This window comes from Pangasianodon hypophthalmus, chromosome 8 (genome assembly GCF_027358585.1).
Source record: "Pangasianodon hypophthalmus isolate fPanHyp1 chromosome 8, fPanHyp1.pri, whole genome shotgun sequence".
Taxonomy (NCBI): domain Eukaryota; kingdom Metazoa; phylum Chordata; class Actinopteri; order Siluriformes; family Pangasiidae; genus Pangasianodon; species Pangasianodon hypophthalmus.
Window position 1 is genome coordinate 28,808,610 of NC_069717.1, and position 72,089 is coordinate 28,880,698.

General features: G+C 37.7%; 3 protein-coding genes and 1 long non-coding RNA gene across 6 annotated transcripts in view; all 4 read right to left on the bottom strand.

Moving 5' to 3' along the window:
• Window positions 1-19,241: 19,241 nt before the first annotated feature.
• Window positions 19,242-47,866, bottom strand: LOC113546013 (alpha-2-macroglobulin-like protein 1). The gene is made up of 35 exons (XM_034306299.2): window positions 47,733-47,866; window positions 46,543-46,723; window positions 44,036-44,192; window positions 43,340-43,392; window positions 42,719-42,739; window positions 42,327-42,495; window positions 40,412-40,496; window positions 39,357-39,483; window positions 39,011-39,125; window positions 38,236-38,345; window positions 37,661-37,831; window positions 37,061-37,300; window positions 36,567-36,630; window positions 36,247-36,392; window positions 34,938-35,087; window positions 34,062-34,232; window positions 33,427-33,505; window positions 33,192-33,324; window positions 32,890-33,115; window positions 32,029-32,155; window positions 31,422-31,543; window positions 30,517-30,568; window positions 28,590-28,673; window positions 27,916-28,092; window positions 27,411-27,492; window positions 26,114-26,270; window positions 25,898-25,972; window positions 24,880-25,042; window positions 23,148-23,341; window positions 22,359-22,574; window positions 22,135-22,253; window positions 21,119-21,227; window positions 20,817-20,882; window positions 20,550-20,655; window positions 19,242-20,392 (listed from the first exon to the last, which is right to left on the bottom strand). The coding sequence occupies exons 1-35, from the start codon at window positions 47,807-47,809 to the stop codon at window positions 20,346-20,348; spliced, it is 4,371 nt and encodes a 1,456-aa protein (XP_034162190.2). The 5' UTR covers window positions 47,810-47,866; the 3' UTR covers window positions 19,242-20,345.
• A 3,610-nt stretch (window positions 47,867-51,476) lies between these two features.
• On the bottom strand, window positions 51,477-61,556 carry LOC113546123 (uncharacterized). 3 transcript variants are annotated; one of them, XM_034306807.2, is made up of 7 exons: window positions 61,263-61,549; window positions 59,943-60,059; window positions 58,318-58,392; window positions 54,840-54,974; window positions 54,570-54,610; window positions 54,432-54,466; window positions 51,477-53,908 (listed from the first exon to the last, which is right to left on the bottom strand). In XM_034306807.2, exons 2-7 carry the CDS (start codon window positions 60,007-60,009, stop codon window positions 53,407-53,409), a joined length of 855 nt encoding a protein of 284 aa, XP_034162698.2. In that variant the 5' UTR covers window positions 60,010-60,059; window positions 61,263-61,549; the 3' UTR covers window positions 51,477-53,406. The 3 variants fall into 3 exon arrangements, with proteins under 3 accessions (XP_034162698.2, XP_026801664.2, XP_026801665.2); XM_026945863.3 differs by having other exon boundaries at window positions 59,943-60,056; window positions 61,263-61,548; XM_026945864.3 differs by lacking the exon at window positions 54,840-54,974 and having other exon boundaries at window positions 59,943-60,056; window positions 61,263-61,556.
• A 6,876-nt stretch (window positions 61,557-68,432) lies between these two features.
• Window positions 68,433-69,948, bottom strand: LOC117597778 (uncharacterized). Its single transcript, XR_004578527.2, has 3 exons — window positions 69,841-69,948; window positions 69,675-69,712; window positions 68,433-69,302 (listed from the first exon to the last, which is right to left on the bottom strand). It is a non-coding gene; the product is annotated as an uncharacterized LOC117597778 (long non-coding RNA).
• Window positions 69,949-70,089: 141 nt separating this feature from the next.
• LOC113546057 (uncharacterized) overlaps window positions 70,090-72,089 on the bottom strand; it is an 8,136-nt gene continuing 6,136 nt past the window's right edge. Inside the window, exons 7-8 of the mRNA XM_034306879.2 lie at window positions 70,764-70,809; window positions 70,090-70,683 (exon numbers count right to left, since the gene is read on the bottom strand). Of these exons, the coding sequence (XP_034162770.2) occupies window positions 70,791-70,809 (19 nt within the window). The 3' untranslated portion in view covers window positions 70,090-70,683; window positions 70,764-70,790. The remainder of the gene's footprint in view (window positions 70,684-70,763; window positions 70,810-72,089) is intronic.

A 72,089-nucleotide genomic window follows, 5' to 3' on the forward strand; every position in this document is an offset into this window, starting at 1 on the left:
TATCAAATATTTATTACTTTTTAGTAAATCACAATTTTGTAAATGCAATAATTATGAATTTCTAACAAGTTAAAATTTTTTAACCAGTGCAAAAGTTACTCTAGACGGCCCCATCCTGGATCAGAATCGAGTACAATCATGCCAACTAAGATGATCTTAGAGCACTGTTGGTATTTATTAACCCTAACCCCAACCAAATAGGTTTCGAGTTTTCTTTGTGGTGCAAAATGTGTTTTTCACACATCCCCACTAATATCACTTCTTCCGAAGTTGGTCATAGCAGGTAAGATGATCTTAGAGCGCAAGCTACCAGGCTAACTAGCGCTTCTGCCTAGTTAACGTGACATCTGATTTCTGTCTTGGCTTGCAGTCTATTTTTCAATAGATTCAATGATGAAGTCTCAGAAAAACACTGACCTTTCTGCCTCTTTATCAGATTTAGATGGACTCCTGTAAAGAAGTATGAGCAGACATTACAGCACAGTTCAACAGTTAATCAGTCTCAGGGTAAAGCTGCGTAATAGTAAGTATTGGATTTTTTTTCCAAATGTGTGGTTTAAACACACTTACAAATGTAGTCAACTGGTGAATATTTAGGGGACCAAGCATTATACAGGACAAGATACTGAGGTCAAAGTTTGGGGCATGCTGATTCATAGGGGGCAGGACTACGCGGACACAACTGTTTTTCAGGAACCATAAGTAACATTGAGACAAAATTTGGTATTAATTATTATAATTACCAATTAACAATATCATAGCAACCATCAGCCATTCAGATATAAGCAGGCATTTGACAGGGTTAGCATTGATCAATCATCTCGGATCTTGAATGATAGATTCAGGTAGTGAACCACTACTATATGATACAATCTCACTCAGATTGGCCACTGGTGGCACTATTCATGTTTGTGCACACAAAAACAAGCATATCTCCTGGGAATATAAAGTGTGCAGTGAATAGATTCAGTGAAGGAATCTCAGAAATACACTAACCTTTCTGCCTCTTTATCAGATTTAGATGGACTCCTGTAAAGAAATATGAGTAGACATTACAGCACAGTTCAACACATATTCAGTCTCAGGGCAAAAGCTACATAATAGTAAGTATTGAAATGTAGTTTACAAGTGTAGTCAGTTGTTGAATGTTACTTATATTTTATGTTCATTTATCAAATATTTATTACTTTTTAGTAAATCACAATTTTGTAAATGCAATAATTATGAAATTCTAACAAGTTAAATTTTTTTAACCAGTGCAAAAGTTACTCTAGACGGGCCCATCCTGGATCAGAATCGAGCACGATCATCCCAACTAAGATGATCTTAGAGCACTGTTGGTATTTATTAACCCTACGAATATATCTTCTTACGAAGTTGATCATAGCAGGTAAGCTGATCTTAGAGCACAAGCTACCAGGATAACTAGCGCTTCTGCCTAGTTAACGTGACATCCGATTTCTGTCTTGGCTTGCAGTCTATTTTTCAATAGATTCAGTGATGAAGTCTCGGAAAAACACTGACCTTTCTGCCTCTTTATCAGATTTAGATGGACTCCTGTAAAGAAGTATGAGCAGACATTATAGCACAGTTCAACAGATATTCAGTCTCAGGGCAAACAAAACAGTAAATTTTGGAATATTGTTATGAAATTTGTGATTTAACACACAAGTATATTCAATTGCTGAATGTTTAGGGGTCCAAACCTTATACAGGACAAGATTCTGACGTCAATTTTGGGGCATGGTGATTCATAGGGGGCAGAATTACGGGGACATCACTGTTTTTACGGAACCATGTGTCACATTGAGACAAAATTTGGTCTTAATTAATTTTTTAAAAAATAATAGGCATTTCACAGGATTAGCACTGATCAATCATTTCGAATCTTGAATGGTAGATTCGGGTAGTGACCCACTACTATCTGATGCAATCTCACTCAGATTGGACACTGGGCGTGCTATTCATGTTTGTACACACCAAACCAAGCATATCTCTTAGGGGCGGTGCTGGCCTGAGTTAAAATAACTATTTCTCAGGAAGCATAAGTCCTATTGAGCTGAAATTTGGTACGGTGCATATCTGGGCTAATCTGTAAGTGCATCTTTTATGATCACCTGGTTATTTAAATAATATGGCCACCATCAGCCAATCAGTTTTCAGCAGGAATTTAACAGAGTTAACACTGACCTATGGTCATGAAATTTGAATAATTGGTTGAAGTAGAGAAACACTACTATCTGAAGCTATGTGCACACAAAAACAAGCATATCTCCTGGGAATATAAGGTGTGCAGTGAATAGCTTCAATGATGAAGTCTCAGAAAAACACTGACCTTTCTGCCTCTTTATCAGATTTAGATGGACTCCTGTAAAGAAGTATGAGCAGACATTACAGCACAGTTCAACAGTTAATCAGTCTCAGGGTAAAGCTGCATGATAATAAGTATTGGATTTTTTTTTCCAAATGTGTGGTCTAACACACTTACAAATGTAGTCAACTGGTGAATATTTAGGGGACCAAGCATTATACAGGACAAGATACTGAGGTCAAAGTTTGGGGCATGCTGATTCATAGGGGGCAGGACTACGCTGACACAACTGTTTTTCAGGAACCATAAGTAACATTTAGACAAAATTTGGTATTAATTATTATAATTACCAATTAACAATATCATTGCTACCATCAGCCAATCAGATTTAAGCAGCCATTTGACAGGGTTAGCATTGATCAATCATCTCAGATCTTGAATGATAGATTCAGGTAGGGAACCACTACTATCTGATACAATCTCACTCAGATTGGCCACTGGAGGCGCTATTCATGTTTGTGCACACAAAAACAAGCATATCTCCTGGGAATATAAGGTGTGCAGTGAATAGATTCAGTGAAGGAATCTCAGAAAAACACTGACCTTTCTGACGTATGGTTGTCCCACTTACAAGTCTAGTCAGTTGTTTACTATTATTTATATTTTCTGTTCAATCAATTCTGAGGAGGTGGAGACTAATTTGCACCTACAGCTGGAACTCAGCTTGCATGCTTTCACACAAACCTTCAAAGAACTAGTAAGCAATGCAAACTCACTTAAATTATCCACTTGGGGGTACTGATCAGGATTTTTCACACAAACCCACTATGCAGCTGGACAAATATGTTTACTAGTGAAATTTCTTGATTGGTTGAATTCCTGCTGTGTTGTGTCAGTCCTCAAGAAAAAAACACTGACCTTTCTGCCTCTTTATCAGATTTAGATGGACTCCTGTAAAGAAGTATGAGCAGACATTACAGCACAGTTCAACAGTTAATCAGTCTCAGGGCAAACGCCACATAATAGTACATTTTGGAATATTGTTTTTTCTTTTTGTCAAATTTGTGATTTATCACACAAGTGTAGTCAATTGCTGAATCTTTAGGAGTCCAAGCCTTATACAGGATAAGATTCTGAGGTCAATTTTGGGGCATGGTGATTCATAGGGGGCAGAATTACTGGGACATGACTGTTTTTATGGAACCATGTGTCACACTGAGACGAAATTTGATTTTTAAAAAATAATAGGCATTTGACAGGGTTAGCACTGATCAATCATCTCGAATCTTGAATGGCAGATTCGGGTAGGGACCCACTACTATCTGATGCAATCTGATTCAGAATGGCCACTGGGGGCGCTATTCATGTTTGTGTACACCAAACCAAGCATGTCTCTTGGAATATAAGGTATTTATTTAAATTTCGATTTTCCATGCAAAAGTATTTTTTAACATTTAGCTCCACCCACTCAAATTTGTGACAGTTTCCATAATATGTGAAACCTGCTTTGGCCTACCTTGAAAAAATTGCTGTCACACTAGTCAGAAGAATGTGAGATTCAATAATTATCAAAAACCATGCTGACATTCATAAACAATATGGCAGTCACATGCCAGTCAGTTCTTATGAGGTGAAGCCTGATCATATTGAGGTTATACACAAAGTGTAGGGTGTGATCATACATAGGGAGCAGTGCTGGGCTGTTTCTCAGGAAGCATAAGTCCTATTGAGCTGAGATTTGGTACAGTGCATATCTGGGCTAATCTGTAAGTAGATATTTGATGATAACTTGATACCTTAAAAAAGCCCAGCCACCATCAGCCAATCAATTTTCAGCAGGAAATTAACAGAGTTAACAAAGATCTATGGTCATGAAATTTGAATAATAGGTTAAAGTAGAGAAAGACTACTATCTGAAGCTATGTTCACACATAACGTCTCCAGGTTACGTATGTAACCATGGTTCCCCGAGGGAACGAGACGCTGCGTCGAAACGCTATGGGAACGCCCTCAGCGTGACCATGCTCTGAATCACATGTGTAATCAGTCCAATGGATGGGCAAGATGTCACGGGCGGGGTGAGGTAGGAACCAGGAAGCTTAAAAGCACGCGCGGTGGATACAGCGGCAGCTTCGAGAATTAAGCAGGCGCTCGCAGGGATGGCATCCACGACCCACCAGGCAGCTCTGAGGACGTATGCGTCCAGTGCTGACACTGGACACATACAGTTAAGCCTCTGCTGGTCGGGCTCCCAAAAGGGAGGAGGACAGAAGGTCTGGAGTACGACAGGCCGTGGTGTAGAGGAGGGAACTTTTGGGAATATACCCTGCTCGAGGGTAGAGAAATGCTTTGGCCAGACCGGGCACAAAGCATAAAAAGAGAGGGCCACTGAGAGGGTCTGTAGATCCCCAACTCTCTGAAGAGAAGGAGGTTTACAGAAAGCCTCAGCACGACAACCAGATCCCACGGAGGGACATGAGATCGTACCGGATGCCTCAGCCTCAGCGCACCGCGGAGGAAACATGTAACTAGGGGGTGTCTGCCCATAAACTGACCACCGTGAGGGGCGTGATAGGCCACAAAGGCTGCCACGTAGACCTTCAAGGTGGAGAGGGTCAACCCTCCAGAGAATCGGACCTGCAGGAACTCCAGCACTGTACCAACTGGGCAGTTAACTGGGTCGAGCTGGCAGTCTCCGCACCAAGAAGTGAAAAATTTCCACTCAGGGCGTACATGTTTCCTCGTTGATGGAGCTCTGGATTGGAGAATGGTCTCAACAACCTCGGTTGAGAGACTGGAAACTACGAATTGTGCCCCCCCAGAGGTCACAACCACAGCGAGAGGAGGTCCCTCCAGATGGGAATCTCCCATGGAGGGCCATCGAGGAGGGAAATCGGGTCCGAGAACCATACTTGGCCCCGCCAGAACGGGGCGACTAACAACACTCTCTAGCACACTCTCTCCAGAGCTCCTCGGAGCAGCGCAATTCAGGGGAAAAGCGTACAGACGAAGCCTCTGCCAGGTCTGTACATGGTATCCAGTCCAAGAGGAGCTGGATGAGTCAGAGTGAACCAGAGGGGACAGTGCGATATCTCCTGAGTCGCAAACAGATCCACCTAAGCCCGGCCGAAACACTCTCCTTATATGCTTCACCATCTCAGGGTGAAGTCTCTGTTCCCCGGGCCTCGGCCCCTGCCTCGACAGGATGTCTGCTCCCATATTGAGATTCCCAGGGATGTAAACTGCTCCAAACAGGAGTTGTTTCCCCTGGGACCACACAAGGATCTGGTGCGCCAGCCTGTAAAGAGGGGCGCTAACGCAGACCTTCCCGGTGGTTGACGTAAGAGACCTCTGTGTTGTCGGTGCGCACCAACACATGGCGAATTCTTAGGTCTGGGAGAAAGTGTTTCAAAGTTAGAAACACAGCCATCATCCCCAGGCAGTTAATGTGCCACGTGAGATGGTGGCCGCTCTACGGACCACTCATGACCGCTCCCCAAACGGTGAGAGATGCATCCATCGCTAGCATTACACAGCGACAAGGAGCTCCAGCACCGGGCCCTGAGACAAGAACTAAGGTATCCCCCACATGTATAAGGCACGTAGGCATCGCCACGTGACCTTGATCATGCGAAGCGGGTTTCCCCCTTGGGGAGAACCCTTTGGTCTTCAGCCACCACTGTAGGGGTTTCATGTACAGCAGGCCAAAAAGGTATCACGTTGGACACAGCTGCCATCAAACCCAGCAGTTTCTGGAACTGCTTTACAGTGAGTGACCAGCCTTCTCTCACTCTCGTGACTGCTGTGAGGATCGACCAGTCCGAGCAGGAGACAGACATGCCTGTATCGTGGTCGAATCCCACACCATGCCCAGATAAGTGGTTCCCTATACTGGAGAAAGCACACTTTTCTTGGCGTTCAGTCGTAACCCCAGCTCTTCATGTGGGCGAGAATGACATCTCGATGCCGAACCGTCTCCGCCTGCTCGAATTGAGCTAATATCAACCAATCGTCAATATAATTCAGTATGCGGACGCCCTGAAGTCGCAGAGGAGCCAGGGCAGCATCCACACACTTCGTGAAAGTGCGGGGTGAGAGTGCCAGGCTGAACGGAAGAACCCGATATTGGTAAGCTTCGCCCTCGAAAGCAAACCTCAGGAACTTCCCGTTTTGGGGAAGGATGGGAGTATGCGTCTTTTAGATCAATCGTGACAAACCAGTCCTCGGAGCTGATCTGAGACACGACCTGTTTGATCATGAGCATCTTGAACTTCAGTCGCATGACTGAGCTGTTCAAATGATGCAGATCCAAAATGAGACGCAGCCCTCCCCCCTTCTTCGGAACGAAGAAGTACCGGCTGTAGAACCCGGACTCTCTTTCATGAGGAGGGACCACCTCAATGGCCTCCTTCCTCAGGAGAGTCCACTTCCTGTTCCATTACCAGAGCCTGCTTGGGGCCCACCAGAGTGCGAAGAACCCGAGAAAAACGAGGCACTGGAGAACCAAATTGGATTCAGTAGCCTCTTTCTACAGTATGCAGGACCCTCTGAGACACATTCGGCAGAAGTTCCACGCTGCCAAATAGTCTACTAAGGGAATCAGTCTCTCAATACTGACCTCTGGTGTAAGACCTCCGAAGAGATAGCGAGCCTCTAAGTACCACTACATTCCCAAGCAGAAACTGAGAGAAGCGCTCGCCGGAGATCGCTGCGCCCTGATACAGCATAGGTGGTAGGGTTGGCAGATCGATCTCCTGAGGGCACTGAGGAGAGACGGGCACCGCATGATGAGGTGTACACCGCTCTTCCCCGGGCGGGCCTGCCCTCAGACGTCCTGGGCCACCAGCGTCAGGACTTCTTGGCCAAGATCTTCTATGACAGAAGACCGGTCCGCAGATCCAGCTTCGCCCTAGAAGAACCCGGCTTAGAGTGTTTTTTGTGCCTCCCAGTATGAGGTACTAGTACGCGGAGGGGGCTGCTCCCGCCCAGCAGCCCCAGAGCTAGAGAGCGGCAGGGGAGGAACCGCCGGCTCGTCTGAGCTCGGAACGATGAAGTACCGGCTGTAGAACCCGGACTCTCTATGGTGAAGAGGGACCACCTCAATGGCCTCCTTCCTCAGGAGAGCGTTAACTTCTTGTTCCATTACCAGAGCCTGCTAAGGCCCACCAAAGTAGGAAGAACCCCACAAAAATGAGGCACTAGAGAACCGAATGAGGCGCTAGAGAACCGAATGGATTCAGTAGCCTCTCGAGAGAGAGCGGCTAGCTCGGTGCCCTGAAGTGGCGGACCGGCAAGGGACGGCCGTACTATCTGCTCTGGAAACCTCCGAAGAGGTAGCGAGCCTCCCAGTACCGCTACGTTCCCGGGTGGAAACTGAGAGAAGCGCTCGCCGGAGACCACTGCGCCCTGAAGCACCATGGGTGGCAGGGTTGGCAGAACCAACTCCTGAGTCTGGAAAGGCCTCCCCAACACCTCCTCCTCGACACCTCGGTGTGGAGGTTGTGGAAAAAAAAAAAAGGTAGACTCTGGCGTGGAGGTGGCGGCTCTTCAAAGAGAGCCTTCCGGGAGCGAAGCACACGCAGCGGCAAACGCACACAATGCAGGCTCCGCTCCTAAACAGACAACGCTCAGACCGTGTGTATCCCCACCCATAATATAGTGCGTGCGGGGAGAAACACACACCGCCTAAAATGCTACATGTTTGGCCTCATGTTTCGTCTTTTCGCGAGCTTTAGGAATGCCGCGGCGAAAGCGAAACCACATAAAAGGACCAGTGGATCTGGCAGATGAGGAAGAAGAAAGGGACTCGCCCGTCTCCATTCCCTCCACCAAATCCATATGAGGGGGCGAATTATCATCTGCGCTCTCCACGTCAACCTCCTCGGAAGAAGACAGGTGGAGCGCCGAGCCCTCTCCCCAGGGGAAAGAAACTGCAAAGCGGGCTTCTGATCCCAGAGAGCGGACAGTGGACCTGGTGGATGAGCAAGGAGAAAGGGACTCGCCCGTCTCCATTCCCTCCACCAAATCCATTTGCGAACTCCACGAGTGTAACCGCCACTCTGCCTCGGCAGAAGCGGGGCCAGCACCGCGAGGAACACGGGTGAAGGCTCCCTCCTCAAAGAGAGCCCTCCAGGAGCGAAGCGCACGTAGTAGCAAACGCTCACAATGCGAGCAGCCGGCTCCCTCGAGAGCCGACTTTGCGTGCTCCGCTCACAAGCAGACAACACACAGGCTGTGTGTATATCCACCCGTAGTATAGCGCGGGCAGGGAGGAACACACAGACTAAAACGCTGCCCGCTCTCGCCCTTATGTTTTGTCTTTGCTTTCGCTTTTGACATAATGCTTAGACAGACAATACAAAATGAGACTGACACACACAGAGCGCTTGTTGAATGACAGAAAGCTGCCACTGTATCCACCGCGCGTGCCTTTAAGCTTCCTGGTCACTACGTCACCCCGCCCGTGACGTCTCGCCCATCCATTGGACTGATTACACATGTGATTCAGAGCGTGGTCACGCTGAAGGCGCTCCCAAAGCGTTTTGACGCAGCTTGAGTTCCTGAAGGGGAAACAAGCATATCTCCTGGGAATATAAGGTGTGCAGTGAATAGATTCAGTGAAGGAATCTGAGAAAAACACTGACCTTTCTGCCTCTTTATCAGATTTAGATGGACTCCTGTAAAGAAATATGAGCAGACATTACAGCACAGTTCAACACATATTCAGTCTCAGGGCAAAAGCTACATAATAGTAAGTATTGAAATGTAGTTGTAGACGTATGGTTGTCCCACTTAGTCAGTTGTTTAATATTACTTATATTTTAATAATATTAATATTTAATATTACTTATATTTTCTATTCAATCAATTCTGAGGAGGTGGAGACTAATTGGCACCTACAGCTCTAACTCATGACAGCTTGCATGCTTTCACACAAACCTTGAAAGAACTAGTAAGCAATGCAAACTCACTTAAATTGTCCAATGGGGGGCATTGATCAGGATTTTTCACACAAACCCACTGTGCATCTGGACAAATATGTTTACTAGTGAAATTTCTTGATTGGTTGAATTCCTGCTGTGTTGTGTCAGTTCTCGAGAAAAAAACACTGACCTTTCTGCCTCTTTATCAGATTTAGATGGACTCCTGTAAAGAAGTATAAGCAGACATTACAGTACAGTTCAACACATATTCAGTCTCAGGGCAAACAAAACAGTAAATTTTGGAATATTGTTTTTTCTTTTTATCAAATGTGTGATTTAACACACAAGTGTAGTCAATTGCTGAATGTTTAGGAGTCCAAGCCTTATACAGGACAAGATTTTGACGTCAATTTTGGGGCATGGTGATTCATAGGGAGCAGAACTGCTGGGACATCACTGTTTTTACGGAACCATGTGTCACATTGAGACCAAATTTGGTCTTAATTAATTTTTAAAAAATAATAGGCATTTCACAGGTTTAGCACTGATTCAATCATCTTGAATCTTGAATGGTAGTTTCAGGTAGTAACCCACTATTATCTGATGCAGTCTTACTCAGATTGGCCACTGGGGGCGCTATTCATGTTTGTACACATCAAGCCAAGCATATCTCTTAAGGGCAGTGCTGGCCTGAGTTAAAATAACTGTTTCTCAGGAAGCATAAGTCCTACTGAGCTGAAATTTGGTACGGTGCATATCTGGGCTAATTTGTAAGTGGATCTTTTATGATGACCTGATTATTTAAATAATATGGCCACCATCAGCCAATCAGGCTTCAGCCGGCATTTAACAGCGTTAACACTGACCTATGGTCATGAAATTTGAATGGTAGGTTGAGGTAGAGAAACAATATTATCTGAAGCTATGTGCACACAAAAACAAGCATATCTCCTGGGAATATAAGGTGTGCAGTGAATAGCTTCAATGATGAAGTCTCCAAAAAACACTGACCTTTCTGCCTCTTTATCAGATTTAGATGGACTCCTATAAAGAAGTATGAGCAGACATTACAGCACAGTTCAACAGTTAATCAGCCTCAGGGTAAAGCTGCATAATAGTAAGAATTGGATTTTTTTTCCAAATGTGTCGTTTAACACACTTACAAATGTAGTCAAATGGTGAATATTTAGGGGACCAAGCATTATACAGGACAAGATACTGAGGTCAAAGTTTGGGGCATGCTGATTCATAGGGGGCAGGACTACGCGGACACAACTGTTTTTCAGGAACCATAAGTAACATTTAGACAAAATTTGGTATTAATTATTATAATTACCAATTAACAATATCATAGCTACCATAAGCCAATCAGATTTAAGCAGGCATTTGACAGGTTTAGCACTGATCAATCATCTTGAATCTTGAATGATAGATTCAGGTAGTGAACCACTCCTATCTGATGCAGTCTCACTCAGATTGGCCACTGGGGGCGCTATTCATGTTCGTGCACACAAAAACAAGCATATCTCCTGGGAATATAAAGTGTGCAGTCAATAGATTGAGTGAAGGAATCTGAGAAAAACACTGACCTTTCTGCCTCTTTACCAGATTTAGATGGACTCCTATAAAGAAGTATGAGCAGACATTACAGCACAGTTCAACAGTTAATCAGCCTCAGGGTAAAGCTGCATAATAGTAAGAATTGGATTTTTTTTCCAAATGTGTGGTTTAACACACTTACAAATGTAGTCAAATGGTGAATATTTAGGGGACCAAGCATTATACAGGACAAGATACTGAGGTCAAAGTTTGGGGCATGCTGATTCATAGGGGGCAGGACTACGCGGACACAACTGTTTTTCAGGAACCATAAGTAACATTTAGACAAAATTTGGTATTAATTATTATAATTACCAATTAACAATATCATAGCTACCATAAGCCAATCAGATTTAAGCAGGCATTTGACAGGTTTAGCACTGATCAATCATCTTGAATCTTGAATGATAGATTCAGGTAGTGAACCACTCCTATCTGATGCAGTCTCACTCAGATTGGCCACTGGGGGCGCTATTCATGTTTGTGCACACAAAAACAAGCATATCTCCTGGGAATATAAAGTGTGCAGTCAATAGATTGAGTGAAGGAATCTGAGAAAAACACTGACCTTTCTGCCTCTTTACCAGATTTAGATGGACTCCTGTAAAGAAATATGAGCAGACATTACAGCACAGTTCAACACATATTCAGTCTCAGGGCAAAAGCTACATAATAGTAAGTATTGAAATGTAGTTGTTTTTAGACGTATGGTTGTCCCACTTACAAGTCTAGTCAGTTGTTTAATATTACTTATATTTTCTGTTCAATCAATTCTCAGGAGTTGGAGACTAATTTGCACCTACAGCTCTAACTCATGACAGCTTGCATGCTTTCACACAAACCTTGAAAGAACTAGTAAGCAATGCAAACTCGCTACACATGCTACTTCTGAGATGCCACTGATCCTGATGCCCCTTCTGCTCCTCCTCGCTGTTTGACCCATCCTAATGCCCTACTTCTGTTTGGAGTTCTCATCGGTTGAGTTCGCTCGCTGCTGCTGGGGCCCCATATGGACGGTCTGAAGAACTGTTTGGATTGCTGGGGATAGCGCCACCTGGGGGCTGTGGAGATGGCTTGGGGATCACATATGGGGAGCTGTACTGTAATGGCTTGGGACTGCCATTGCTGTAGTGGCTTTGGGGCTGCGGTTGCCACGAGCAGCTTCGTACTCAGGACTCCATCAGTGGACAGTGGATAGATTTTAACCAACCGGACTTCTTGCGAAAACTGTAATGAATTTTATTGGTTGCACAATTGCACTATTTGTCCTTATAGTACACAATAATAGAAGGGATTTATTTATAATCGCACTATCCGTTGCACCCAGATGAGAATGGTTCCCTTTTGAGCCTGGTTCCTCTCAAGGTTTCTTCCTCATATCATCTCAGGGAGTTTTTCTTTGCCACCTTCACCACTGGCTCGCTCATTAGGGATAAATTGACAGGGATAAATTCAAATATTTACAGTATATTTTTGTGAATCCATTTATTTCTGTAAAGCTGCATTGCGACAATGTCTATTGTTAAAAGCGCTATACAAATAAAACTGAATTGAATTGAATTGAACTTAAATTGTCCACTGGGGGACACTGATCAGGATTTTTCACACAAACCCACTATGCATCTGGACAAATATGTTTACTAGTGAAATTTCTTGATTGGTTGAATTCCTGATGTGTTGTGTCAGTCCTCATGCTAATAGAACAACATGATGGACAATGTAACATCTGATTTCTGTCTAGCCTTGCAGGTTGTTTTTGAATAGATTCAATGAAGGAATCTCAGAAAAACACTGACCTTTCTGCCTCTTTATCAGATTTAGATGGACTCCTGTAAAGAAGTATGAGCAGACATTACAGCACAGTTCAACAGTTAATCAGTCTCAGGGTAAAGCTGCGTAATAGTAAGTATTGGATTTTTTTTTCCAAATGTGTGGTTTAACACACTTACAAATGTAGTCAACTGGTGAATATTTAGGAGTCCAAGCATTATACAGGACAAGATACTGAGGTCAAAGTTTGGGGCATGCTGATTCATAGGGGGCAGGACTACAGTGACACAACTGTTTTTCACGAACCATAAGTAACATTGAGACAGAATTTGGTATTAATTATTATAATTACCAATTAACAATATCATAGCTACCATCAGCGAGTCAGATTTAAGCAGGCATTTGACAGGGTTAGCATTGATCAATCATCTCGGATTTTGAATGGTAGATTCAGGTAGTGAACCACTACTATCTGATACAATCTCACTCAGATTGGCCACTGGGGGCGCTATTCATGTTTGTGCACACAAAAACAAGCATATCTCCTGGGAATATAAGGTATATATTCAACTTTCGATTTTAGCTTGATTATCTAGGCTAATCCACACAAAAGGTTTTTTTTGTTGTTGTTTTTAAAAATCGGGGTCATACTAATCAGAAGAATGTGAAACTCAATAATTTTCAAAAACCAAGCTGACCTTTCTGCCTCTTTATCAGATTTAGATGAACTCCTGTAAAGAAATATGAGCAGACATTACAAATCAGTCTCAGGGCAAAAGCTACATACTAAGTATTGAAATATTGTTTTTTTTGTTCTTGTTGTTGTTTTCAAATGTATTGTCTAACACACAAGTGTACTCAATTGTTGAATATTTCTGGGTCCAAGCCTTATACAGGACATGATTCTGAGGTCAAAGTTTGGGGTGGTTTATAGGGGGCAGAATTACGGAGACATCACTGTTTTTCCAGAACCATAAGTCACAGACTTATGACTTATTTGAGACGCAATGTGGTATTAATTAATTTTTAAAAATAATAGGCATTTGATAGGGTTAGCACTGATCAATCATCTCGAATATTGAATGGTAGATTCACGTAGGGACCCACTACTATCTGATGCAGTCTCATTCAGAATGGCCACTGAGGGGCGCTATTCACATTTGTGCACACAAAACCAACCATATCTCCTGGAAAATAACTTAAAAACATGGCCACCATCAGCCAATCAATTTTCAGCAGGCATTTAACATCTGAAGCTATGTGCACACATAAACAAGTATATCTCCTGTGAATAAAAGGTGTGCAGTGAGTAGATTCAATGAAGGAATCTCCGAAAAACACTGACCTTTCTGCCTCTTTATCAGATTTAGAAGGACTCCTGTAAAGAAGTATGAGCTACATAATACTACATAATAATAAGTATTGGAATTTTTTTTTTCTCAAATATATGGTTTATCAACTACATTTATATGTTATATATTAGTAAATATTACATAAAAATTATACTTACTATTATGTAATACTTACTAATATATAATATAGAAATGTAGTTTTTTTCAAATGTATGAATTAACCCACTTACAAGTGTAGTCAGTTATTTAATATTACTTATATTTTCTATTCATATATTAATTTTTGGTAAATCACATTCTTGTAAATGCAGTAGTAATGAAATTCTAACAGGTTCAACTTCTTTAACCATAGAAATGCAATTGCAAGTTTTAATACTCAAGAATTTGATATGAAACATCACAAACCCTCAGAATGGCTATTTTTTCAACTGTAGAACAAATCACCACAGATGTTAGGATAAAACTACATACCTACCTACAAATTTCTCTTCAAAAGGTAATTTAATTGCTTATATAAAATCTATCAAAATAAATTACAAATTACAATGTGTGAACACAAATTGAATTAATGTAACATCATTCATTCACATGGAACCAATGTACATAATTGAATTAAGATTCAAAAATTCAAAAGCTTTTTTTTCTTCAGTGTATGCAGCAATTTGGGATTTGGCCATTTTTTCCCTTAAGAGCATTCTCAGTGATTTTTAGAAGCTCACCAATTCTCAGCTTCTTTAACAACCCAAAGTTTAATATTTTATTTAATGAATCTAAAGATTGACAGCTTATTAAACGTTTATTATTTTTGGGAGAGTATTTGTTTTAATCCCTTCATCTTTCAACTTATTCTGAGGAAATTTCATTCATATGGTATTAACAAAAATGTCAGTTGCACTTTAACTCTCCATAATCAAAAGAGAAATCTGAGAAATATTAAAGGATCTTACTTGTCGTTGAAGGCCGCCTGTACTACGATGCTTGAAAAAAGCAAAAAAAGGGCACAAGTTACTCTAGACGGGCCCATCCTGGATCAGAATCGAGCACGATCATACCAGGTAAGATGATCTCAGAGCACTTGTGGTATTTATTATCTCTAACCCCACCCAAATATGTTTTGAGTTTTCTTTATGATGTGAAATGTGTTTTGTGAGCATCAGCCTCTCATATCACTTCTTCTGGCCTTGCACTGTATGTTACACATCACATGCCTCACCTTATCTGTCTTATTTTAGTTATCATTTGTGTTTATTCAGTTAAATAAAATATTCGATAACAAAAAGAACTAAAAGCTTCAAATACAGTAGGAATGTAAAACACAGATACATTGATATTGAAAAAAAAATATTACATACATCAGATATCACACTATATATTTATGGCACAAACACGAGCCTTTCTGTCATAAATATCTGTATTCCATGTATACAGTTTGAATATAGTGTACAGATATTTAATTATTCATTGTGATGTTTGCATATGTTTCACCACAAGCTTTACATCTGTATTACTCTGTTTGTCTAATTTACCTTTGATATTAAAACAGTCCTTATTGAAAAATGTTTAGGTGCTATTTAGTCTGTGATACCATCACTTAAATTTCTATATATTCATGTAGATCTTTTAAGTATGATTACACTGTAATTATATGGACTACTTAATTATCAGTAGCATGTATACCAGATACAGCTTTGTGAATATACTGAAATGTTTCCATGAGTTACTTCCTGTGATAGTTTTCCTTCATCAGAGTTAATGGAAGTTCATTTCGTGTCACTCTATCTCAGTGAGCAGAACACAAATATTCTACAACACTGAAGATATGAATGAAGTCATTGTCAGATTGAGGGTCATCATGTTCTTCTTCCTCTACTGTTAGGACAAACAGTCCTCAAGAACAAGGTGAAAAAAGAGAGAGAGAGAGAGAGAAAGAGAGAGAGAATGTGCTTTATATGTGACCATGAGGGAGAGATATGTAAGATTAACCTTCATTTATTTATTCATTCATTTATCTTCAGTAAGTGCTTTGTCCTGGTCAGTGTGATGTTGGAGCTGGAATCTATCCTGGTAAGCAGGTCACATAGTAATAGATTTGCCCTTTTTATAGACAAGTTTTGCGTGTCACTTGGAAAATTTGCATTTCTGTAGAGAAGCCTCTGGTGTAAAAAAATGAAGTGAAATCACGAGTCAGAGTTTATGCCAAGACAGAAGAGAAGCTCGCAGGAACATCAGCCTGATCATTTATTCTGCAAAGAAGTTCTAGAGGAGGAGTTACAGAGTAGAGACAGAGTAGAGACAGCAGATCGGTAGCTCCTTTGTGATTGCATGCTATTATAAAGGACTAAACAAAATAAATATATTAACATATATTATTCATCATTAAATGATTGGTACAACCGATAACAGCATTATGAATATTCACAAAATCATCGTCTGTCCATTACACATGAGCAAGTAGATGACCAGGATGATGAAGAGCAAAACTGGTTCAAACCAGAGCCGTTGGTATCTGTACTTTAGGACTATGTGTTTGGGTTTACTGAGCAAGATGTCCTTGAAAAAGAAGCCATGTTTTATAAAAGCCTTGAAGTACTCACTATCCTTATCATCGTACTAGCCTTAGCAACAACAAGATGAGTTCTGATAAGTCTGAAGCAAACACAAGTTAATTAATACAAAAATAAAAGTTTGCCATAACCTAACTCCAAATATACATCCATCAATCTCCCTATCTGCTTTTTTTTTTTTTGGGTGGATCAACCTGTGGTTTAGGATTGAGGAAAACTGAGTCATAGTTACTTAAATTTTTTTTAATTAAAAAATCTGTGATTTTTTTTTGGCATTCTGAATTTTCACACATTTTTTTTTAAAGCTAATCAGGCAAACACCATCAGTTACTAAACAAAATGACCAATCAGCAGTCTCGCATCACCTTTTTACTCTTAGCGAATATATCTATTTCTATATAACGTTCTTGTGATAATGTTTCTTCCAGAGGCCGTTTGGAAATCTGTAGTGAGTGATGCAACACAGGGATAGGCGATTTTTACACGCTATGTGATTCAACACTCGGCAGCCTCGCTCAGTGCGTGGTCTACCGCTTCGTGGCTGAGCTGTTGTTGCCCCTAGAAGCTTCCATTTCATAATAATAGCCCTTACAGTTGAACGGGGAAGATCTAGCAGGCCAGAAATTTCATGAATTGACTTGTGGCAAAGCATCCTATAACACTGCCACGTTTAAACTCACTGAGCTCTGAGTGAGCAGAAAAGTACCACATTAAGAGGCTATTATAGGCAGTGCTCGTAACTACGACTGCACGGTTATGGATTATTTAAATTATCAAAACTTATTACATTTTTAAATTAAGTAATTAAAACCTACATTTTTGAATTTGTCATGCTGACATTTTTATGATCTGTCCTAACCTGATACTTTTTTTTTTTAAATCTGCTTTATGGAATATCTTTATGGAAATCAGAATAAGAATTATAAGCGATTAGTCAAAGTAATGACATAGCAATAAGTTTTACACTGACTTAATAAGTTGAACTAATGAGATACTAAGTCAAAATGCTGAACATAATTTTTTTGGCTAAAGCTGAATACGAACAGCGTGAACTAACATTTTTAGAAAGCATTTTTCAGCAGTTTCTGTCGTGAGCTATTATATACAGTGTGGGAAAAAATAAGTACACCCTATAATTCAGTAACATGTAGAACTAGTCATCAGGTCATCAATCTCTCACATCATTTTGGAGAAATTTTGACCCACTCTTCTTAACAACATTGCTTCAGTTCATTGATGTTTGAGGACATTCGTTTATGCGCAGCTCTTTTAAGACCCTGCCACAGCATCTCAATGGGGTTGAGGTCTGGACTTTGACCTGGCCATTCCAACACCTTCATTTTTGTCTTCTTTAGCTGTTCAGATGCCGATTTGCAGGTGTGCTTGGGATCATTATTGTGTTGCATGAACCAATTTCGGCGCAGCTTAAGCTGCTGGACAGATGGTCTCACATTCAACTTTCTTCTTTCTGCCTTCTGGTAAAAGACTCAGACAAATCAGCACACACACCTCAGCTTCTACCCCAGTGCAATAAGACTTTTCAACTCTCTGCCTTATAACACACACTGAAAGTCCCACTGAAACGTCACTGCATTCTGAATGCTCACTTTAACAATCACTGCTGCTGCAGTTTTGTTTCTTTTTGTGTATATATTTGGGTATTGTTTTTAAACCTTATGGATTTTTATGCGTTTTTAATATATTTGTACTTATTATGTATATTTTTTGGTTATGTCATCTGTCTGTCTTTCTATGTTTATTGTTACTGTATGTTGCATCCAGGTAAGAATTTCATTGTGCTTGGTACACTGTACTAGCAAATATGACAATAAAGCTTTGAATCTTGAATCTTGAGCAAATTCTCACTCAACTACTCGTGATGAGACGTATTCAGTTACAAAAGTTTTCTGTAAGGAGATGTTTATTTAATATTTATGGAAGGAGTCTCCAGGGTCAGTGTTTTGTAATAGAGGTAAAGCTGTAATTTTTGGCTACAAGGCAAATCGCAGGTTTACACTGATGCACTTCTTCTAATACACTGCTGTTTCTATAGTAACTATCAAATTGACAGGGACTTATGCAGGTTTTTAATCCACATTTATGCTTCAGGATCTTCTTTCTAAGGCTCTGACGGACTATCTGAACTTCTTCCTTTGTTTTCCTCTTCCACTGCTGTTTTGACTAACATGTTTGGTGCCGTATGAATTGTTGTATTTATAAACCATCCTCGAGAACAAAGTGTACTGAGCGAGAAATCACAACTTATCTTATCTTTATTATATTTACAACCATCACAAGATATAAAGCTTTCCTGACTAATACTTATTGTGGTGCTCAAATTAATGAAATATAATTAACATATTGGTTTAATCGTGATCATTTGCATGTCAGAGCATCTTACATAAAGAAACAATATTTTTTGAAAACACTTTGAATAGAATAGAGTATTATCATGAGAGAAAATAATGACAAATAATGGTCGTCACTGATTGGCTGTTGAAAACAACAACGTATGAAAGATATAAAATAATTTCTTGATAGCTAGTCTTTATAGCTATTTTAACATACAGTGGGGCCCAAAAGTCAGAGACCACACTGAAAATATGGGATTTTTTTTTTTTTTTCATTTAAAATTGGAAATAAATAGAAGGTTTTAGAATTTTGAAATATTTGAAAACAAAGAAAGTGAATGTTGAGTATGTTGAATATTAATATAGTCTAGGTCCTTATTTAAATGTAAGCAAATGTGTGATATTGACCATGCTAACTGTTTTGTGCAAAAGGTCCGATTTTCCTCCTACAGTACCTAGTCTCTTTTGTTGAAGAATGTGTTCAGATGACACTCTGATTGATTTGATCTAATGCACACTGTCATTAAAGCAAAAGGGGGACAAATATGAAGAAACTTTGAAATTCATGTAAATATTTCAAAGGTTCTACTGTTCTACTTTTAGGTTATTGTCAATAATATAATTTGTAATGAAAATTGTTGTATTGAAGTAGAAAAGAATGCACAATAGAAGCATTTTCACTCGTGCTTTCGGGCTTTTGCACCCTTACAAATTACTAAACCAGATTATATAGAAACTATAGCTAATTAACGAGGAAGCAGCCTAGAAGCATGGAACAAGACCTCATCAAGACAGACCATAAACACAATAATGCGTATACATAGAGTGAGAAGATAAAACACAGGTGAAATAATGATCATTGGAGAACTTATTTATATATTTTATATATACGCATTGTCATTTTACTTGTTCATCAGATTGAGGTCAGTTTTGAAAGAGAGAGGAATAAGAGGAAGTTTGAGTTGTGGAGAAAAGCAGCAAATACAGAGACCTAAAGAACAGCAACCTAAAGAAACATAAATAAATTCACAACTAAAAAGCTAGATCAGTAACAGCAACTGAATAATGTTGAGGTTGTTAGTAGTGTTACGTTTGGTGATGTTCAAAATTCATCAGATTAAAACTGTAATGTGCTACTGACTGATTAAAAAAAAAGTAGTTACAAGAGTTTCAATCAAAATTTCTTTCAAAGACTTGAATAGACCATAAATAAATAATAAATAATAAATGGTCATAAAAATTGTCTTATGAAGTGACATTACATCTATAAATGAAGTTTCACTACATGATATACTGTATACTGGAAAGAAAGTCACCTTTCCTAACACCAAAAGTGATTTTGCTTATTCAAGTTGAACATTAGGACAAGAAATCAGAAGTTTATGAAAGTTTCTTATTAAATATAAAATAGCCATAAAACAAGTCAAAGGGGAAAAATCTCCTGCTGTGCTCTTTCTCAGATCCTGAACACACTCTCACTGAAATGGACATGGTGAGGAGTATTCAGTTACAGCCACGTCACCTACAGAAGGAGAGAAAAGAACAGAAATCAGGCTCTAGGTCCTGCATTCTTACACAAAACCAACCACAGATACAGCATGAGCTCTGTGTGTAACTGCTTTGAACAGCTAAATGTAGACCTTCTACCGGTTGATAAAGATGAACAGATCGATGCGTACCAGTCTCGTAGTAGTCGTAAACCTTCACCACGGCTGGTTTCAGGTTCTCCACTCCATCAGACTGCACGATGGTCAGGGTATACTCTTTTTCATTTCCCTTTGTCAGCTGAAACAGACAGATATTAAACAAAATGAATCGTTCTGTTCCATTTACCACGTACACATGAATGACCCACATCGTCTATTTCGATTTTATAGCGATGCTACTATCACATTTATTTTAAAAATCCCAATGTATTATAGATTGGTGTATGTGTGTGTTCTTACTCCATCCAGATAGATGATGATGTTGCCCTCAATTTGATCCACACGTTTCACAGCTCCGTCAGTTGGCTGGAAAAACAAAACCAAACATAAGAATTTAAAAAAAAAACTGATCCGGCAATATGATAAGCGGTCAGTGAGCTGATGCTCTGAAATATGAGTGAAAAGTTACTGAAAAGTCTTCCATTTGAGTATCATTGTTCTGTCAGCATGGCTCAACAACTTTAACTTATACTGAGTAAGTGTATGATGAATATTTAGATCTATAAGCATGCTTTTCACTCCTTATTAAAGGTCTACGTTACATCGGAATCGCCGTTCACAAGCTTCACAGACGTCTTGTCTGCACTGAATCCTGAAAGAGGCCTGACTTCGATGACCACCATGTTGGTCTTCGGTCGATTACCGTTATACCTGAAATTAAAAGATCATTAATTACTCACTCAATTACTCTGAGATTAATCACTCGTGATTTCTTATTAATATGATTTCTTCATATGTGATGAAAAGATATTATCCACAATCAATTACCTTTTCTAAAAATAAATAAAATCCATGTAATGTTAAACCCAGTATTTAGCTGGGTGAGAAATCCTTATATAAGACTGAAAGCTGATTATTAGGTTCCCATACTGATCACTGTATTTTACTCAATTTTATTTTTCATGATTTGTAGTAGCTTTCATATTTTTCTGTTTATTCATTATTATACAACAGTTAGTTCGGCTCCACTAATCTGATTGGATGAGCAGTGTTCCAAGAGTGCTTGTATTTCCTATAACCGCACTGGAACGTTTCACTGTGTGCATCACTGTGCTCTTCTGTATTCGCAACATAAAATTCCACTTCCTAGTTTGAAACAGTTACTACAGTCGAGTTAGCGACATGCTAACCGAAATATTACATACTTGATATTAATGTATTGTTTATAGAACTATATATACAAAAGAAATATTGCAGTTGCAATCATGTGGTTATACTGAATATCGGCACGGCTGTGATTATCTACAGCACTCGGCCTGCAGCCTCGTACCTACGATATTCAGTATAAACGCACTCTTGCTCATGCGATATTGCTTAATTATAGATTATACCATTAATGTGCTTTATTATAAATACTTTCATTAATCTTGTGGTCTTTTTTTTTGTTTGTAAAGCACTTACATTTCGGCTGTAGAAATTTCTATGTGAATACATGATTGTTATTTATTATTTCAACACAGCACTGTTGAATTTTTTTTTTGCATTGTCTATATTAATTAAGATTATTCTTCAGTCTTGTTTGCTATCACTTTGTTTTTGGATTTGCAGTAGAACTCACATGACAGTAATGGTCACTTCCAGAGATGGATTTGGGACCCTGCAGTTTCCAGATGCTGAGGCCGAGATGATGAATGAAGAGCGGTCAGGAGGAGGAGGGATGTTGTAGGCCACAGTGAACTAGAAGAAAAAAATACACCGTTAGCACAACTCATCCTCCTTTGTCATATTTAAACCCGAGGAACTGATGTGAGTAAGTAAAGTGTGAAATGGTGATATACCAACCTGCACGTACACACAGCCTTTCCCTTGTGCTTTGATGTTGTAATCTCCAGGAACCTCCTTCAGCTGTCTCTCCTGATACAGCAGCCTGTTACTCTGAGTGATGGTAAATGTGTTAATCAGCCCTGATGGTGATGTTATAGTAAAAGTAACGTCTCCTCCTGGACTGTAGGTGGCAAGACTGTATTTCGCCAGAGCCTGGAGAGCCACAACAGTGTCCTAGATGATGGAAAAGAGTATAAAGAGAACAAATTTAACCCTTTCGTGTATGGTGTTCATGCTTATCAACCATCAATTTATGTTTTTTAGAAAAATATAAGATGGAAATGTTATATACACCATAATCCCGATTTTAATTACTCTATTGTTGCTCCTCCCAGTCCAACATTTCTGTCTGAACTTTCTACACTTACTACTTTTTACACAAAAGTATAATCTAAGTCTAATCAATTAACAGAAAGTATTGCTTTTACCCCCATTTTTGTTATATTTGAACACTAACATGTCCAGTCAAATATATAATTACAGTTCTAAATCTCAGCCCACAATACTGTGTTACCATGTTGAAATGTAACCATGACAACGATCATAAATAAAACTTTAGGTTACGACTATATTTGCGCTTTGCTTTCACGATTCTGGATTTACACAGAAAATAAATATACCATGGAAATATAATATAATCAAAGTTCTTAGAACAGAGTGAGATGTAACCGTAACAACAGTCTTATAACTGAGCGATCCATTTAGTTGCTCACCTTGTTTAGTGTGTAAGGTGTGGAAGATTTGTACCTGTGTAGACGCGAAGCCCCCAAAAGCGTTCTGCTGCTGAGAAAGCCAGTGGACAATGCTGGTGCTGTAACCCAGACCGAACCCGGACAGCTGGGGTCCAGACATCAGAGCCAGGAGCACGTACGAGGTCATCTCCACCTCCAAAGAGTTCGTCACTGATCCATCATTCACTCTGCTCCAGTGCCTCCCGCCCCCTGAGGGAGATAGTAGAGAAATACTCAAGCCCTTGCAATATAAAATCAGGAACAAACAGGAACTCCACTACAAACACTAACAAACTACAAACAAGACCAAAAATCTCAATGAAACACCAACATTATTAATTAAACACCAACACTGGCTCACCTATTTCACCAATAGCAAATTTCCCAAATGGTCAACCATTACAACTACAAAATCACCAACACACAGTGGTAAAGCATTCACTTCAATTCCCAACCAACAACATCAACACTAAAAAACACCAAACAATTTTTTCCACTGTAAAACATTTACAAACACTAAACTTACACTAAAGAATATTATTCAAACACTGACACTCCCCTATAAAACACCAACAAATACAAACATTCATCAATACAGTAAAACCCTTCCTCTAAATAATTTCCAGCAACACCACCAACATTCTCTGTCTAAAACAACCTTTTCCAATATTTTATATACACTTCAACCAACACCATCATTCACCATAAAGCAACAACAAACAGCAATACTCTGAAATACCAACAGTCACTATTACTACACAAATATACACATATCAAAAACACTAATGAAACTCCAAACACCACCCATATTCTCTATCATTTTACAACAAACCACAACAAACACCAACATCAGCAAATAATTAACAATTAACACAACAAACACAAAACTAACAGCATGCAGTAATGTTCTTTACTGTAAACAATTCACCACTGAATACCAAACAACACCATCAACACACGTTACAATCAAACACTCCAACAAACAATATCATTCATCACTCATCAACAACAACAAACCATCAACAAAAAACACAACAAAATGTCACCAGCACACAGCCATAAAATATTCACTAACAAATACCATCCAACTCCATTACCATTGAAAAACACAATTCTCCAACAAACACTGACAAACAAAAACATCAAGCACCAACAAACCCCAACCACCCAGAAACAAACACAAGAACAAATGACCAACACACAATAATGTATTTTTACTGCAGAATGATCACCAACAATTACCAACCAACACCATCAACACTGACAACACTTTCAGCCCCAAACAAAAACCAACAATCTCCAAAAAGAAGACAAAAACTTTCAACGAACACCAACACTGGTCAACAAATACCAATTTTGTCCACTGTAAAACATTTGCAAGCACACACCAACAACACCAACGACACAGAAAATATTTATTCTCCAACAAACGCCAGAATCCGCAATTAAAAAAACACTAAATTCTCCAAAATAGAGACTCCACGGTTTTAAACTGGGACTTAGAGCTCACATTTTTAGTCTCTGAAAAAGTTTCTTTGACAATTGTTTTACTTGCTGTTAATGATTTTTTACAGCTCTGTGGTCAACATAAGTTGTTCCGTCATCTGCTATATAAATCAAAATGACATACTGACTTCCTAAAGCCTGGCCTACACATGTACAAAGTCTTGAGCCAGTAGTTGGAGAATGCAGTCACTTTTCTTTAAGAGATTAGTGTTTTTTAATAAATAGATGTAGGAGCATCAAACCTGAGATTATAGCCTTTGAATCCAGCTCGGAGATGAGTGTGTTCCTCATCCCCTGATCTCCAGCTAGGGTGAAGGTGTAGAAGAGGAGAGCCTTGGCGTAGGTGGAGTTCACGTGAGTGTACGCATTCCTCAGGCACGTAAGACTGCTGTTTACCACAGGATCCTGCAATAATATGTAGATTAACAAATGTATCTAATGTTAGATTCTGATTTTATCTTAGTGTTGTTTTATAAAGTGGTTGGAGGCTGGGACACAGCAGCCGACATGGACAAAACATTACTGCCAGAAATAATTCCGATATGGGGCGTACCATGTGCCATAGACAGTGATCAAGGTCCACATTTTACAGGGAAAATTATGAAGATTGTTTGTCAAGTGCTGGGTATTAAAAAATTATTCCACCCACAAAACCTCAGGCCTTGTTGAATAAGCAAGTTGGAGCCTGAAGACCAAGCTAACCAAAGAGCTCTTTTCAGTTTCAGGCTAAGACTGGATGATACAGCTACCAGATATACTCCTCTCATTAAAAAGACCAACTAACCCAGAGCTATTTTCTTCCTTTTAAATGCTCACAGCTTTCCCCATGAGGACACCAGAACTACATCTGATGAGTGATCAATTGTTTAAATACTGACCCTGTTCAGTCTCAAAGAAACCATATCATCTATAAAGCGACAAAAGTTCCCAGTGAATATCGGCAGTGATTATTCTGTGATCTAACAGTATCATGATCCATCAAACAAAGACAAACAGATGTATTTGAACGGTCATAATTTACATAAAAATAAAGAAATCTATGTTGTCAGCTTCTTTACACGTTGTTTGCATTCTCAAACAATGAGGACTTGAATCTTCAATAAAATATTTTTTATATTCATTTTAAAAATCACTGCTTGCTCCCATACTTATTGTAGTGTATGTTTATCATTGTATCTTCACCACTGTACCATCTGCAATTACCCAAAGTTCAGTGACTTTGAATGAAGAAGATTTTTTTCAGTGAAACAGTTTACTCACTGTAACTGTGTAATTGAGCTCCAGCATTGCAGCCGTGATGTACGCTGAGAGGGTCACCTCATCGTTCACTCCTCCCTGAGAGAGAGAGAGAGAGAGAGAGAGAGAGAGAGAGATTACAGATACTCCATAATACTTCACAACAAGAGTTAAATTTGTGTAAATTTGATTATTTTCCTCTAACAGCACGTGGTATTGGACTCGGACTGGTCTCCTGACCTTCATGTCGGTGTGGAAGAGTTGTCCCACTGAGGCAAAGCATCCGTTAGCCTGCTGCTGTTGACCGAGCCAGGCCTTCGCCTGATCCACAAACACCTGATCTACGAAGATGTATCGCTTTGCTTTTCCAAAAGACTTCATCACGAACGCCGTCAGCCTGAGAACACAAACACAACAGATTTCAGTACTGTGAAATCAGAATCACAATCTTTATTTGAAAGGTCGAAAACATAGCAGGAATCTTTTTTTTGTTTTGTTTTGGTTGTCATATAAAAATGTTGTCAAATAAAACATTATTCATAGTCATAAAACTTATACAAAAGATGCAAATGTGAATAAAGTTCTCTATAGCTTTCAAAGTAAACAATGAATAACTTCTGTTCTAATTTTGATACACTAAATTACAGTATCCATGATTAAAATAAGTCCATACATACAATATAAATGAAATGTAATAAAATTAAGATAATGGGCTGATATCAGGTAAATGGTTAACTGTAACAACAGCACAACCAAGAACGTCTTATTTAAGCCATTAGTTCATATTTTTCATTGTCAGCTTATCTATGGTCATGGTTCACTAATAATGAACACTAATTTCTTAGCATAAGTTATTAATGGTATTAATGTAATTATTAAATAATGTACAGTAACCATTAATTACTTGTAATGTATATTGATCATATTGATTGGTCAGAAGGTGTTGATTAATTTTCTAGAACAGCAGCTCTGACAGTACAGTTACAAATCACAGGTTTATATTAATGCTCTCTTCCTAATACATTATTGTTTCTATAGTAACAGCTGATTCACAGGGACTGTTTCTATAGTAACAGCTGATTCACAGGGACTTGTATGGCAGAAGCCCCACATAAATGGACTAAAAAAACATGTGTAATCTTTAATATGGTGAGGTTTTCTGTAAGGAGACATTCATTTAATATTTATTGAAGGAGTCTTTAGAGTCAGCGCTTTATAACAATCAGAGGTAAAGGTGTCATTTTATCTTCAGAGCAGAGGAGTTTACACTTTGCAGTTTCTTGGTCTTTAAACAATAAAAAATTGTCATCACAAATTGATGTCTAATAAGTGGAATAAAACAATTTACAATCTACGGATAACATTTTGAGTCAAAACCTTGCTTATTTTGTTTGTTTGTTTGTTTGTTTTTTGTTTTTTTTACATTTCCTACTGAATGTCTGACAGCTTTTTTGTACATTTTAATAAAAACAATACCCATATTTCAGCATTTGAGCTGTTCAAGTTCCAAATTTCGTCTGTTTTCTCTGAAACTCACCATGTGTTTCCTGATGCATCGTTCATCCCAAAAGCACTGTAAGAGCCATCGATGTGTTTGTAGCTCAGCTCTGTCTGATATCCTGTGCAGGAGACACACACAGTGTTAACTTACTAAAAAAAAAAAAAAAAATTACCAAATCTAGTTATTACTAATTCCCAACTACTAGTTAAGTCTCTACCAAGTTACTAAACACCTGTGAAGAAAGGGAGGGGGTTTTGGGGAGCATTGGCTTCACAGATTAAGACTTAAAGCCCCATAAAGAAAGAAAGAAAGTACAGACATCAGTTTGATATACTGTGCATACTAAATAATTTTAATAGTTAAAATAAAATTAAAATACTAAAATATGTTACCAAGGCATGTCACTGATGCACCCTCCTACAGCGGGCCATACCGTTTCCTCACTGATAAACAGCTGAGGCTTTTGCTCTCATCTGTACATTTATAAACTGCTTCATCTTCCATTTTGTTCACTTGCTGTAATCTTGTAAAGAGTCCTCACCGCTTATGAGGTAGGTCTCAGCTGTGCTTCTGATCTGAGGTGTGAGCTGGTTGGTGCTCTCCAGATACTGCAGGATGAAGATGTTGGGAGCGAAGCGCAGCATGTTCTGCTCTCCACAGCCACCCGGCATTACCAGGAGACTCGCCAGGTTCTTTAGAGCTCGGCCCATCAGATCTCCTGCAGAGAACACGTTATAAAAAGCTTTCGTTTTTCTTTTTCATTTAATTGGATTGTGAAAAGTGGGTGTTACAAAATGAGCACAAGCTAGCTCTGTGTTTTACTCAATTGTGCTTGCCATGCAATTTTAAGAAAAAAGGTCAAGGGTTCTTTCTTCTTTCCTTTTCAATGAAGGTTCTATGCTCAAAACTAGAACCATTTCTAATTATACAAAGTCAAAAAAAATCACAATGTTGCGTTTTGAGTGAATAACTGTCCTCTAAGTGAGTGATAATGACATATTGTGCACAGCTTGATCAAGGGCATGGACAAACAAAGTAAAAAGCTCAGGTTTTATTCTTTTCGTTCATGTTTTTAGCTGTTTCAGTTTTTTTAAAAAGAAATCTATCAGAATATCATCTGAACACATTATTTGCCTGATTTATAAACTTGTTTTAATGCCATACATTTACCAAAACTGGATAAACTGGTGAAATAGAAACAGATTTTCAACTCACCCACCACAGAGATGGAAGCCGTCTCTGAACCTTCCACGATTATCTTGGGCAGTGTTAGTGAGACTGTCTTCTGAACTGCACCTTCTAACAGAGAGAAAACAGAGAGAACATGTCATACAAACTACAGAGGACAAAGTGGATCCCTGAACAAAACACATAATGTCTCAGCTCTATGTCTGGATTACATCTGGTCTGACGTTTTTGATAAATATCATGTACCTCTATGTATTTAAACATTTAGTTGCACGCCTCGACCTGAGCATTGGTCCCTAATGTCACCTGATTCAGTTATTTTTGAGCAGTGAATTCACAAACTGTACTAGACTGACACTTCAAGACTGGAATTAAGGATCCTTGCTCGAGCAAAGTCTATAAAAACCTGTTCCAGGAGATCTACCTTCCTCTAAATTTCTGTTTCAGCCCAAACGCAACAGAATAGACTCATAATCAAATGTCAAGAATAATTTAGAAAAAGCTTGTTGTACAAAACACATTCTGCACTGTAAACTATAAGTTCTGTATTTAATTTCTCTTTATCTGTTTTTAATATGTAATTTATTGCATTATATACAGTATAGTACATTAAAAGCGCTATCAGTGAACAATTCACAAATGACAGTATGAATTATATATTTATACACTATATTACCAAAAGTATTCGGTCACCTGCCTTGACTCACATATGAACCTAAGTGCCATCCCATTCCTAACCCATAGGGTTCAATATGATGTCGGTCCACCTTTTGCAGCTATTACAGCTTCAACTCTTCTGGGAAGGCTGTCCACAAGGTTGAGGAGTGTGTTTATAAGAATTTTTGACCATTCTTCCAAAAGCGCATTGGTGAGGTCACACACTGATGTTGGTCGAGAAGGCCTGGCTCTCAGTCTCCGCTCTAATTCATCCCAAAGGTGTTCTATCGGGTTCAGGTCAGGACTCTGTGCAGGCCAGTCAAGTTCATCCACACCAGATTCTGTCATCCATGTCTTTATGGACCTTGCTTTGTGCACTGGTGCACAGTCATGTTGGAAGAGGAAGGGGCCCGCTCCAAACTGTTCCCACAAGGTTGGGAGCATGGAATTGTCCAAAATGTTTTGGTATCCTGAAGCATTCAAAGTTCCTTTCACTGGAACTAAGGGGCCAAGCCCAACTCCTGAAAAACAACTCCTGAAAAACAATTCCTCCTCCACCAAATTTCACACTCGGCACAATGTAGTCCGAAATGTACCGTTCTCCTGGCAACCTCCAAACCCAGACTCGTCCATCAGATTGCCAGATGGAAAAGCGTGATTCATCACTCCAGAGAACGCGTCTCCACTGCTCTAGAGTCCAGTGGCGGCGTGCTTTACACCACTGCATCCGACGCTTTGCATTGCACTTGGTGATGTGTGGCTTGGATGCAGCTGCTCGGCCATGGAAACCCATTCCATGAAGCTCTCTGCGTACTGTACTTGGGCTAATCTGAAGGTCACATGAAGTTTGGAGCTCTGTAGCAATTGACTGTGAAGAAAGTCGACGACCTCTTTGCACTGTGCACTTCAGCATCCGCTGACCCCTCTCCGTCAGTTTACGTGGCCTACCACTTCGTGGCTGCGTTGCTGTTGTTCCCAAACTCTTCCATTTTGTTATGATAAAGCTGACAGTTGACTGTGGAATATTTAGGAGCGAGGAAATTTCACGACTGGATTTGTTGCACAGGTGGCATCCTATGACAGTTCCACGCTGGAATTCACTGAGCTCCTGAGAGCGGCCCATTCTTTCACAAATGTTTGTAAAAACAGTCTGCATGCCTAAGTGCTTGATTTTATACACCTGTGGCCAGGCCAAGTGATTAGGACACCTGATTCTGATCATTTGGATGGGTGACCGAATACTTTTGGTAATATAGTGTATGTTACAAAAAAAAAAAGAATAGGGTGTGTGTCTGACCTGATAAGCAGAGAAGCTCATTGTAGCTTTTATACTGTTTAGTTCCTTCAGCCTGAAAATGGCAGCAGAATAAAAATACAATTATAATCACAATTAAAGCTGGAAGCAGCGTTTTCGGGGGCCAAGCACAGACCCAGAGCCACTCATTCACAGATGTGCCCTAACTTTATTCAAAGGCATTCAAGAGTGATTTGTAGTTTCACTCATGATGTGTATGTTTTGACCACAGACAGTGTTGGAATTCTCGGACTGTAGGAGGAAAGGTCTAGATGAACAGATTGACAGCAATATGGTTACTCTGAAGATGATGTGTACTAAATTTGGTGATGATTGGATGAAATTTATAGGAGGAGTAGCGAAAAAACTGTTTTTGACAAAATCCAAGATGGCGGAAAATCTAATTAGGCGAAAATTGACATCATAGGGTGCGTTGAACTCGTCTCGACAAAGGGAATTCAGGGATCTTAAATTTTTGGACCCAAAGTTATGACCTTAAATGTACTTCCAAATTAGGCCAAAATTTGTGTTGTCAGCACTTGGCCCAAATTTGGTCAGAATGTTCCTTAGACCTGCCCCAATCAGTGTTACGAATTTCACGACTTTTTACCAGATGGTTGTATGAGCTGCCCTAGACACCCTAGCCAGAAGAAGAAGAAACAGAAGAAGAAGAAGAAAAGGTAGAATAACAATAGGGTGCCTATGCACCTTCTGTGCTAATTACAGTGTCAATAAAATGTTACGTCAGTTTTACATGCCATTTTCATGGCTTCCTCACTAAATAACTCCAAAATAAGTGAATCTACAAAAAACGTCAACTTGATCCTTATGTATCCTGCAAAATGTGTGAGAAGCACAGAATTAAACTAAATCATTATTATTATTATTAGAAATAATCATGTAATCACCTGCACTAGCAGTGTTTTAATGACTGTGTCAATGCGTCCTTTCTGTGGTACAAAAACCGCACTCTTCCCACACCGAATCGACGACCTTACAGCCTCCGCCGTCACATTGATTGTAACCTTCCCTATAACACACAGCAAGAAATCATCGCTTTTCTTAATTCTGCAGAAGTCAACACTGAGCTCCAGTGCGTTTTACAGAAAAACTGAACATTTTGGTTGTGATTGTTTTTAATTTTGCAATAAAGAGAGAAGAAAATTGTGTTATTTTTTACCAACTAGCATGCCTGTGTTCAATTTCCTTTCATCATGCAGTGTATAATTTGTGTTTAATATGATGAAAGTTAGACATATGGAGATAACCGAGGTGACATGCACATTACAGTTTGAAATCACACACATTTACTATATATATATAAAACTGTTTGTCTATTAAATAAAAATTATGTATTACTAAATGAGTTAAATTACAATATTTTAAAAATAAATCTACATTCCTTAAAGCTTGTTTCTGTTGTAATTATACAACTGTATCGGTATCCTTGCAGAGCTGTAAAAACTTCCTGTTCCAGCATTTTTCATATCCTTTAAGTTTAAAAGTCTGACGTACCCAGAACCAGTGGTGTGATGGTCCAGGAGACAGTCCAGCTCTCGTCAGCACACAGACAGCGCGTGTAACTGCAGTTCTTACACTTTTGCACAGAGAACTGCTTCGAGTCAGCCAAAATCACATTCACCTTTAACACACAGAGTTTTTATTCCATCAGTTAGCTGAAAACTGAACCAACTTTTTCTTCAGTTGATCTTTATACATGATGGGGAAGTGGTAGCTCAGTGGTTGAGGTCCTGGGTTCAAGCTCCAGCACCACCAAGCTACCACTTGTTTTTCTGAAGACAAGTGTGCCTGTGAGATAAACACAGTGATTGGGTGTTGGGAATAATGGAGATCAGTAACTGGGTGTTGGGAATAATGGAGGTCAGTGATTAGGTAATGGGAATAATGGAGATCAGTAACTGGGTGTTGGGAATAATGGAGGTCAGTGATTAGGTAATGGGAATAATGGAGATCAGTAACTGGGTGTTGGGAATAATGGAGATCAGTGCTTGGGTGTTGGGAATAATGGTGATCAGTGCTTGGGTGTTGGGAATAAGGGTGATCTGCGATTGGTTGTTCAGTGATTGGCTGTTGGGAATCAGTCAGGCTTTACACACTGGTGATGAGATGCATAACCAGCAGCTGTGATGCTAGATTTGTTGCTCGGCTCTTTTTTAAAATGTAGTTGCTGAAGGAGTCAGAAACATCCCCAAATCTACTGACAGAGTCACTAAGTGGGCAACACTGTGTGTAAAGAATCCTTAAATTGAAATCCATCTGAATATTGTGTTCTATTAATGCTATGCTGCCATAGTACACATACATGAGAAATGACTGGTTGGAGTAAATATGATTAAATGAAATGATTCAGCTCACCATCATACAGCTTTTGAGGTAGTTGAAGACGGTGGCCTTCAGTGTGAACCTTTCTCCTCGGATGACGGAGCTTGGCATGGTGAGGCTCACAAAGAAAGGCTGGAAGGCAGTGAGCTCGGTTTTCGGGGCGACTCCGAACCCAACAGGTGACGTACAAAATGCGCCAGCCTGCCACGTAGTGATGGAGTCCGGGACTGTTTTATTAAGGGCTGCCACTCCAGACTGACTGTAGAGGAAATAACAATGACTCAGTAACACAAACCAGTAACCACAAAAATGTGGTTACAACATTCGGTACACACCTGACTGAAACAAGATCCCAAATCCACGTCTCTGGGAAATATTTGCGGATGGTGACAACTGGTTGGATTGGAAGGGTGGCATCTAAAGAGACACCTTCTTTGGCTAAGAGAGCCGGTTCTCCCATGCCTTCAGCTGTGGATGGGAAAATGATTTCTAAGCTACAGTATATAACAATATAAAATACTGTACATGTATTAGTGCCAAATGAAAAAGTGACCAAAAAACCCCACTCACTCCTCAAAAACGGCAAAGCCTCAGAGCACACAGAAGTGTTTCTGATATCAGCATTGGTCAGGATCTTGATTCCAACATCCTGAGAGGAAACTCAAAATAGTATCACAACAAGTAGCCACACAAGGTAAGCAAAAGCATTAGCATTACATCTTACAATATATAGATACAAGAGGAACAGAATTATCAGATTGCCATCTCCCAAAAGAAAAGAAGACCATGCAATACTGCCTGTTCTTTATCTGCCTCATAAACACACTGTGAGTGGTGAATATGTCAGGCATAAATGACTCCTTGTTGGAAACTCATTAACAACAGGGTGGAGTGATAAAGTGGAGTTAGTATTAAATTGTTTTTCAAGACATTTGCCAGAAGTTCGAATTTTTTTATTTATTAAACAACATTGCCCACGTACACTCACTTTTTATCCACTAATTATATTTATATATTTAATGTTGTGGAATGTCCACATAACAAGTTAGCGGTCAGAGCTGCTGTTATAGAAAATTAATCAACACCTTCTGACCAATCAGAGTCCACAGTTCAGCAGTGTTGCTGTATAATATGATATATTGTATAACTGAATATAGTTGCATATCTAATCACGAAGGATAAGAGATCCAATGACAAAGTCTTACTTTAAAGATGTTGTACACGTCGACTTTTCCGTAGTAAGGAAAATAACGAATTGATCTTTCCACTGGTTCTCTGATGAAGATAGGTGGGTATCCCCAACATGGGTACGGTTCCTCATCGTAGGTCATGTATGGATATCCTGATAACATCTGTACAGGCAGCATGTTGAACACCTGGAACAACGGCATGACATTATTCCTCATTATGTGTGGCATTGTGATACCTTTTAAACACTACATTAGTGTTCAAAAATCTATATAATATATAACTACATAATTGTTATTATTACTATATAACTATATAATTGTTATAATTACCAACAGGGCATGTATTAAAAATATGTAAGTTTAAAAAATGTATTTAAATTTAAAAAATCAGGTTAAAAAAAATCACACACATCTGTAAAATTGTGTTTATTAAATAAACACCAAAAGATTTAGAAACTTGAAACTTGAATCTGTTATTCAGTGACACTGAATCAAAATTCACCTCACATTTAAGGTATAAAGTTTTAAATATACTATTAATCAGTATCAATTTTATAGTTGTTAATTATTATATTATTAGGGATTTTTTGTTTTGCTGTTTTCTTTTTCAAAAAATGATGTAAAAACATGTGCTTTTTTAACATAACTGTATGGAAAATAATCTAATCTAAATAATCAAATTCTAATTTTCAGTTCTTCATAAAATTAAAAACACATTTAAATTGGACATTATTGTCTTATTAAAAACGGAGCAAGGTTCTTCTAGCTTTACTTTAGTTTTAACTCTGATCTGTAACAGTTCTGGGCCTTGAACTTACAGACCCTCACTATTACACATTCAAAACAAGCTGAATGACTGAAATGATGGACATTTTGTAAGTCTGAACTCACAGATTCGATGGTGAATTCTTTCTCTGGTTGCAACAGCAGCAGACTCTTATCAATGGCTCTCACTGAACACAGCGAGCCTTTAGCAGCTTTCAGGGTCAGTGTTGTCTCATCACCAGGAAGCTCAGAAGGAGACGTGAAATTCAGAGACACCTGAAAAATCATGACAAAAAGAAAGAAAGAAAATAAATAAAAACTCTGGTTAGACCAAGAAGAAACCAAGAAGTTTGTCTGAAGGTACTGTCAAGGTAAATGTTAAATATAATATTTTTTAGACGGCTGGTCATGGGTGGTCATGAAAAATAAACGAGAGGAATAAAATCAACATATATCAGGTGCTGCATTTGGTGGAAACCCAACACTGCTCATCCCCCTAAACATGGTGTGAAGCATGGTGATGGTAGCATCATGTTGTGACGTGTTTCACCAGGGAATGCGAAACTGGTCAGGGCTGAGAGCAGGATGGATGGAGACAAGTACTTAGCAATCCTAGAAGAAAACTTATGGAAGACAATAAAGCTGAGCATATTGCAAAAGCTACATTGAAGGAGTTGTTAAAAACCGAGAATCTGAACAGCAAGACTTGAAAATTTGCTTTTCCCCAAGGGTCTCCATACGATATGTCTGAGATTGAACAATTTTCCCAAAAAGATTGAGCTATTTTTGTCTCTATCTCTATTTTTATTTTATTTTCCTAAATTTTTATATTTCTATATTTTGTTTACCTTATTGATATTATTTTTATTTCTTGTATTTTACTCTTACTGTACTAAGCACCAGTATAACAAGACAAATTCCTTGTACATGTAAACCTACGGTACTTGGCAATAAAGGTAATTCTGATTCTGATTCTGATGCTGATGCTGATTGTAAAGATGCAGCCAAAGATGATATTGAGCCATGGGAGTATTTTGCATCTTCAGATGTTGCACATAATGTGCCCAGTAAAATAGGAATCTTGAATGATGCAAAAAGTAAGACTTCTAGTATAAAAAAGCAGCTATAAAAGGTATATGGGCAGCGATAATGAGACAAACTGATTGAATGTCTGTGATAGAAACTGCCCCTGATAGTCTGCTCCTCATCTCTGTTACAAAACAGCTAAATATTCAGAGTTTAAGTGCATTGGCCACCAACATGGCATCACTTAGTGGTTCATACAAATACTTTAAAGTGATATTTAAATGTAGTAACACTACTTTCCATCTCTGGGTAAAGATAACTACTAGGGCTGCAACAACAACAAAATAAAAACAATAATTAAAAAAACATAATCGGTAACTTAATAATACAACTTGACTGAATTTCTGACCTTGTTAGTCAAACATGGTTGAACGGGGAAGTTCATGCTGTCTGCCACGGCCTCACCATTGGAAAGGAGCGTGTACAGGACCACCTGAGCGACTGGGGATAACTTGTCCACGTTCTGCAGTGACAGAAACACTCTGCCACTGATCTCTATTACAAAACAGATCAATTTTCAGAGTTAAAAAAGTTTAAAAATGTAAAAATATATCGCAATAAGAGTGACAGCTATGTAGCTAATATTGAAGCAAAGTTCTACAGCACTTATTGTTACAAAATACATGTTTTGTATGTTGTGGGGAGTTTGTTTACGGATTGATTACAAACCTCGTTTTGGGTTGATGGGCACCGAGAGACGTCCTTGCTGAACTAAATGTCCTCTGGACATCACCTACAGACGCACAGCATAGCACAGGAGAATGAGTCATTTAAACCTGAATCAACTTTAATGCATGATAAGACTAACTGTTCTTGCGCAAAGATGATTGGCTGATGGATTTGATTGGACAAACTGGCACAAATTGGACTGATGGATTTGATAATAAAGTTCATAATAAAGTTAAAATACACAAAAAATGTATTAGTTGAATTACATTTCTGCATAAAATAAAAATATGGCAGTGATGATCTTTGTAACTTGTAAAGAATAGGTCTAACTGAAAAATATGGAGTGAGGACATGAGGCATGAGTCTTTATAAGTACTCCTTTTCAGATAGAAATCCCGGTGAAGTACAAATCCTTTAAAAATAATCCTCAAGTACAGTAAAGTAATCTTGCTTATAATCCCAAGTGATAATGTTATAATGAAAGGCAGACGCACCATGTAGAAGAAGGATAAGGTCTTGATTCCGCGTGCTCTGAATGAGCTGTCGTGTATCACGTACTGAGCCACAACGTTAGCTTTTTTATCACAGCTGAAAGGCGTTGAGCTGCTCTGCAATTCAATAAAACTTCGGCTCTTAGAGTAGAACGGCTGAAGCCAGAGGTAGGCGGTTGGGTAGTACGGCGTGAGCTGATTATTCTCATATATCACTGGTCTCTCAATCTTTTCATAGTGTGCCTAAAAAAATTAAGAGAAAAAACAGGAAATAAAGCACCCTGATGTGATACCACACAACACATGCTGCTCAGCTCTGGATTGTGATTGGTCAGAAGGTGTTGAATAATTCTGTATAACAGCAGCAGTTTAAATTAATGTACTCATTCTAATATGTTAATGTATGTAACATTTTTGGAAGGAGTCTCCAGTGTCAGTGCTTTGGAGCAGTCAGAGTTAAAGCTGTAACTTTAGGTTTTCAGACAACAATTTTTTTTTTGTATTATTAACTTCTAGAGAGACCCCAAACATATTTGATCTATTAAAATTGCAAATTTATTTTAAAAAGAAATAAGAAAAAAAGGAAGTAAAAACTCCGCCCACCTTTAAAGAGACTGGCCCCAGACCCCATGGTTCAGTGGCGAGAGAAAACTGTGCGATCCCGTCGTCATTTGTAACCAGCTCCTGGACTGAATTTATATTATTACCGTAACTTAGAGTCAGATACACCGGTGTCCTTTTAACAGGATTGGAGTTTGGGTCGGTCAGTTTAATCTAAAGAAAAAGGACAGGAATATCACAGGACAAGGTCAGAAATAGAAAGAAGAAAATGGGCTTGATGTACTAATTAGCGAAGAATACTGATTTTGATTACACAATAATTTATTTAATATTAATTAGCTGGCTAGCAAACCATAGTAAATAGTTAACTTGATGTCAGCTAGCTAGCTAGCATGATCAACTTCTAGTTTTAATTACACAATATACTGTAAAAATGAGCCAAATATTAGCTAACCTGTTAGTGATACTTACTGGTTTTAATTGCACAATATAGATTGCTTAATGTTTTTTGGCTGGATAGCAAACCGTGAGAAATACTATAGTTCACCTAACCAGCATGGCTAACTAGTGCACTAATGCCATGTAATGAGCAATGAACAGGTCCATAACATCATTACCTTTCCTTCATACGTCATTCCGGGCTTAAACGCTGGTGGTGAATCCTCAAATGAAAGTGTGACAATAGAAGTTGTTATAAAAGAGTTTCCCGAACCCTTCATAATCACACCTACAAGATAAATAAATGTAAAAATAATAATAATAAATTACATTGCTGGTTATGCCAAAATGACTTAAATGTAGTTGGTCATCAAAGACAAGATCAAGCCAGAGGTTTCTTTCATTCTGCAACTGGAGCTACACACAAGTTCAGTGCACGATGCTAAACTGGTAGCTATAATAATCTTTCCTTATTTGTTAGCTACATTATCCTCGTAACTCCACAGACATTATGTATATACAAAATTATATATTTAATATTAAAACTGTTTATATACGATAAAAAAAATTCACTTGTTTAAAGCCAATATATCAGATTTTTTTTTTTTTTTTAATCTAGATATAGACTTAAATATTTGTACTGTTTTTATTTGCCCAAATACAAGATATTCAAGATATATTTACTTGAATATAAAAGATTGATATTTTTGGAGTTTTTGTAATCAATTTTATTTATTTATTTACTTACTTACTTATTTATTTATTTCTTGTAGTGAAATGTGTAATATAAAAACTTCCAGAATAAATATTTATGCAGAATCTTTTTATCATTTCACTTATAGTAAATATTTAAAAGATGTGTGCATATAATAATAATAATAATAATAACCATTAATTCTTCTATATTCTAATGAAGGCATTATTATAAGAAGCTTGATTTCAGGAATCTCTTACCAGTGCCTTGTTCTTTCACTTCACTTTGAACGCTGATGACACTTTCATAGCGTGAATCAGTTAGCGCATATTCGTTCAGATTTAAAACATGTTGTCCACATCCCGTCTTGTCGGTCTAAAGAAAAAAAAAAAGTCTTTTTTAGTCTATTAATCCCTATTAATCACCTATCTTTATCCCGTATCCCGAGTGGGATTTGAACAAAACATTCCCACGTACACCTCTAATTTACAGTAACCTTAATGTAAAGCATTACAGTTAGGTGTTTATAAAGAAGGTTAAAGGGAACATAAGGACTGGAAATAGTTAAAATTGAAAGAACCTCTTTTTGTTCAAAAGCAGACTAACCTGAATGGTGTAATTTTTGCAGATGTCTGATGCCTGTGAGCTTGATGGACTGAACCACCAGTATCTGATACTGTTGTGGCAGACGACAGCCGTCACCACACCGTTCACCGGCTTCCCGTATGTATATCTGCAGAGAACGGAAAAGAAATATCATGGAATAATGGTTTTATAACATGACAATGTCACGTGTTTGGGTTAAAAAAGATTTTTAAAGGATTTTTAAAGTACAACCATGCTAAAAAAAATTACTATCTACTACTATTTACTATTTTTGTGCTCAGCAAAAATTGTTAATGACAATATATTTTTAAAGGTGAGATTTACATTATAGACATTATTACATGTACCGTGTCCACACCAAGAATGCTTTTAAAAACACTATTAGCTCTAAATCACCTCCAAACCACTCCAGTGTTTTAAACACCATTATTTTTTATTTTTATTACTCCATTAAGTGTTGCTCCTCCTGATCCAACATGGCCAACCAACGCATTATTTCTGTCTATAGTCTCTACACACAAATGCTGTCAGGTAAACCCAGTCAGCAAACTTCTATTCCCTACACACACACGTGTTGAGACGTGGTCCAAACATGGCTACAATCAAACATGACAAATGCCTAATCAATTAAAACAATTTCAGAGTGTATCAAACATTATTAGCTTTTTAAGATAAGACATTGTATAAATTATTATTGCATAATTAATGTTTTTAATATATATATATATATATATATATATATATATATATATATATATATATATATATATATATATATTACTATAAATTTTCTATCATTTTGAACATCAAAGTTTTAGTTTAAATGTACACTTTTTAATGTAAAATACTCACTTCAATTTTAGTTATTATAGTTCAATTAAAGTTATTTGAATTTGCATGCCATTTTTGAATTAATTAAACCATTTAAAGATGAAGAATATGATTTATAACTGATGCATGAAAGTGTTAATATGTGTTACATTGATATTGATTAAATAAATCTAGACATGACCTGGAGTGATGAAACAGAACATTACTGAGCTGTGATCACTCACTTTGCACACACTTTCAGCGTAGTGTTCGTGTCCAGGATGGTTATGACCGGAGGAATCTGGACCGTCACTTCAAACGTCGGCAGCACTGTACGAGAGAATAAACACTGTTGTTTTGCAGGGCGCGATAATTTATTTCATTAAGATCTCACGTCACTGTGTTATGATATTCAAAACAGTAAAAAGATTTGGGGGAAATGTATAACCAGAAGCAGTGATCATAGGGGTCCAAGCACTACTTCTTGCCAATTGTGCAACTGCTAATGTAAAAGTGTAGAATGTTTCTATTTGAGGTAAGAACACACTATTAGAAACAATGCTTACATCTAGAACCCTAAACAGTGCATCAGTTTCTCCCTAAATGTTCTGCATAGAACCATATACCTTATATATACAGTCATGTCCATAAATATTTGCATATTGACAACGTTATTGTTATTGTTAGCTGTCTACCAGAGCATACTGGAGTTGAAATTAAATAATGAATTCAGCTTTAATTTATTTGATGTTATTTACAATTCTAGGGGAGGGTGTAGGAATTACAGCACTTTTTATATGTGGTCCCCCCTTTTAAGGGACCATAAGCGATTGGACAACTTAACATAATGATAACTTAAATTGTTGTTTTAAATATTGGCTGCAAATCTTTTGCAGTCAATGACTGCCTGAAGTCTGGAACCCAAAGACACAACCGGACACTGGGCTTCTTCCCTGGTGATATTCTGCCAGGCCTTTACTGCAGCTGTCTTCACTTCCTGCTTGTTCTTGGGGTGTTATGCCTTCAGTGTTACCTTCAGCAGGTGAAATGCAGCTCAACTGGATTCTTGTCAGGTGAATGACTTGGCCATTACAGAACATTCCACTTCTTTGCCTTAAAAAGTATTGGGTTGTTTTCAAAATATCAGGTCATCGTCCATCATCCATCATAAAAGAATTTTGACGCATTTGTCTGAATGTGAGCAGATACACTTACACTTCAGAATTCATCCTGCTGCTTTTGTCAGCAGTCACATCATCAATAAATACAAGAGAACCAGTTCCACTGGCAGTCATACACACCCACACCGTAAGACGAGGTGGAGTGCTTCAGATCATGAGAAGTTCCTTCCCTTCTCTTCTCTTCCCATCATTCTTCTACAAGTTGGTCTTCGTCTCATCTGTCCATGGAATGCTGTTCCAGAACTGTACAGGATTTCTTACATGTTTTTGGCCAACTCTAATCTGTTCTTCCTGTTTTTATGGCTCACATCTTGTGGAAACCTTCTATATTTACTCTGGTGAAGTCTTCTCTTGATTGGTGACTTTGACACAGATACAGATACACCTATCTCCTGGAGGATGTTCTTCATCTGGCCAGCTGTTGTGTGAAGGACTTTTGCTTCACCAGAGAAAGAATTATTCTATCATCCACCAAAAATGTTTTAAGAACATACCAGACAGTTGATTTGGCCACACTTCATGGTTTTGCTGTCTCTCCTGTGGGTTTGTTTTGATTTTTCAGTCTAATAATGGATTGATTCACCAGAGACAGCTCTTTGGTCTTCATACTGAGAGTTAACAGCAACAGATTCCAAATGCAAATGCCATGCTTCAAATCAACTCTAGAGGTTTTAGCTGCCTACTTGTAAGTGGAATAATGAGGGAATAACACACATCTGGCCATGGAACAGCAGAGCAGCCAACTGTCCAATTACTTCTGTTTGTAATTTGTTTACTAAAAATTCAACAAAAGTGATGATTTTACAGACACAAAAATGTTGGTTGGGACAAATTCTCTAAGGAACATTTTTTTAGAATTCATATTTGTACTACAAACATTGCATTTAGGGGCATTTGTATAAAAACAAAATGTTAAATAACTGGTGTTTCTATCACTAAAATACTCTCGGGATATTAATAAAAATAAACTGGGCCTGACCGTAGTCCTTGACTTCAAAGGTTTCTGTGATCTCTCCGTTTTTCTCATTCCAGGCTGTAATGACATAGTACCCATTTGTGGCCTCAGAGTTTATAGGATATGACAGATCCACAAGACCGCTGTGTGTGGAGACGTTCAGCCACTGACCAATACGGTTCGAGTTCGGGTCCTGAAAATGAAAGCCAAACACATAACACAAGGTCAAGAGCACAAAAAAGTCCAATAAGAAAATGACATTTAATTTTTATACTATGTTTCCTGGGTCCTTGCATGTTTCCTAAGAGCACAGAATTTTATTCAGGCAGTAAGTTCACTTATTCATTCTAAATATTTATTATAAATACACAAAGTTCTCAGATAATAAGTGTTGAATGTTGCTCACGGCCTCGTACCCGCAGTTCTATTGTTGGAAACTGGAAAAAAAAGAAGAAAAAAGAGAGTAATTATGTTAAATATATAACATTTATAGCAACACTTTCTATGAATCCTGAATTTATAAATCATCAAGTATTATATATATATATATATATATATATATATACATAATTCCACCAAAATTCAGACACTTTAAATCTAGAAAAATTCTTTTTATTATATTAATCATTATATTTTTAACTTTTGTTTTGAAACACTTTAAATATTCTCAATGTTTTATTATTAAAAATATTCTGTTCATATCTTCAGTCATTATGCTAAAAAAATGTATTTTAAATATTCTTATCTTAGTCAAGGATCAGTGACTGCCACATAAAAATTATTGTATAAATTCCAAGTATTTTTACTGGCAATTATTTTAATTCTAGTATTCTTTTGTTTTTTGACGTGTAGTTATGTTCAATTCTGCAGTTAGTTTGGATTATTTTTTTTTTTTTTGATTTTTCTAAAAGTTTATTATTGTTTGTTTTTAATAATGCTTACAAAGCCGTTTCACCAAATTGCATAAAAAACTATAAGCATAGTTGATGAATAAATCCTCTTGTATTTGGAGAAATGATAAAAGTTTTATTTTGTACCGTCCGATTGTAGGTGAAGAAATTGGAATCCAGAGTGACAATGCGGAACTTCACTGCAGGGAAGAAAAAGATATGTAATTACATAAAGATATGTAATAATGTTCATTTCAGTGTTTTTAACACATGTTTAAATTATTTATATTGCAACTGGTAGCAAAAGGCAGATACACACATGAGAATGGAACGCAGTAGGAACTGAAGAAACATTCCAGACTTTAGATTTTATAGCACAGTACAGCTGAATTCTGGATTCTGATTGGTCAGAAGGTGCTAATTAATTTCCTATAACAGCAGCTCTGACAGTAGTGCAGCTGCAGATCACGGGTTTATATTGATGTGCTCGCTCTAATACCTTATCGTTTCTATAGTAACAGCTCATTCATAGGGACGTGTACAGTAGACACTCTACATAAATGAATAAAAAACTTTTATGTTTCAACATGGAAGGAGTCTCCAGTGTCAGTTAGGATTTCTGACATCTTCAGGACAGCAGAGTTTACGCTTTGTGGTTTTTCGGTGACGTGACAAGCTGCGTTTTATTTTTTGTCTTATTAATTTCAAGAGAGAGAAAAAGAGAGGCTTGTGAGGGAACGACTGTTCATAGCTGCTATAATCTGAGTGACAACAGGAACTAACTTGATTCACTGACATTCCACTAAATTTAACTGTAAATGGATAAAAAGTATGATGTGTTACCTGTTTGTCCTGGTTTGTAGATGGGTTTGTCGGTCTCAATGATGGTCAGTTGAGTTGGAGGTGTGATGAGGATCTTTGTTGTCTTGTTCTGCAACGTGGTCCAACCTTTAATCTGAATGCTAATAGATGCCACTGATTCCACGCTTACAACAGGAACCTGGTAGAAACAAAATCACAATAATAATAATAACAATTATTATTTTTATTATTATTGTTATTATTATTTACATTTATATTTACATTTTAAGTAGTAAGTCTTAATGCTTCACATAGAAAATATTACACAATTATTTATTTATATGTATATGTCTTACGTATACATATACAGCATTGGGGCGCTGCTCTGCAGGCGACCTGGGCTACTGTACTGTGTAATTTGTTCGTAAAGTGTGTTTTTTGAGGTCTGTGACTGTACCTTTTCATTTAAACCACAGATACTTAATTTGGAAGACATGAGAGCATTCATTTGTGCCCTTTGTGTGGGAGTTGTTGTTTTTTTTTTTTTTGGAGGCTAATGGGCACGAACAAGATCTCCTACACCAGAGAGACACTTGTGGTATTGCACTTCCCTGACACAAGTTTTGAAACAGCCACCGACCTGGCCTATCTACTGAAAGAGCTGCGGAGGCAACCACAACAGCAGACATATGCTCCCCCCTGAGACGGAGGCAGAATTCAGCTCAGAGGTAGACGGGGAGGCGTGCGACAGCAACTGAGGAGGAGAGGCATCCACCCACCTCTACCTTCGATGATCCTATTAAATGGCCATTCATCACGGAATAAAATGGATGAACTTCGGATTAACTCAACGCCCTGTTACGAATACCGGGACGTGTGCATCATGGTGGTGATGGAGACGTGGCTTCAGCCTGACGTCCCCGATGCATATGTCGAGGTGGAAGGTCAAGTCAAGTCAAGTGGAGTTTATTGTCATTTCAACCATATACAGCCAGTTAGTACATAGTGAAACGAAACAACGTTTCTCCAGGACCAAGGTGATACATAAGACAAACACAAAACAACACAGAACTACAAGGGACTACATAAATTCATACATAAAGGTTGTACATGCATTGTACATGCCGACAGAGATCTGAACAGGTCAGGAATATCCTGTGGGGGCAGAGTCTGCGTTTACGTTAGCGACCGGTGGTGTGGTCAGATCACCGTGAGAGAGACCATCAGTGGCAGGGACATGGAACTGCTATGCATCAGTTTCGTGATCACTGTATTTGCCATGCAAGTTTGGCAGTGTTGTCATCAGTAAAACCACACCTAGCTCTGACCAAAACAAAGGGCCGCTTATTCCTGTATACTGCACCCTTCTGAAGTCAAGTATGCCTGAAATCAAGCTGGTGAAACTTTGGTCTTCAGAGAACAAGGAGACACTGAAAGGCTGTTTTCTTTGCACTGATTGGGCTGCACTGAATGATCCAGATATAAATAGGAACAACGAAAACAGGCCTGCATATATCAAGTTCTGCAAGGACTCTGTGATACCAGTCAAACAGGTTAAACATTTTCCATACAATAAGCCTTATATCACTAAGGAGGTCAAAGAGTGCATAAACCAGAAACATCAAAAGGACACTGCACTTAAAAAACTGGCTCAGAAAGACCTGGAACATAAAATAAGAGAATCTCACAAACACTATAAAGAATCAAATGAAAGTGATTCATTGAGTAATAAAGTGTATAACTAATATAACTAATATAACACCCAAAAAGATAACCCTGCATGCAATAAATGAGGAGACCATGGTTCATGAGCTCGGTGATTTTTATTGTAGGTTTGATGTTAACTCTCAAGACTGCACTCATGCACTGGATGCTATAACAACTGATGAGTCTGTATCCAGGCCACAAATAAGAGTGGTCAGTGTTAAGCTTTGCAAAGGTCTTGACTCCAAAAAGACAAATGGGCCGGGATGGCATTTCTGCCTTCACTCTGAAAACCTTTACAGAGGAATTAGCCCCTGCATGGGTGGACATTTTTCAAAGGTCTATTGATTCACACACTATGCCAGATATATGGAAAAGGTCCATTATCACACCGGGTCTCAATTCCCAGTCCTAAAGAGCAGAACAACTATCACCCAGTTGCCTTAACCTGCATTGTGATGAAGTGTCTGGAGAGGACGATGGTGTGGAAGCTTAAGGAAGAGGAGAGGACTACCTCGATTCCTATCATTTGCCTACCAAAGCAACAGGGACGTTGATGACAACATCCTCACTGTGGTGCACTGCATTGTAAAACATCTAGAGAATCCTAAGGCTTATGCCAGGCTGTTCTTCCTTGATTTGAGCTCTGAAGCTAATTTCTGGGCCAGAAAAAAAAAACGGAAGCTTGAGACAAAGAAATTTTTGCCAATAGTATGTATTGCAAATCATTTTTACATCGGTATCCTTAAAATTATACAATCATCACAGTTCAAGAAACACCTTTAAACATTACAAGCTGCACCTTTAAGATGATTTTATGATGATGTTATTATGAGGAGTCTGACCTGAAATGGGACGCATCGGTAGTATTCTTGTATTACAGACAATTCCCTCAAAAGAGTGGTGCTGTTTTGGTTATACTCCAGGGTCACCTCCAGTGAAACGGATTGACGGGAGTTGACCGTGACACACAGCGTCTCCTTGGTGCCCCCTACAGCCTGCGAGGTCACGGCCAGGAGGTAAATGCTGAATGGAGACAGAAAAGAAGGCAAATTAATTTTGTTCTCTACTTGCTCTGTGCTCTGTGCTATTGATCCTGCCAGTCTCCTTACATCTTATAGCAACAGAATTACAGCTCCAATCTCTCTTTATATTCATCAGTGATGATTATCATAAATAATATTACTAATGGTGAAGCACACGTAAGCTCGGTAAAGTATCGGAATAAAAGATGGAGGGAAAGAAACAGACAATAAAATGGTTTTTACTCTCAAGGCAAAATGAACATAATGTGTATAACTATGATTTCTAAATGGATTTAAAACAAACTTAAACACAGCATAGAATTTGTATTTGTATAAAATACTAAAATGTATTATTTTAGTAACAGAAATTGACAGAATTTCAGACATTTCAGACATTCCCTATATTCCAAAGGCCTTATACTGTATTTTAGAGTCTTTATAATGCCAAGATCCTTGATTCCCAAGATCCTATATTCCCAAGACTATGCTCCCAGGGCCATATATTCCCAAATTTCTGTATTCCCAAGTCCCTATCATTCCAAGTCCTATATATTCCCAGGGCCCTATATTCTCCAGTCTCTATGATTCCATATATGCCCTATTTTCCCAGGCCCTATAATGACAAGTCCCTATATTCTGAGGACCCTTTATAGGGCCCTATATTCCTAAATCCATATATTCCCAGGGCCTGATATTCTAATATAATGGTTTCTATATAATGCCTGTTGTCTTCACTTCAGGTACAATCTTGGATCTGTGAGCTGCAGTAATGAAGGTTTTGTTTTTTACATTTAACAGAGTTGACTATTTGTCAGATTTTTCAAGAAACTCCAGTCTAGTGGCTGATGATTGACAGCTTCATAATTGTTGATTACTTTTTGACACAATGGGAAGTCTTAAGATCCCACCGTCAAGTTATCCATACAGTATGAATGAAATCTCAAATGCAATATATTGTAAATCTTTCCATATTAAATCTGCAAAATTTGAGAAATATTGAAGGTTCTTACGTGTCATCTTCGGTTCTCTGAGCTATGATGCCTGGAAAAAGCAATAAAAGTGCGGAAATCATTCCAGAAAGATGCATCCTGGGACAGAATCTGGAAAGCAACAGACCAGATATGATGATCTGAGAGCACTAATGGTATTTATTAACCTCCACCCCACCCGAATTCCACACCCAAAAAATATCTTAAGTGTTCGTTATTGGGCGAGACATCTGCTGTGAGCACCACCCTTCATTTCTCCGGGCTGTGACCTGTACATTACACGTCACATTCCTCACCTTTATTGGAAATCTGGAGTAATTGGTCTTTGTGTGTATACTTATATTTATTTATTTAGTCTTTATATTCTTATTTTAGACACTTAGAAATGTGGCAAAACCTTTGACCTTCAATGTAAGGACCCAATATTTCAAATCCCTATTTTTCCAAGTCTCTATATTCCTAAGTAACTGTGTTCCCAAGTATTCTCAAATTCCTATATCCGAGTGACCCTATATACTTGAATCCTTGTATTCCAAAATCCTTATATTCCCAAGTCTCTATATTCCCAAGACTCTATTTTCTCAGGGCTCTATATTCCCAAGTCCCTATCTATCCAGGATCCTGTAACTTATTTCCAAGATCCTATGTTCCCAGGATCCTATTCCAAAGGGTCTTATATTCCCAAGCCCTATCTTTCCAGTACCCTATAGCCTATTCCGATGACCCTATAGCCTATTCCCAAGCCCCTATCTTCTCAGGATCCTATTCCAAAGGGCCATATATTCCCAAGTCCCTATCTTCCCAGAACCCTATAGCCTATTCCCAAGTCCCTATGTTCTTATACTGCCTCAGCTCTATGTTACGTCAGTATGATGCATTATGGAAACTTATAAAAGCGTTGCGAAGGTCATGGTTGGGGTCATGGGTCACCAAGGTTCACATCTAACATACAAGTTTTTTAATCTAATGTAAAGGACATGCTTTTAAATCCAAAAGTAATTTAACATGAAAGTAACTTTAATCAAATCTAATTTAGTAAACATATTTCCAAGTCTCATTTAATGAACATATAATATCAGAATATAACTGTTTGCAGATTTATTAGAGGTGTGGCCTTCAGTCCTCACAATATAACAGAGGCTTTAAATAAGGCTTAAAAATAATTGCTTGGAATATAGGGCTCTGGGAATATAGGGCTCTGGGAATATAGGGCTCTGGGAATATAGGGCTCTGGGAGTACAGGTCGCTGCAAGCACAGCCAGCAGGTACAGGAGCACTGACCCCTGTACAGTTTACCATTAATGTAATAAAGATCTCAGTATATGACAAATTACTGTATTGTACTGTTTATCAACTGCTTCATGTCCTACAGCTAATGAAGTGCACCACAGTCGCTTCCTGGAATTTTAATTATCTTTTATTTTCTTTATTATACTGATCATTTATTTGTGTGGCATTTGTGTATAACTGTAAACAGTCTAAAGTTTTCTCAACCAAACACACCTGCTCCAGCTCACCAGAGGGCTTGATAATCAGGTTATGAGCTGGATCGGGCGTGTCGGCAGTGAGGAGAACTGAGAAGTGGGAACTCCAATAGGAACCCATGTGTTAAAAAAAAGCAACTGTGTCAATATACAGTATTTTACCATGAGATGGTTCTCCTTCATCAAAGTCCTGGTGCTGCAGATTCTCCTCTAACGGAAATTAATTTTGTGCGTAACTCTATCTTAAATCGCAGTAAGCTGAACATAAATATACAACATTAAAGATATAAACTAAATTCCCTTCAGGTTGAAGGTCATGATGTCCCTCTTTATCTACTGTTATGAGAAACAGACCTCGAGAACAAGAAGAACACAAAGAGAGACTACAATTTACGTTCTTTTACAGAAACATAACGCTATATTTGATCTGAGGTGTTGCGTTTGCGGTTTCTTATTACTGGAAATGATCCAAGTGATTCATGCTAGTGAAAACTGTACCAGGATTATGTTGTACTCTTTAAAACCTGTTTTTTTTCTGCTTGGTGTACATTAATAATGGGAAAACGCTGTAAGCCGAACTGTAAGAATATGCACATGTAAAATATGTGTTTATCAGAGAAATGAGAAGAGTTCCTTATAGATAATCTGTATATAAACAATAGCTTGTGACAACATCCTCTTTGATAAAACTCTCACATGGGACAGCTATAAATGCACAGCATGAGTGTAGATGAGTTTCATGTTTGCTTCACACAGCATTAAAGCAGAAAAGTGCAATCATGATATTGTCGCATATGCAAATATAGATTACGATTCTTTATGCCATCCGTGGTTCTTTATAATGGCCAATTTAATCCTGCAGGATTGTGCATTTTATTTTCTTTACTTTGTTTTTTCTTCTAACGTCCTTCCAGGAAGTGTGCAGTGAGCTTCATATCTGATCATCTGAAAGAAAGTAAAAACCCCTGGGTTCCTGCAGGATCACGGTCCCGACACACACCTCCAGCTCTACCTTATACTTCAGAAACTTTTGAAAAAGACAGTGTGGATCTCTGAATCTCAGATGGACAAGCTTGGACCAGTTTTGTTAGTTTTTTTAGACAACAGTTCTAGTCAAAAGTGCTTAAACGCCTGCCATTTATCTTTTTATTACGGTTTAATCACTATTTAATCACTACTCCCATAGACAAAACAAAGTATTCTATTAAACAAGGAAAAACATGTATTAACCGTTGTATTTAATTACATTAATGGTGACTAACAAATTCTATTGTGGCTCTAAATGATGCTCTGTTAACGGCAGGATCGTCTGGAGGGTAAACCTGTTAAACATGTAGATTAAAGTCTCAGGAACAGTGCAAAGGTTAATTATAAGAAAATGATTCACTTTGTGCTGTCATTTAATGTAGTTCATGTAATTCTCATTTTTAAAACACACTCGTCTTTTTTTTAATCCAAAATCTTTAAGTATTTTACGCAGAAGAGATTACACAAGGCGTTTTATATATATTATATAATATATTAATACAATCATTAATAAAATAGCTAGAAATATATGAGAATGTCTTGTGTCAACTCTCTAATGCGTATTCTCTTCTCTTAAACCCAGGCAAATCCTTTCAGACCCAGCAGTTTTTTTATGGAATAAACATACAAAGTATTTTTATTATGGTACGTGAAAATGTTTACATATATACTATATAGCCAAAAGTATGTGCACCCCTGATAATCACACCCATATGTGGTTCTTCCTCAAAGATTTGCCACAAAGTTAGAAGCACACAATTGTATAGAACGTCTCTGTGTGCTGTAGCATTACAGTTTCCCTTCACTGGAACTAAGAGACTCAAACCATGACAATGCTCCTGTGCACAAAGCGAGCTCCATGAAGACATGGTGCGTGAAGGTTGGAGTGGAAGAACTCGAGTGTCCTGCACAGAGCCCTGACCTCAACCCCACTGAACACCTTTGGGATGAACTGGAACACCGACTGAACCCCAGACCTCCTCGACATCCCAACATCAGCGCCTGACCTCACTAATGCTCTTGTAGCTGAATGAACACAAATCCCCACAGCCACGCTCCAACATCTAGTGGAAAGCTTCCCAGAAGAGTGGAGCTCATTATAACAGCACACGGGGAATAAATCTGGAATGGGATGTTCAACAAGCACATATGAGTGTAATGATCAGGGGGACACATACTTTTGGCTATCTAGTGTAAATACAATTCAAAACCACAAATACTAAAAAACACTTTCAGCAAAAAGATCTAAACAATTTACATCTTCACCACATTTTTTATTCTTGAATATTCAAAAGTTCTGCAAATGAATTTCATTGTCAGTACACATCAGTTCATCAGTGTAATTACCCGCTGGTGTTCAACCCTGAGACAGTGTTACTTTAATGACAAAATATAAAATAAAACAAGAACAAATTGGAACAAAAAAGAAAAAAAAACACAACCTGCAATTAATGTTTTGCAAACTTTATATACTTTATATCATTTATATATTGCCTTTTTCATATGTCCCCAAAAAAGTAGACTCTCAAACACATACGCAGTCCGCCTCAGTGTCGTGCCACAGATCTGTGGACAGATACGGCATGAAAATATATATAGTGCAACAGTAATGCTCAACAGTCCCTCCATTAATGATAACACTATTGGTTAAAAATCACCTTGTTGATCAAGAGGTTAGTGGAAAACACCAGCCTATGTGATGCTTACACTAAGGTATGTGCAGATGTTTTAGCACTTTGCTCTGTTAAGGAAAAACACACATACGCAGTAGCTGAGGAGCCTAAATTCAGTTCACCAAAGTGAGGATTTAATAGCGAAATTGTGCACATCGATAATTAGATCTCAGACGCAACTTCAGACTTAAGCGTTACTCGGGAATTACGCGAGACTCATACAGGCTGGGTGGAGACTGAGAAAAACAGAGGTGTGGCTGAGTTACACATTATTCTGAACTAAACCTTGGAGTAGCCGTGGACAATCAACTGTCCTTCTCCTCTCACATTGCTAATCTGACACGTTCATGTCGATTTCTCCTTTATAACATCAGAAGATTTCGTCCATTTCTTTCCACACAGGCCACTCAGGTGCTTGTTCAGTCCCTTGTCATTTGAAGACTGGACTATTGCAACTCGCTCCTGGCAGGTCTGCCTCTGAGCGCCATTCGTCCTCTGCAACTGATCCAGAATTCAGCTGCACGACTGGTTTTCAACCTTCCTAAATTCTCCCACACCACCCCATTGCTGCGCTCCCTCCACTGGCTTCCTGTAGCTGCTGCATCAGATTTAAAACACTGATGCTCACCTACAAAGCCAAAAACGGACCAGCACCCACTTATCTCAAAGCACTTATCACACCTCGCACTGCACTGTGCTCCCTCCAATCCTCTAGCACTGCTCGACTGGTCCCTCCATCTCTCAGGGTACAAGGAAGGCATGACTGAGACTCTTCTCTGTTCTGGCACCAAGGTGGTGGAATGAACTTCCCCTAGATGTCTGAACAGCTGAGTCACTGGCAGTCTTCAAACAACGTCTAAAGACTCACCTCTTCATAAAGTACTTAAATTAGCACTTCTACAAAAAAAAAAAAATCCCCAACAGAGTTTTTGGACTGATGGTATTCCTAGTTTGTGACCTAGTGAGCGAGTATCAGAATGTATTTTTGATAGACTTCAAAGCACTATTGTAAGTCGCTCTGGATAAGAGCATCTGCCAAATGCCATAAATGTAAATGTAAATGTAAACTTAAGAGCATTTTTCTTGCATGATATGAGGTCAAGTGAGGAGCAGTATTAAGTCCAGCAACACTCTGACAGATTGATGTAACCACAATAGTTCACAATGAAATGTATGAAATGCACTTAAATAAACTGTGGAATGATTGAGACCAGTATTAAACATTAATATGAGTAATATTTAATGGTACTGCGACATTAACGTGAACACTGGCATCATTAAAGGTGGTGGTCTAGACACATTTAAAAAAAACGCTTCCACTTCAAGAACATCTGGCAACCCAGAGAGCCCAGATATTCAGCCTAAGTGTGTGTGTAACCCCATTCTGAATACGAGGAACTTTCCCCACATAAATGTTAATGTAACTTTTGGACTGTTGATTTTTTTTTTTTTACTAGAACAGTGGTAATGCCCTTCTTTCCTTCTTTATTACAATACTAGAGTCCAGAATTCCTAATCAGAATCTCTCGGCAAGTCATCGGGCATATCAGGGAGAGACATGGACCCAGACGAAATCTTCGTCACGCTCCTCACAACTCCATCATCATACACCACTTTCACACTCCCAACCTTCAGAACCTTGTTCTCGATGCTCTCCGTCTTGCAGTAGCCATGTTGTTTAAACCTAACGATGGAGCGCAGGAGGGAATCGTCCAGCGTGACCCTCTGCGTCTGCCCACTGGGCTGCTCCAGGGTTATTTTAGCTTTGCAAGTACATTGGACTTTATCGCACCTCCAGCTCATCTTGCACCTGGGGCAACGGACTCTAAAGCGTGGAGGTTTCCAGGAAGGAATTTTGAAGCTACATTCACTGCAGTGATACTCAGAGGTGACGAGAGCTCCAGTAATCTCACCCACGATGGCATGTTCTCTACAGAAGGGGACGAGAGATCGTCTGGCGGCAGAACATCGACTTCTCCTTGACTTCTTGGATTTTTTCGGAGTCCTTAAAATACTAGGAAAGAAACAAACCAAGTCTCACCTTTTACATTATTATTATTATTATTATTATTATTATTATTGTCATAAAACAAATGAATCAAATTGTGCCATAGTGCATTTCATGTTAAACATCTGAAACCTCTTCAGTTTTGTCTCAAATAAAGAAGACCTTCATTCCAAATAGTGCAGACTTTATGTCAGAAGCACTAATTATTTATTTCTAACATATTAATTTAATTTGCTTTTAGTGCCTTATCAACAAGTGTAAAAAATAATCCAGGCTACAGGGTTTAAATTTTTTTGTGATTGTTTATTTTCTTTCTTGTCTTATTTTTTTTCTTATTCTGATATTTTACTTTTTCCTACAGTTTAATTAATAAGATTTAAAGCCTGTCATACTTCTAAAAGATCTTTTGTTTAAATCTATACACTATATAAATTAATTTAATTGATCAGTTCTTATCAGTTACTTCTTACTACGTCAGGAGTAGGGTATATAAACTAATGCTCTTTATATATACTTCATATATACTCACGTTGTCGTGGAGGTGTCAATGTCAGATACCCCATCCTGGTTTTTGTGTGTGACAAAAAAACAAAACACAGATTATAAAGTACTCTGCAAATTTTCATTAAAGTATCTTCTTAATGCTTTGTCAAGTTCACCATTTTACCTGATTTACGTGTTTTCTCTCCCTGGTGTCAGGTCCGATCACTGCAATTGCATATTTGGAATATTATAAATGTTATACAGTGAAGGGTGGAACAGTGATACACTCACAATATTCACAATATTTTCTATGCAAAGCCTCTATCATACATGCAGAATTTTGTGGAAATCCAACAGTAATGAATGGGGTGAGGGTTAAGTTTGAAAGTATCAATCCCAGGAAAGTTGACGTGGCAATCTACATGATCCAGGAAGGACTATCCATCATTCTTACCAACATTGTTGTTGATCGTTAATTGTCCGACATTATTATGGCAAAATCCTGGAGAAATAACGTGACTTCGATCAACGGCTGAAGTGTTAAAGCTCACCGAGGTGGGAGTGGACGGGGTTGAAACATTAAACCCAGCTGCAAGAAAAGATCAGAAACACATAAGCACTGATTACAGATGAGAACGAGCGCATTACTATACACCTTCTGACCAAAATCAAGTGCTGTGATATAAAGGGATGTACTCACTATCTAGAATTTTCCAGAAATTTTTCAGAGGAAGTGAAATTTTAAATTGCAAGAGGTTTGGTTTGAGGTTTGGAAGGAATTGTTCTGTGTGATGATTACAATGATGCCCAGGATCGAATCCAATGAATAATCTGATGTACCTTCATGCATTCTTCACAGCTACTGACAACCTTGATCGATATTTTAACTAATAATACTGTATTAGTCCCTACACTATTGTAAACCGATCATTTTTTTCGAGTTTGTAAAAAACAGTACTTTTATAGAAATATACAGTACAGTATATGCGTATGCGATCATAAATAAATAAGACACGAGTGCCTTAAAAAATTTCCTTTCTGAAATTTATGGTTCAGGGAATCAGAGTTGTGTTTGTCTTAATGGTGCTAGTTTTCAGTGGACAGAGCAAGCTAACGGGTGATGTTTTGGGGGTTCGTTTAAGGATAGTCTGTGACCACAGAGATCTTGTGTTAATGGAAATAATCAGAATATACACAGTCATTCTGATCTCTCACTTAAGTATCAGTTTATAGAAACTCTGGTGGAAGGTGGCAAAAATGATCAGTAAGTCAAATGCAGTATAAATCTAATCAAATTCCACAAACATAAACTAAGGCAAACAAAGGCAAAGTGTAAGTGCGGATAGTGTGTCTATGAAGAATAGAACCATTTCTATTGTAAGATTTATCCCACAGTTTGGGAGAGGGAAAGTCGTGATTATGGCACGGATAACGGGTGTACCAGATGATGATAAAAAATAAGAATATTTTGGGCTAGTTTCGTGTCTTTTTGTGCAGTTTTTGAGAAGTATTAGGGCTGGAAATAACGTTGTGACCTGGCAACAAAGATAATAATATTAAAATAAATAATGCATGAGTGTGTACAGATGAGTAGAAGATGTGTAGAGAGTGGAATGAATCAGTAAATGGTTAGACCACATGACACTTCCTTGCAGAATGTGTTTTACCCCTGTGTTTTGAAAGTGCAGCACTTTCTTTTCACAGATAATTTAAGTCACTCGTAATTGAGTAATTATGAAGCACTTTTGTTTTCACACATTATTTATAATAGAGAACATCACGTGACCAATTCGAGGGTGGATATAGACACTTTAACTACTATAATTACCTCGCTATTTAAATTAAGGGTGTTGTCAATAGGAAGTAAATAGCTGCAATTGTGAAACTGTTTTGAAACATGTTAGTTAAAAAATAGACTATGCTTTCTAGGTTAGTTTTCTCCTACTAAAGAAACTGTCCAAGCAGGAATACACTGTTTTAATAAATGTTTTGGGAATTGGGAATTCCACGAGGCTTGGGTGATATAATAATTTAAGCATTTTGCAAAGGAGGTCCGCAATTTAACTTCGGAGTAGTGGAGGGTAGTATGAGGTATCGCTCAAAAATACACCATAAGAGCAGTCTTTTTCTTCCCAATAAAACAGGAGATGAGCCAATCAACATATTAATCAGGAATGACTGACTGACTGTTCGCTTTCAACTCACAGGACATCGTCACTTTCTGTCATGATAAATGGAGAACGGTCAACAGAAGATGGTCAACAATTGCTTTCGGTTTTTGGGCGAAAGTTCTGTGTGATGATTATAATGATGCCCAGCATCGAATCCAAATGGTTAATCTAATGTACCTTCATGAATTCTTCACAGCTACTGACAACTTTGATCAATATTTTAACTAATAATACTGTATTAGTCTCTACACTATTGTAAACCGATCATTTTTGTCCACTTTCCACCAGAGTTTGTAAAAAAAAAAAAAAAAAAAAAAAAAAAAAGGGTTTGTTATGTTTGATCCAAATTCAAAAGAAAATGGTCAACAATTGCTTTTGGTTTTTGGGCGAAAGAGAAAATAATGCCAAATAATGGCCTATAAAACAATATATTACCTCTTTAAAGAGGTCAAAGAGTGAACATGGGGCAGAAAAAAAAATCTGCCCTTATGGATGTCTATGAACGCTTGCTGCAGTTCCTATTTTTGACCACTAGGTGCAATAATAACTGTATGGAAGTGAAGTGTGGGGGATAATCAACTAATCAAGTTTGATAGAAAATATCATGTGCAGGTGCAAATAAAAGTAAGAAGGACTGAGCAGGATTGGTCAGATTGGTCTATTAAAACTATTTATTTTTAATAATTCTCACTCCCATCCACCTACGAAGGATTTGCATATTACAGATACAAAGCTGCACCCAAAGCCTCACCCTTTAAATTAACAGCAGCTTCACAATGAAAATAAAGTCTCATCAGGACACGTCCCAGTCTGAATTTCCTGGTTGGAAACTTGTTATAACGGAGTGGCATTTCAGTCAGAGCGTGTCCCTGCCTCATGCCTCGTGCCTCGTGCCTCCTGGCTCAGGCTTCAGATGCAAACTGACTCTGATCACGGTGAAGAACTTACTGAAGATGCACAAATGCGCTATTTAATGAATTTTTCTGACTGTAATGTTGACATTAATGTAATAAAAAACAAGCCATTGTAAAACTAATTAGTTGTGATCTGGATGTCAAATCTTTAAAACTTTTGCTGAGACATTTTAGCACGCTTAATGTGAAAACATTTACTTAATGTGAAAACGCTTAATGTTGCTTAATGTACAAAAAGCGAGGCCAAAACTTTACAGTGTAGACTCATTTAGTTTAAAATAAATATTATACAGTTAAGATCAATAAAGAAACAAAACAGTTTAAGTCATGTTATGTTATATGCTGTTTAATTATAATACTAATAATGTTTATAATGGGGAAAGTGGGAAAGTTAAACGTAAAACTCTTTATATTTAATTTATGGTGACGTTCTTCAGATATTAGTCAGCACTTATGATTAGTGAGACATTTGTGTTTCTAGGTCAACATTTTAACTCCATACCAAGCCATAATAATGGGTTTCTATAGAGGTGAGAACATGTAATGTGAGAACAGTGGCATTCTTTCAGACTCCTGTTTTGTCCTTTTCAGCAGTGGAGAGTGTTTATGAGGTTTATGAGCTGAGTCTGTGAGAGATGTTTTATATATATATTTTTTTTTTTCTTGGATTTTCCCTCCATTATCTGCTCAGTTTGGTCTTGATCGATTCCCAACTCTTCAGAACCGGAGAGGGTGGGGCAAGCAAACTGAAGTGCGCTCACTTCACAATTACGATATTTTCGACAGGAATTGAAGGCAGCAAAAAGAACAGGAAGTAAATATGAGTGTAAATATACGTAAATCTTACCAGGCTGATTTGGTCGCGGCTCAGAGAAGCTGTTCTCGGGAATCTCGCTCTCTTCTTTCACATTAACGGGGCTGACTGGAAAAACAGGAAATGTGGTATATCATCTCAAGCATTCGTGTCAGACATGTGTGTAATTTATATTATATGATTTATACAGTGTTTCAGCCTCCAGTCCCTCAGCACACAGGATGTTTTTTGTTTTTCGCACCATTCTGTGAGAGACTGTTGTGTGTGAAATTTCAGAGGATCAGCAGTTTCTGAAATCCTCAGACCAGCCCATCTGGCACCAGCAACCATGCCGTGGATAAAGTCACACAGATCACACTTTCTCTTCATTCTGATGTTTGATGTGAACATTAACATGCATCTGCATGATTTTTTATGCATCGTGCTGCTGCCACATGATTGGCTGATTAGATAATGGCATGAATGTACAGGTGTACAGGTGTTCCTAATAAAGTGGACGGTGGGTGTAAATGTGGTTCTTACACACATCAACTGTTATGTATCACACATTTTCCATGTCGTGCCTCTTTTTTTTATTTTCACATGTGATTTTCCACATTATTAATTTCTTGTCACGTGATTTTTACGTAATTATGTAATGTATGTAATTATGTAATTTTATGTAATTATTTTTACATTTTTATATTTATTTTTACATGTTCATTTTGCCATGTTCATGTTCATGTTGATTTTCCACATGATTCATTTATTTTCACACAGTGCAGTCACTTTTTCCAAATGGTTTCTGACATTATTCATTGATTTTCATGTGATTATTTAAATAATTGATTTATTTTCACACAATGTAGTAATTTTTCCAAATGATTTCTGCCATTATTAATTTATTTTTGTGTGATTTATTTTACAATTAATTTATTTTCACACAATTAAGTAATTTTTCCTAATGATTTCTGACATTATTTATTTTCATGTGATTTTTTTCATTATTTATTTATTTCCACACTATGTAGTAATTTTTCCAAATGATTGCTGACATTATTAATTTATTTCTATGTGATTTGTTTACAACTAATTTATTTTCACGTTATTTTTTTTCCACATGGTTTAATTTTTCCACACATTAATATCATTATTATGTGCAGTTACAGACCATAACATGCTGAATTGCACCTTCATATGAAATATCAGGCACTGTGTATGTCCCATTATACCTAATATAGACAAAAACTAATATAATAATTAATGGTAAAGTGTATAATAATAATAATTAATATAGTTTATTATGTTGTAGTATGTTAGATGCTCTCATGTTTGAGTATTTAAAACAGTAAAGTAGTCTATTTTCTTTTTTTGTGCTGCCACCTTGTGGTTACATTCTGTGAGGAAATATTGTCACAGCTATTAAACTATTAAACAAGAAATAAAAATAAAGAAATGCAAATCTTTCCTTAAAGATAATAGCTAGAATTTTGTTTTATTATTTAGATTTTACAGCTTTTGAGTATTTAAAACAGTAGCAAAACTTTTGTTGTTGTTGTTGTTGTTGTTGTTGTTGTTCTGCTGCCACCTTGTGGTTAATAATAATAATAATAATAATAATAATAATAATAATAATAATAATTTTAAATGTAATAAAACAGGTATTGAGGGAATCTCACCTTCTTCACTCTGTATGGAGTTTGATCGTCTCTTTTTCGATCGACGTCTAACAGAAATCTTGCCCATGTCAGTCAAACTTTATCCCATGAAAGCACTCAGCATGCTGTGGCCTTCTACTAATAAAAGAAGAAAATTAAGATTAGTTAAATTATATGTTACTATATACAATAATTCAAATGATTGCTTATAAGATTGTACTATAACGCAGTAAAGTGAATTAAAAAAAAAAAAAAAGTTTGGACAGAAATGAAATGTTCAGTTTCCTCTTCACATCAAGATGAACATGCGAGGTGTCCAAAGTTTGTTTCTTTTTTGTCGTTCAAGTTTTATTGTTATTTTCAGACATTGGAGCAGCAGGATTTATGATTTATGTGATAAATCCTTGAAATTAATGTTCTCTTTCTGGGTTTAGGAAACACAGTGAAACAACTACAGTGTTTCTTTAATTTTGCTAATTTAGCAATAAAATAAAATAAATAAATATATTATATACTAATATGCTATATTACCTTCTGAATCACTTATACATGAAATCTAGAGTACACATTTATTTAAAAAAAAATAAATAAATAAATAAAATAACTTAAAAAAAAATACCTTCATTGTAAAACAGGAAATTGCGTTCTATTATTATTATTATTATTATTATTATTACAATTAGTACACTTATTGTTATTATTATTATTATTATTGTTGATGTTGTTGTTGTTGTTATTTCAATTAGTACACTTATTATTATTATTATTATTATTATTATTATTATTATTATTATTGTTGTTGTTATTATTATTACACATACCTTAGATGTTCTAATAATAAAGTATTTAAAAAAGTATTTAAAGCTAAACTAAACTAAAATAAAGCTGTCTCTTTTTCAAGTGCATAGATATTAAAAAAAATTTATATATACTCAATTTAATATATGATTAAAACAACCGAATTAAGTAAAATAATTTCTATTTTTATGAATAAATGAACTGAAATAAAAAGAAGTTACAGTCCACACAGCTGTATAATAAAAATAAAGATGTAAAGCACAAATAAAAATCATGTTGTAGTTACCATTTGTTTGTTTGTTTGTTTTGTTTTGTTTTGTTTGTTATTTTTGTTTGTTTATTTAAATTCATATTTAATAGCTCACTTTCACTTCTTGTTTTGGATTAGGTATTATGAAATTTCTTGTTTTTTTTTATTCAAGAACATGCACACTACCATGCTTTATCATTCCTCCTGTAAGATAATAAAGTTCTGCAGAAGCAGATATAAAATAATTAAAATAATTTTATATCTGATTAAAATAAAAGTAAAATAATCCTGACCGTTAGATGTTCTCGTGCAGGCTCTCAGATTCAAATTTTGGAAAAGTGCGGGAACCCAACGTCATCGCGCTGCTACCGGAAGTGACGTTTTTCTTTTTGTTTTTGTTTTGTTTTTGTTTTTGTTTTTAGTAATTTAATATAAATATTTTCTGATCATTTTTATAATGATTTTCTCCCAACTTAACGTTGCAAACAAAACTTGTTTTTCTTTTCTTTTTTTTTTTTATCATTTTACGCTGTAGGTTTTTTCCCCCCGCCCCGCCGTTCCCCCGCCATCTTGTGATACCTCAAACACGTCAACACAGCCGCCATGTTGGATAGGACAACTTTTCAAGTTAAGCTCATCCACTTAAATAGAATTTAGAGTGATATCGAAAATTTTATTTAAATATGCTGACACACTGTATATCACTTGTCTGTAAAAATCACTGATTGCTCAAAAAAATAAAATAAGATAATTTCTTTGTGATTTTATGTCACTCATATTGCTGATTTCTAATACGTGGGTTAACATACATGGGATCTCCATCTACCTCTGATAATAATAATAATAATAATAATAATAATAATAATAAAATGTGGTAATAAGCACTCTATCCTGGTCAGGGTCAATGTGGTTTCAGAGCCTACCCTGGTCACATGGATGGACGTTACACATGTTTATATATATATATATATATATATATATATATATGATTAAATATCTTATATTGAGTCATGTGTAATTAAGCTGCATAGCTACATGCTGTATGTGCCAGAGTGCCCTTGAGTTAACATATTTGGGCCAGGCCTCGGGCAGAGGTGGGCTGTATTTAGTGTTTAATCAACAATTTATAACATAAATTATGTTTGTTTAGAAGAGATATAGAATGTTATGTTGTTATCTAAACTGGCTCACAGAGAATTAAAAAGAAAAACAGAGTGCAATCTCTCTCTCTCTCTCTCATCTAAAGAGTAAGAAGCATTCCAAGGTTAAAGATATGGTCACCAAATTTCATAACTTAGGATCAGAGTGTAAAATTGTATCTAAGGTATAGTGAGGTATAGTGGATCAATAGTGAGGAAGTGGAAGCTGCAACACACCACCCAAGCACTACCTAGACAACACCCAAGCACTACCTAGACAAGACCTTCCCTCAAAGCCCAGCACAAAAACAAGACAGAGTCTGATGCGTGACGCCTCAGTGAGGCCAACAGTTACTCTGAAGGAGTTACATAGCACAGTGGCTGAGAGTGGAGTGAAGGTGCATCAGATAAGGGAGTACGGGAGGCATGGCTAGAAAGAAACCGTTGCTCAAGAAGAGCTATATGAAAGCATGAGAGTGACCCAGTGAAGATTTTTTTGGTGTGATGAGACCAAGATCAAGATATTTGTTTGAGACAAGTTGAAAAGCTTAAAGTGTGGTGCTAACCTAACGCAGGCTATACCTCAATGAACACCATCCCTACAGTGAAACATGGTGGTGGCGGCATCTGCTCTGGGGAATACTTTTCATCCTCAGAACCTGGGCTTCTTGCCAGGGAATTAAAGGGAGAATGGATAGCGCAAAATATAGAGACATATATCAAGAGAACCTTTTTCTGTCTGCTAAAAAACAAACAAACAAACAAACAAACAAAAGGAACGCTTGAGAGAAGCTTTCAGCAGGACAATGAGCCTAAACACAAGGCCAAAGCAATGCAATGTGGTTAAAAATAAAAAGGTGAATGTTCTACAGATCTGAATCCTATTGAAAATCTGTGCCACTGTTTAAAAATTCCAGTCAACAAACAACATCCAACCAGACTGAAGAACCTGGAGCAAATCTGCCAGGAAGAGTGGGTGAAAATCTGTAACACAAACACTGCTGAATGGATACACAGGTACGCCTTGGGTTTGTCGGATGAGGCTGGTCTTTCGGTTTACTGTACAATGGCCAGTTTGCATAAGATTTCAATATGGCTTGTTGTCACTGCAGTTGTGTTCCAGCTCTCACCTGTTTCTCTTAATTCCAGGATATTATGGTACAAGCTTTGAAACTTTTTTTTTTATTTTCGAGACATAAGTGATATCCATTTCCAAAAGAAGGGACAATTTTGAAACTGAAGCTGCCAGGCCATCTAGGTAAGTTGTTTCTGTCAATTCAAGTCAATTCCTTGTTTACTTGAGCTGGTTTAGTAAGATATTAAGAGGACATGTACACCTTAAGTAGTAGCAGTAGGGAGCACACACTTGTCACACAGACTTGTCTCTTGGATCCCAAGTTGGGCAACAGTCTGGTGTGTGATGTGCTTGCTGTGTTTCCTGTTAAAGTTTTACTTTGTGACAGCTTCCTGATCCAGCCATGAGAATGATTTCAATACGTTCTTCTTTTGTCAAAGGCGTTCTTAAAGCCTATCTGAATAAATATATAATATAAACTAAGTATGAAACATTTTGGAAGACATTTTGCTAAAAAAGTGTTCAGATCTCCTCTGTACGGAGACTTTTGGGACACACTGTATTAATGACAACATGCTCAATGACTCCTTAATAACTCTCGCTAAAACCTGATTATAGCTATCAGTAGCTAACTCCATCAAGACAACTGCAGTCACTTCATAATTTAAAAAAAACTATCTTTAAAAATAAAGAGATTCTATGACATTCAAGCATGTATACAGGTTTGAAAACCACAGGAACTAACATCAAGATTCCCAAAAGAGAAACAAGAAGAGGGAAAGAGGGAATATTGAATATAAAATATTCAATTCAATTCATTCTTATTTGTATAGCGCTTTTTACAAAGGTCATTGTCTCAAAGCAGCTTTACACAAACAAAAGTAAAGTGAAGTGTGTGTGTGTGTGTGCCGTCTCTGATGAGCAAGCAGGGCGACGGTGGCAAGGAAAAACTCCCTGAGATGGTGATAGGAAGAAACCTTGAGAGGAACCAGGCTCAACAGAGAACCCATCCTCATATGGGTTTACACTGTAGTGTGCGTGTGTGTGAGCACAATGTGTGTTGGTGTAGTCCATGGAAAACAGCTGAAGCGTTTTCGTGGCAGTATGAAGCATTGCCGGTGGACAGGTCCAGAGTGAAGGGGGGGAGGTCTGGATCACCGGCAGCTCAGGAGTGTAGCTCGGCAGAAGGAGAAGGAAAGTGGTTAGGTACACTCACAGTCACCGTGTGGAGATAAAACTCAACATCCACGAGTCCCCCAGATCTACTCCTTTGATAAAAACACTAGTCGCTAAATGCTAGGTTAAATAAATAAGTCTTCAACACTGAGACCGTGTCTGCTTCACGTACATTAACTGGGAGGCTATTCCATAATTTTGGGGCTTGGTAAGAGAAAGCTCTGCCCCCTGCCGTGGTTTTGGCAATGCGTGGTACTGATAGACAGCCTGCATCCTTAGAGCGAAGTAGGCGCGGCGGAACGTAAGGTACTAACATATCGCTTAAATACTGCGGAGCGAGACCGTTTAATGCTTTATAGGTTAGGAGTAATATTTTAAAATCGATGCGGAATCTTACTGGGAGCCAGTGTAATGTAGATAAGACTGGCGTGATATGCTCATACTTCCTAGTCCTAGTCAGGACCCTCGCTGCTGCGTTCTGAACTATCTGAAGCTTATTTATGCATCTAGACGAGCATCCAGATAGTAAAGCATTACAGTAATCTAATCTGGACGTGATAAATGCATGGACTAGTTTTTCAGCATCACTTAGCGAAAGTATATTTCTAATCTTAGCAATATTTCTGAGGTGGAAAAATGCTAACCTGCTTACATTATCTACATGCGCCTCAAATGAGAGATTAGAGTCTATAATCACACTGAGATCTTTTACTGTTAGACTACTTGAAACAGAGAGACCATCTAAAGTAACAGTGTGATCTCTAAACTTACTTCTAGCGGCTTGTGGTCCCAGTACCAGAACCTCTGTTTTTTCTGGGTTTAGCAGGAGAAAGTTGCTTAGCATCCAGTCTCTTATGTCTATCGCACATGCCTCAACTTTCTTTAACTGGCTATTCTCATCTGGCCTAGCTGAGACGTATAACTGTGTGTCATCAGCATAACAATGGAAGCTAATATTATGTTTGCGGATTATGTTACCTAAAGGGAGCATGTATAACGTGAAAAGCAGTGGGCCTAAGACTGAACCCTGCGGAACGCCATATTCTACTCGATAACGTGCTGAGTGGTCGCCGTTTACATCTACAAACTGATAGCGATCGGTTAAATAAGATCTAAACCAGTCGAGGGCTGAGCCCTTAATTCCTACGACCTTTTCCAGTCTGTGAAGAAATATTGAGATGCAAAGTGTGTGTACCAAGTGCTATATGCAGAACTGGTGACTTTCTTTGCCTTTCATATAAATAACACATTCAGAGTTTCGCTGCTGCTTAATTTGACTTTCATGTTCATTTTATGCAAATGACCTACATGAAGTTCACCTCTCAGAAGTATGCAGATTTTGTTTTAGTAGAAACGTCCAAGACTAACAATTCTATCATAATGGGACACACTGAAAAAAAAAAAAAAAGATTCAGTGGTTCATTAAATATAACAAGCAAATCTGTGATTTTTACACAAAAAAAGGAAATTATTAGAATTACTAGAATAAATGCTTTAAGTTCTGCAATAAATTAATATTTTACTTTCTTTACTGGGTTAAATTTAATAATATTTTGCAAGTACTCACAAAACTAGGAAAAAGAAGTTATGTTTATTCGAACCGATTGCCCAGTAAAGTGGGGGCGTGGTTTTTGAACTTGATTTGCATATGTGTTCAGAGAACTTTAAAGTGATTTAATTTTGAGCGTTATGGATGGGCTGTTTTCAGTATTTCTTGTTTTGTGTCAGCTTTAAGGCCTAAGGCTATTGTATTATGAAATGTTTTGAAAGGGCAAGTGTTTCGGTAAAGTTTTCTTGGTTCAGTGCGTTAACTTAGTTAATTAATCAGCATGTTTTCTGCCAGTTCAGTCTTTAGGAAGGCAGATGTGCATGTGTTTATTCTTTGTAATGCTACTTCTGGTTGGAACCATTAAAGAATCAGTGCTAGTAACCATTCAGCAGTAATGATAATGTTTAGATGATGTGTACTTCTTTACAGTGTTGAGATTTGTGTGGTTCATTTAACACAAAAAACTTTAATAAGATGTACTTATATAAAGCAAGAAAATTGCTAGTTAAATTTACTTATGTTCTTTAGGAGAATAATCCTTGGCCATGTAAACCTTACTTAAAATATGCTTAGATACTGTACTAAGATTTTTTTTTGTGTGTGGAAATTGTTACCACACTTTTCTTGAGTAAATTTCATTCCAATAGTTTTTTCAGTGTAAAAACTCAGTCAAATTTAAGAGAATATATTAGGTATAGTTTACATAAAAATATTAGGTTTCTCATCAAAACGTGATCTCATTGCTTGTACTCAATTTAAACAAGTTTCTAAACACAAGTTTGAATTATAAAGTGAGAGTGATCAGTTCACGTAGTATTAATGTAAACCAGTTACATAATGAAATCTTGAGGGGACGTTGGCACTGACAGGAATCATAACTATAGTGTTAAATGATGAGAATTAAAGCACCTGTGGTGGAATAGCACTACAGTAATGTGGCTGTTACAGAATGCCAGTGACCTGTGTTCAGGTGAGTTTATTCAGGGCTATGAAAATAATCAAATCATGTTGAATGTACAAAAACAGATTGTGTTAATATAACTCAGTTTAATCCTGTGGAACCGGTGTACACATTTGAATCTGTCCATGGACTGAACGTGTAAAATAGTATTTTCTTTGCTGTTAAATAAAATACATTACAACAAAAAAGCACAAGACAATTTAAAGGTATATCATCATATATGGCCAATATATTGCTGCATGAATAGTGCTAGCTGTAATGATCACAAGAATCTCTGCAAATTTGGTTTAATTTAACAAGATGGTTTCCACACTAATTATTCAGCAGCACATAAAATAGCACTTGATCCAGCACATCCTGTTATGTTGCATTTAATTTTTTTTATACTGGGCCCGATTGTATGTACAGAGAAGAGAAGAGTTTAGACTTGTGAGACTATCAGAAATCTACTGAAAACCTTTTTTTGTGTATCCTGATACACACACTCCTTTGGTAGGGAAAAAAGAGTATTTATTTATTAAATCATCTTATTTCTTAGAAATAATAAAGCACGGAAATAAATACATGTTTCACATTATAGGAAGGTCTGAATTTAATCTAGCTATAAGACTGTTGTAGACGCAGTAACTTTCCTCAAAACTCAGGGAAGTGTTTTAATCAGCCAACATGACCACACACCTAAAACCATTATTAATGAAGAGACTTCCACAATAAAGTAATAAACCGCTGCCTACTTATAAATATAATAATTACTATAATATGATCCTATGCAGATAGATCTAGCACTAAAGAACAACATGGAAAGAAAGTCCAAAATAATATTCTTTATTATGGAGTGTGCTTTAATTCATTCATTAACCTTTTTACGTCAGACGTTTTTGTAATACAGGGTAGTGCTTCAAACCCACAAAGACAGTAAATGTATTTACCAAGCATGTAATGGTAAAGGCTTCTGCCCACGCTTCAATAACTGATGCCTTGGGAGTGAGAATGGGTTGCCTGTGTGTGTATGTAAGTATGTATACTGTTGTAACCTTTTATTTATATCGGATTTAATCGGATTTATATCGTGATGACGTCATATCAATACACAACATCCCCCCTCTACTTGAATATGAACTCACCCAAGTTAACAAGTTTTCATTCACTTTTTTTTTTTTTGGACAATTTACACATTTTAGAATATCTACAACACGCACAGTTTTTTTTGTCTGATTTTGCTGAGCTGCATTTGATCTTTTCTTTAAGCATTTCCCATATTCCTTCAGCTGCTATGTTACTCGTTGCCCCTGAATCCACTAACATGGGCAATCTGAGGCAAACAGCCTCCTGAGAATGTTATTCTGCCCATATTGCTCTCTTCTTGTACAACAAATGCAAACTCTGTTCTTCTGATCTGATTCGACTCTTTTACTGTCTGTCTTGTGCTTCCTTTAGTTTTGCACATTTATGCAAAATGATCTCTTCCATTGCACCTTGACTTGTAGTCTCCTGCACAATGACCTACCTGTCCACATCTGTAACATGTTTTACCGAATCTGACTCAAAACTACATCTCTTATCTGACTGTCTTTCTCAGCTCCAAAGTCACAACCCTTGGCTGCTTGCCTTAAACATGTGACAAATTGTTGCACAGTCTTCCCTGTTTTCTGTTTTAGCTCATAAAATGTCTGTCTTACACATGCAGTGTTTACCTGAGGCACAAAGTCTGCATTTAATGCTGTTTGTGCCTGAGCATAATCTGTTGGCCCTCCTGCACGTCTGTCCCAGCCTGGTGTGAAAGCAAGGTTCTCCGGCTTTGCTTTGTAAAGTCTGATGCGTCCTCAGTCTGGATCAAATCTTTTCCCTCAGAAGCATTTAACCATCTTGTCCATCTTGTCTGGATCACTGTAACAGTCAGTCAAACAGCAGGCTGTCCATCTTCTGTCTATCTCTAAGCTTGTAGTAGATGGAGTAACACGTGTGTTGTTCTAGCAGTTCTGGTTATGGCCACTAGAGGGGGTACTATGCCCATTTAATGCTTTTAAGTTAAGTGTGTGCGACCATTCACGTTTCCCGCGTGTTAATTATTACCAGTTATTACAAAGCTAAACTTTTCAGTTAGTCTAAATAAATAAACTCATCAGAGAGCCACATGCCTGACTCACTCTCAGATTTAACCACACAGACACCAGACTGATCTCACGGCCATCTTTACTCCATCTTTACATCATATCAATACACAATATATACTGTACATACAGTGCATCGTAGAAACGCCTTTAAGAATCAGGATTTTTTATCATATCTCCCACTCCAGCCCTCATTCTTACAGATATAGTTGATAGTCAGTGTTCCTGTGCTGCTGTGAATAACAGGAGTAAAAACCTTGCTTCCATCAACAGCTGAAATATCAATCCTCCCATCAGAGGGATGAACAGATATTAAACTCTTCTGAAAAAGAGAAAAAGCACAAACCACAGGAGATAAGCTTCTTATAGCAACACTGCATTCAGCCAGCAGCATGCTTCAGTCCTGAGTTCAACACACTCTCATTTACATTTTACACATCTGGACGCATGGAGATTATTATTATTATTATGATGATGATGATGATGATGATGGAGAGAGGACTGAAGTGCTTGTGATGGAGAAAAGAGCTGCTCTGAGATTCACTAATTCTCCAGCACATAGCATCCTGCTGTTTACTGCACTGATCTGTTAGTTAATATTCAGCTCAATATCAGTTCATTCACTGTTTAAAGCACATTAGTAAGCACATTTACACTCTGTTAAAGTCTGCTCTCCATTCCTTGTAAAGCTTACTTGAGCCTGAGGTTCAGTTTTTTTCCTCACTGATGAAGCTGGAACAATATGAAAAGGTCGCAACCCAATATGAGTTATAAAATATGAATGATGAAACAATATGAAAAGTTTTTTGTTTATGTTTTTTGTAGCCAATGTGTTTAATAAAATATACAGTCATATTCACATTCACATGAGAAATGTTCTGCATGGTGAAGGTTTGCATAAAGAAAAGCACCACTGCTTCCTCGCGCGCTCCAGCCTGCGTGCTGATTGAAAGCAACCTTGAAACCTGTTTCTCGAATAGAGGCATTCGAGAAACGTCACATCCGGCTACGTCAGCGCTCATACTCTTTTTTTTTTTTTTTTTTTTTTTTTCATCTTTATTAAACATCTTCAAGTAACAGACAGACATTATCATTGTTGGGGACACCAACAATAAATCCAAGCAGCATATTTTAACCAGCAGAGAAAAAGAAAAGAAACAATATAAATAATAAATACCTGAATATATTAAAATATATAGAAAATTATAATAAGAAATAAACTGAGCTTAAGGGGGCTAATCAAGGAATACAGCAAATAATTCAGAGAGTCTTGCAAACTTCCCGGACTCCCCAATCATTCCTGAATTATAACCCAGAGTTAGATAAAAACCACTAGTACACATAAAACACGGAATTATAAACACAGTATTAAACAACAACAACAACAACAACAACGATACTGTGAAACAGGGAAAGGAGTTCTCAGAAGAAGAAAAACATTGAAAATGAAAATAAATTAAAACAAATGATTAGGGAATTAGAGAGACTAACAGAAATGAAACTCAAATGAAATACAGTTTTAGTGTAAACACACAATATTTTCACATTACTCATATTACAGCTGGAGGTTCTTTCTTCACATCTATAGCGTCCAAGTGAAGCTTTCCACTGATAACGGAACATTTCCTAGGAACACTGGGAGTGAATATGACACCAGTCCATCACAGTGTACCTGGTTCTGTGTCACTGTCAGATGAAGCATCCTGAAACAAACAGATGGATATTAGTGAGTGAATTAGTATTAAAGTCTGTCATCCATTCTTCCTAAATCTCTCCATCTTACCTTAGCCAGAGGTTCAGGTTCAGTTGTTCACTGATGTTCATTACAGCTGTAAATGAAGAGAGGGAATATTACAGGCTACACATTACACATGTTTAGCTGGAACAGTGGCAGTTTTGAGACATTACAGTATCTGTTTAAATCACCCCAGTAGACAGTATAAAAGACAGACAGACAGGGGTGTGTCTACAGACATCCTGAAAAACACAGCAACTGAGGTCTGTCATGGAGAATCCATCAGATCTATAGCCAAGGCCCTTTCTAACTGCCCTGCCACTTTGGGCAGATATACTGACATTAAAATACACTATATGGCCAAAAGTTTGTGGACAGCTAACCATTACACCCATATGTGCTTGTTGAACATCCCATTCCAGATTTATTCCCCTTTGCTGTTATTATAAGCTCCACTCTTCTGGGAAGGCTTTCCACTGGATTTTGGAGTGTGGCTGTGGGGATTTGTGTTTGTTCAGCTACAGGAGCATTAGTGAGGTCAGGCGCTGATGTTGGATGAGCAGGTCTGGAGAACCTATTTGGGGTTCCAGTTCATCCCAAAGGTGATCAGTTGGCTTGAGGTCAGGGTTTGGTGCAGGACACTCAAGTTCTTCCAGACTAACCTTGGCAAACCATGTCTTCATGGAGCTCACTTTGTGCACAGGGACATTGTCATGCTGGAACAGGTTTGGGCCTCTTAGTTCCAGTGAAGAGAAATCATAATGCTACAGCATACAAAATCATTCTAGACAATACTGTGCCTCTGACATTGTGGTAACAGTTTAGAAAAAGCCTACATATGGGTGTGATGGTCAAGTGTCCATAAACTTTTGTCCATATAGTGTAGGTTAGGTTCAGTTCAACTTTATTGTCATTGTTAGAGTACGAGTACAGAAACAACGAAATGCAGTTAGCTTCCAACCAGAAGTGCAAATAGCAAATAAGTTAAAACGAGGTAGCAAGGTTATGGTGCAATAAGTTAACAGTGTAGAGGTAAAGGTAAACAATACGATACATACCAGTAATGTGAATGGAAATTAAGTTTAATGGAATAAATAAAGATTATGGTGAAGTTAGGTGAGATAAACAGTATACAGGTAAAGGTAAGCAGCATGATGCATGCAATATGATGCAGTGGACACATACAGTGGATAAAAATGCAGATGTGCAAATAGCAATAACGTGCAAATAACAGTCAAGTAGTAGTAATAATAATAATGACAGACAGTGCAGTAAAATGCAAGTACTGGCAAATGATTGCAGATAACAGTAGTGTCTAATGCTAATGTTTAGTTATTAGGTGGAGCCTGGCAGTTAATGCTTGGAAGCTGAGTT

What these genes read in the sequence shown, in the direction of transcription:
- LOC113546013 (XM_034306299.2), bottom strand. Translation starts at nt 47,809, where the DNA reads ATGCATCTTTCTGGAATGATTTCCGCACTTTTATTGCTTTTTCCAGGC. An exon ending in GCAAAAATTACACCATTCAG is followed by an intron (nt 39,126 to 39,356) that starts GTTAGTCTGCTT and finishes TTTTTTCTTTAG; the next exon opens with ACCGACAAGACGGGATGTGG. An exon ending in GAATGACGTATGAAGGAAAG is followed by an intron (nt 37,832 to 38,235) that starts GTAATGATGTTA and finishes CTTTTTCTTTAG; the next exon opens with ATTAAACTGACCGACCCAAA.
- LOC113546123 (XM_034306807.2), bottom strand. Translation starts at nt 60,009, where the DNA reads ATGGGCAAGATTTCTGTTAGACGTCGATCGAAAAAGAGACGATCAAAC. An exon ending in CTCCATACAGAGTGAAGAAG is followed by an intron (nt 58,393 to 59,942) that starts GTGAGATTCCCT and finishes CTGTTTTTCCAG; the next exon opens with TCAGCCCCGTTAATGTGAAA. An exon ending in AGAGAAAACACGTAAATCAG is followed by an intron (nt 54,467 to 54,569) that starts GTAAAATGGTGA and finishes CACAAAAACCAG; the next exon opens with GATGGGGTATCTGACATTGA.